General features: G+C 47.0%; 1 protein-coding gene across 1 annotated transcript; it reads left to right on the forward strand.

Moving 5' to 3' along the window:
* The first annotated feature begins 23,398 nt into the window (after positions 1-23,398).
* LOC135878484 (acyl-CoA (8-3)-desaturase-like) lies at positions 23,399-45,673 on the forward strand. Its single transcript, XM_065404164.1, has 12 exons — positions 23,399-23,602; positions 28,776-28,886; positions 29,451-29,648; positions 30,746-30,847; positions 31,048-31,176; positions 36,430-36,490; positions 37,176-37,252; positions 38,671-38,768; positions 39,119-39,215; positions 44,052-44,131; positions 44,781-44,906; positions 45,622-45,673. The coding sequence occupies exons 1-12, from the start codon at positions 23,402-23,404 to the stop codon at positions 45,671-45,673; spliced, it is 1,332 nt and encodes a 443-aa protein (XP_065260236.1). The 5' UTR covers positions 23,399-23,401.
* Positions 45,674-71,703: the final 26,030 nt, after the last annotated feature.

The following is a 71,703-nucleotide window of genomic DNA, read 5'->3' on the forward strand; positions in this document are numbered from 1 at the left end:
TAAGGAAAGCAGAGCTCCCTGATTGAGCAGGTTGTCTCTAATCTATGGAGAGTTTTTATGAAAAGCTACAGGCCTCATTTTCCTTTAACACAAGTCTGATGTTGGTGTCACTCCATTGACTTTAATGGAATTATTCCTGGATACTATGCAGTATGAGGGCCTGATCCCATTGACTTCAGTGGGTTTAGATTATTAGGCCATAATCAAGAGGTGAAGTAGGTCCTATATATCTCCAAGATGGCAGGTCGAGGAGCATGGCTGAGCATCTGCAGAGAAAGCCTCTTTGGTGGAGCCACCTCAGCGCAGGAAACCAGGCATAAACTATAAACAAGATGTTCTGGCTTTGCCAGCTAAAACTTACATATCAATTCTATGCAAATAGAGATTCAAATACAAGGGAAATATATGTGCATTTGTATAGGCTCCTTGTCATGAGTAAATTTATTCAGATACATCTTAATAGCTTACCTGTTGCCAAAAAAAATTGCTCAGGTTGGATTTTGGAGTGTGTTGCAGTTGAGAAGCCTGGGGGGCGTTGGGCCTATAGAATATCCCAGGTTATCATAATGAATGACAATAAAAATGTTTGATGGGATATTAAACTTTGTACTTCATGGTTAAGACAATCTCTAACTATTAGAGAGAGGGAGGAGATCTATGTGGAGGGCAGTGTGAAGGAGGGTGTGACGTTGCACCCCATGAGGTTTTATGGAAATATGCTTATGAATGTATATATGACATAACTGGAATATGTTTTATGCTACATATGCCATGTAACATATCTCTGTAAAGGTTATGATCTACTGAATACATTCCTCCTATTTGTATGCATGTATCATTTTTGTACTTGAAGTTATGAATATTGGCTGTATACTTGCTTGATTTCTAAGTAGCCTTAGTTAAGCATTTGGTCAGCTTCTTGAGAAAGGAATGTGCAAGTTAAGTGCCCAATCAAGAAGCACTTAACGGACAATGGATCTTGGAAGGCTCCAATCCACATAAGAAGTCTACTTGAGGACGTTCAAGGTAGCAAGTGAACCATGGCTGCTACCTGTAAGTTCTGAGTCATGCATGGACATGTGACTTGCCCATGTGACTCCAAGCCTCCATCTTGTAGCTGGAATTCTACACAGGGGGAGGGATGGGTATCCACCCACAAGAGAAAGTCTATTTAAACCCCTGAGAGACTCCTCCATTTGGACTTCAGCTGGCTCAAGAGATAGCCTCTCCACCTCCAAGGATACCTGAGAGAAACTGGAACAAAGGACAGTAACTACAGGGGGTGTGAGTGATTGCTGGACCCAGACTATAAGGAGACTAGTCTGTAAAAGGAAGTTTACTGGAACACCTCTGAGGGTGAGGTTTTATCTGTATTCAGTTTTCTTACTGTATTAGGCATAGACTTACGTGTTTTATTTTATTTTCCTTGGTAATTCACTTTGTTCTGTCTGCTATTACTTGGAACCAGTTAAATCCTACTTTTAGGGGATGTGGTTCAGACCTGGGTCTGGGTTGGCAGCAGGCTAGCGGGTCTGGCTCAAACCAGGCAGGGCACTGAAGTCCCAAGCTACCAGGGCAGGAAAGCAGGGGCAGAAGTAGTCTTGGCACATCAGTTGGCAGCCCCCAAGGGGTTTCTGTGATCCAATCCGTCACAGTGGCGTAGTCGGCAGGATCTGTGCACAGCTGATTGCCTTGAGATACTGGTAGTGATTTTAAGGGTATGTCTACACTACGAGGGTATTTCGATTTCACTTAAATCGAATATGTGGAATCGATATTGCAAAGTCGAACTTGTCTGTCCACACTAAGGACAGTAATTCGACTTTGTGAGTCCACACTAACGGGGAAAGCGTCGACATTGGAAGCGGTGCACTGTGGGCAGCTATCCCACAGTTCCCGCAGTCCCCGCTGCCCATTGGAATTCTGGGTCGAGCCGCCAATGCCATCTGGGTAAAAAAAAAGGGTCGAGGGTGCTTTTGGGTAATTGTCGTCATCCGTCTGTCACTACCGCCCTCCCTCCCTCCCTGAAAGCGCCGGCGGGAAATCAGTTCGAGCACTTTTCGGGTCAGTGACAGCGCGGACGCCACAGCACTGCGAGCATGGATCCCGCTGCGACCATCGCTGCAGTTGTGGCCCTTGTCAACGCCTCGCAGGTTATCATCCACCTTTCCCAGAGGCAGATGCAGCTAAACCAGGCGAGGAGGCTACAGCACCGCGGTGAGGGCCTGAACTCTGAGAGGGGCACAGACCTCTCACAAAGCACGGGACCCAGCTCCAAGGACATCATGGTGACAATGGGTCATGTGGATGTTGTGGAACGGCGATTCTGGGCACGGGAAACAAGCACGGACTGGTGGGACCGCATAGTGCTGCAGGTCTGGGACGAATCCCAGTGGCTGCGAAACTTTCGCATGCGGAAGGGGACTTTCATGGAACTTTGTGAGTTGCTGTCCCCTGCCCTGAAGCGCAATGACACCCGGATGCGAGCAGCCCTGACTGTCCAGAAGTGAGTGGCCATAGCCCTCTGGAAGCTTGCAACGCCGGACAGCTACCGGTCTGTCGCGAACCAGTTTGGCGTGGGCAAATCTACCGTGGGGGTTGTTGTGATGCAAGTAGCCAACGCAATCGTCAAGGTACTGCTCTCAAAGGTAGTGACCCTGGGAAATGTGGAGGTCATCATAGATGGCTTCGCCGCGATGGGATTCCCAAACTGCGGTGGGGCTATAGATGGAACTCACATCCCTATCCTGGGACCGGACCACCAGGCCAGCCAGTACATCAACTGAAAGGGCTACTTTTCAATGGTGCTGCAAGCACTGGTGGACCACAGGGGACGTTTTACCAACATCAACGTTGGATGGCCGGGCAAGGTTCATGACGCTTGCGTGTTCAGGAACTCTGGTCTGTTTAGACGGCTGCAGGAAGGTATTTACTTCCCGGACCACAAAATAACTCTTGGGGATGTGGAGATGCCTACGGTGATCCTTGGGGACCCAGCCTACCCACTAATGCCCTGGCTCATGAAGCCCTACACTGGCGCCCTGGACACTGAAAAAGAACTCTTCAACTACCGGCTGAGCAAGTGCAGAATGGTGGTGGAGTGTGCTTTTGGACATCTCAAGGGGAGATGGAGAAGCTTACTCACTCGCTGTGATCTCAGCGAAACCAATATCCCCATTGTTATAGCTGCTTGCTGTGTGCTCCACAATCTGTGTGAGAGCAAGGGGGAGACCTTTATGGCGGGGTGGGAGGTTGAGGCAAATAGCCTGGCATCTGATTACGCCCAGCCAGACAGCCGGGCGATTAGAAGAGCCCAGCGGGACGCGCTGTGCATCCGGGAGGCTTTGAAAGCCAGGTTCCACAGTGAGCAGGGTAACCAGTGACTTTTAAGTTTCTGTACAGAGAAGCTGAACCTGCCCCCGTTTCTTTACCCAGTTAAGGATGACTATCCTCTCCAGTTACAGACCCCCTCCACCCCCTTCCAAAAAAATAAAATCAGTTTTATTTTGTTATTGAACACCGTTGTCTTTAGTACTGTTTTCGCGGGAATCTTTGAAACCGGGGACGCAGACTGTGGTGGGGAGCGGGTGTAGTGTACTGATGCAAATGATCCTTCTAAACTCCAGGAATGACAGGATTCGCAGGGGCGGACTGGTTGTTTCAACGGAGCCTGCCAGCCCTCCTGAGCGGGACTGCGTGTATGTGGGGGCTATGTGACTTTCTGGCAGGGGGAGGAGGGTTACAGATCCCCTGCTGCGTGGCTCTGTGATCCAGGACAAGGACCGCTGCATAAGATCTGTAACTGCCCTCCCCCGCCACAAAGTCACAGAGCAACCAACTCCCCCCCCCCCCCGTCCCCCACAGAACATGAAAACCACCTCCCAGACTGACCAGGGTAACTAGTCACTGCACTGTGTATGTGCCCTGCTGCTGGACCTGCTCTGTACCCTGCTAAAGGTGACTGTCCTGTCCAATTACCAAGCCCCTTCCCCCCCTTCAGACAGACTCTCCCTCAAAAGAGCCAGACTGAAACAGTAATGAACAGAAACGTATTTTTTATTAACAACCAGACAGGAAACTGGGGGGTGAAAGTTGGACGGGGGCTTGGATGAGGCGGGCAGGAAAGGACTTTTCAAATTTTGGGGAATGACAACCTTCTGGTGCTTGAGCAGTCTGCAGGGGTGGAGTGAGAGTTTTCACGGACTCTGCCGCCCCTCCTTCTTTGGACTTTGGGCGAGGGGGGTATGGGACTTGGTGGCGGGGGAGGGCGGTTACTGATAGACTGCAGCGGGGCTCTGTCCTCCTGCCTCCGTTCCTGCAGAACATCAACAAGGCGCCGGAGCATGTCCGTTTGCTCCCTCAGAAGTCCAAGCAGCGTTTGAGTCGCCTGCTGGTCTTCCTGCCGCCACCTCTCCTCACGTTCCATGTGTGTCCGGTGCATTTGGGACAAATTCTCCCTCCACTGGTTCTGCTGTGCTGCCTGGGCTCGGGAGCAGCCCATTAGTTCTGAGAACATGTTCTCTCGCGTCTTCTTCCTCCGCCTAATGTGCGCTAGCCTCTGGGAGCGTGATGCCAGGCTGGGTTGGGAGACAGTTGCAGATGTGGCTGTGGGAATGAGGAAAAGGCAGTGAATTCCTCCGAAAGATAAATCTAGTTGTGAATCAAGAACATAGTCTTTCTCTGTGAACAAGACCATGAACCACACCTATCACATGCGCACTGAGGACAAGGTCGAATTTTCGAACCTCGCCTTCAGTGCCTGGGCTTTTGCACTGCCGATCTGGGAAGCGGGGCAGGACACGGTACTCTCTGTAGCAGGCAAACATGGTAAGCCGTAGACTTGTGGGTGCTTAAAACTTTAGGAGTACCACTGGCCTTCTTTTCACATTGAAAGCACTGCCAGTCTGTACTGCCAGCAATCGGCCAAGCAGGAACTCTGGCCCTGTCCCACCCCCTCGCGGATGTGCCAGGGAAAGATCCCTGTATGCTGCCCCTCTCCCGCCCCCACCGCTTGGCTGTAAACCAGCGGTCACAGTTCTGTAAAGGAACTTGTTGCAAGCAGTCCCAATACTAACAGTCCCCTACCTAATTCAAAGCAGGTCATCATGAGCGACATTACTCTCATGAGGATCCCGGACACCGAGATCCAACGGATGCTTCGAGAAAGCCTGCAGAGACCGGGGCCCTATGCCGCCATGCTATGCAAGGCACTGATACCAGAGTACCTGCTTGTCTCCTGGCGCGGGAACGTCTCGTACTTCGGAGGACCAAGTAAAGCCGCTCTCCCCAGGAACCTGATGAACAGGCTATCCCATTACCTGCAGGAGAGCTTTGTGGAGATGTCCGTGGAGGATTACTGCTCTATCCCAGGACATATAGACAGGATTTTCATCTAGCTGCAGTAGCAGGGACTAAAGAGTGGAGCAGCTTGGGCAGCACAATCATGCACAACCGGACACTGTTTGATTTTTTTTAAATAGTTGTTACTGATTACTTAAGCGCCCAGGGGGAAGAAATCATGATTCACAGATTGTTCTTAGTCTTAATATTCAAGTTTTGTAAAAAATAAAGGTTTATATGTTTAAAGCACTTACCGCTTGATCCTTCCCCTGAATCTGTGTCCGGGTTAAATGCTGGGGACGGTTAGTAGGGGATCTCTGTAAGGGTGATGAAGAGCTCCTGGCTGTCGGGGAAATCAGCTTGGTAAGCGCTGTCGACTGCCTCGTCCTCCTCATCTCCTTCCTCATCTTCCCCGTCCGCTAACATGTCCGAGGAACCGGCCGTGGACAATATCCCATCCTCAGAGTCCACGGTCAGTGGTGGGGTAGTGGTGGCGGCTGCACCAAGGATGGAATGCAGTGCCTCGTAGAAACGGGATGTGTGGGGCTGGGATCCGGAGCGTCCGTTTGCCTCTTTGGTCTTCTGATAGCCTTGTCTCAGCTCCTTGATTTTCACGCGGCACTGCGTTGCATCCCGGCTGTATCCTCTCTCTGCCATGGCTTTCGAGATCTTCTCATAGATCTTTGCGTTCCGTCTTTTGGAGCGCAGCTCGGAAAGCACGGACTCATCGCCCCACACAGCGATCAGATCCAAGACTTCCCGATCAGTCCATGCTGGGGCCCTCATTCTATTCTGGGATTGCACGGCCATCTCTGCTGGAGAGCTCTGCATCGTTGCCAGTGCTGCTGAGCTCGCCACGCTGTCCAAACAGGAAATGAGATTCAAACTGCCCAGACAGGAAAAGGAATTCAAATTTTCCCGGGGCTTTTCCTGTGTGGCTGGTCAGAGCATCCGAGCTCGGACTGCTGTCCAGAGCGTCAACAGAGTGGTGCACTGTGGGATAGCTCCCGGAGCTATTACCGTCGATTTCCATCCACACCAAGCCTAATTCGATATGGCCATGTCGAATTTAGCGCTACTCCCCTCGTTGGGGAGGAGTACAGAAGTCGAATTTAAGAGCCCTCTATGTCGAACTAAATAGCCTCGTGGTGTGGACGGGTGCAGGGTTAATTCACCCACTACATTCACAGTGCATGCTGGGTGTTCACCTCCCCATTCCCCTGTTACCCGTCCCAAATCTCCTGTACAAGCAGAGGAGCCCAAGAGGTGCTATAATTGTAAGTTCACTGGGCACCTGAGGAATAAGTGTCCCTTGCTGAGTGGAAACAGGCATCAAGTAACACATGAAGCTCCTGCTTCTCAGAGCCCAGCTGCTGCCTCTTTCCACACAGGATTTGTAAAGCTTGCTTCTGCACAACCAAGCAGTGAGCATATGCATGGTCTTAAACTTAATGGTAAATTACTCATTGGACTGAGAGATACGGGGGCTGAAATTTCTGTGGTCACGAGGGACCTGATCCAGGAGAAGGATTTGCTGTTAATCTTAAAGTGTAGGTGTCTTGGCATTTAGCCACCAATGCCATGAGGTGGTGTGCCTCAGTTTCCCCTTCTACACAGGTATGTCCCACTTCTTTAAAGGGTGGGACATACCTGTGTAGAAGGGGAAACTGAGGCACACCACCTCATGGCATTGGTGGCTAAATGCCAAGACACCTACACTTTAACAGATATTGCTGACTGCATTCTGCTAGCAATACTACACCCCAGCCTGTTTTCAGGCACCCCAAAACTTGCTAGTACACTTATGAATGACATTATATCGTTTAAAGGTACTGAAGGGTAGTGTGACCAAAGACAAACAGGGATTTTACATGTACTGCCTCCGCCATGGACAGTGTCCAGGTCTCTGGCAGTAAGTTCAGAAGGAGGGTGTGACGTTGCACCCCATGAGATTTTATGGAAATATGCTTATGAATGTATATATGACATAACTGGAATATGTTTTATGCTACATATGCCATGTAACATATCTCTGTAAAGGTTATGATCTACTGAATACATTCCTCCTATTTGTATGCATGTATCATTTTTGTTCTTGAAGTTAGGAATATTGGCTGTATATTTGCTTGATTTCTAAATAGCCTTAGTTAAGAATTTGGTCAGCTTCTTGAGAAAGGAATGTGCAAGTTAAGTGCCCAATCAAGAAGCACTTAATGGACAATGGATCTTGGAAGGCTCCAATCCACGTAAGAAGTCTACTTGAGGACGTTCAAGGTAGCATGTGAACCATGGCTGCTACCTGTAAGTTCTGAGTCATGCATGGACATGTGACTTGCCCATGTGACTCCAAGCCTCCATCTTGTAGCTGGAATTCTACACAGGGGGAGGGAGGGGTATCCACCCACAAGAGAAAGTCTATTTAAACCCCTGGGAGACCCCTCCATTTGGTCTTCAGCTGGCTCAAGAGATAGCCTCTCCACCTCCAAGGATACCTGAGAGAAACTGGAACAAAGGACATAACTACAGGGGGTGTGAGTGATTGCTGGACCCAGACTAGAAGGAGACTAGTCTGTAAAAGGAAGCTTAGTGCAACACCACTGAGGGTGAGGTTTTATCTGTATTCAGTTTTCTTACTGTATTAAACTCAGACTTACGTGTTTTATTTTATTTTATTTTATTTGGTAATTCACTTTGCTCTGTCTCTTACTACTTGGAACCACTTAAATCCTATTTTCTGTATTTAATAAAATCACTTTTTACTTATTAATTAACCCAGAGTATATATTAATATCTGGGGGGGGGGGGGGCGCAAACAGCTGTGCATACCTCTCTATCAGTGTTATAGAGGGCGAACAATTCATGAGTTTACCCTTTATAAGCTTTATTTATTTGGGGTTTGGACCCCATTGGGAGTTGGGCATCTGAGTGTTAAAGACAGGAACACTTCTTAAGCTGCTTTCAGTTTAAGCCTACAGCTGTTAGGGGACGTGGTTCAGACCTGGGTCTGGGTTTGCTGCAGGCTAGCAGGTCTGGCTCAAACCAGGCAGGGCACTGAAGTCCCAAACTGCCAAGACAGGAAAGCAGGGGCAGAAGTAGTCTTGGCACATCAGTTGGCAGCCCCAAGGGGGTTTCTGTGATCCAACCCGTCACAGGCAGATTATCCCACATTTGCCTACTGTTGCATTCTCACACCATTCTCTGCAGCATCTGGTTCTAGCCATTGTTGGAGACAGGATATTAGACTGGATGCACCTTGGTTCTGATCTGGTATGGCAATCCTTGTGTTCCTGTAGCTTACAGAGCTGAATCCATGATCTCTCTTCCTACCTTTTTGGTTTGCAGTATTTCGGTTTTTGTATTTCCTTTTCTCTGATGATATTTTAGAGGACCTGTACGGACACTGTCAGATATTTCGTTTGAGTGGTCTTATGAGGCTATTTAGAGCTGGATCACCCCCTCTACTTCTCTTACTGTTGAGAACCCAGATCCAGTGCCTCTCCCACAAGGTGTATGGGAGTGTGGGAGCTGTGCTCTGCACCACTTTCCCACAATGCCACAGAAGTCTCTCTGTTCTAAGCTATGCAGATCAAGTTCTCTCACTCTCTCTGTCTGTAGGGACAGGCTAAGCATGAGGGGATGGCCACTCCCACAACTTTGTCCCCCTCTAGTGGGTGATCTGCTTAAATGGTTGAAGTGTTATTTCTTCCAGCTAGTGAACTTGATCTGGGGGGATCACCTTTCTAGTGGTGAAAGTCCATAGTTCAAACCTGCTGACAGCCCAAGCAGGACTGGTTACATATTTAAACTCTGAGCCTCAGGCCTCTTCTGCATGAGCAGATCCTCTCTTGAAATAAACATGCTGATGAGAAAGCAGGTAGGTTTGGAAAGCCATTGACCTTTTCCTGCAGGTATAGTTGCTGTAGCACCTGTCCACATACCTATTCATTTGTCATGCTGGATGGTTTACAGTGGTAGCTGTTTAATTTAATCAGAAATAACTGAAAGGTGCCTAGTTGCCTGGTGGTAATTGCCAGAGGAACAGCATTATCACCATTACACAACTCAGCCCTCTGGCACTGTCAGGAATTATTTGCATCCCTCTCCACCATCAAGGCTGGGACATGAGTTGGTTTGGTTCAACCAGCATAAAGCAGCCAGTGAAGAGGTAGAAATGAACTATTTATTCTGACTACAGTTTCAGCAGCCAACTAGGTTAAAGGCTGCTCTCATTGTTGCTGAAGCTTGGGAGCTGGGCACAGAGTAGCTTTAATTACACAAAAGATCCTGTGTAATGGAGGGCAGCAGAAAGACATAGAGATGGGGGAGGAGGGAAGACATAAGCAGGAAGGAGGGAGAGAGAAAAAAGAGGGAGAGAGGCAGGGTAGAGGAGGAGAAAGAGACAGCTGAAGTGGCTATGAGATGGATAGACAGAGTGTGTGTGTGTGTGTGTGTGACAGAGAGAGAGAGAGATCCCGATGGAAAAGTCCTGTCAAATTTAATAAAAAACTATCACCTTCCTATAGGTTATTTTTGATCCCTTCTATGGAATTTTATATTCCTGCTTTAGCATTTGCTAGGATTGTTTTAAAAAATATCAGAAAGGATTTCACTCTCTCTATTAAGATATGTAGGGTAATTTCTGCAGAATCCTATTAAACGTCAGTAAAACCCTATTGATGTTATTCTTATGAAATTTGATAAAACTTTTTCAGATGTGTGAAAATGAGAGTGAAGAAGATTAAGAGATGATTCTATGGTGTTCAAGCTTACACCTTCTATAATTCCTCACTCAGCATGTCAGATTCTTAGACTCACTCATACTCATCAGTAAGCAGGTGTCACTTATGCAACCTTACACATCACCTGTGAATATGACTCAGTGAGTCTAGAGAAGTCTAAATTGGTGTATCACACATGCCAAGATGTCAGAAGGGTGTGGCAAAAACACAACTGACAGGAGGAAGTACGCAGGTGTAAATTAAACTAGGAGATGGCAAGGAAGTGCATCAAACATTGTCCTAATGTCCCGGAGTGCAATATTCCTGATGCTCCACCTGCTACCCTAGAGAGTGTAAAGTATGCTGTGACCAAGCAGCATGGATAGGGGTCATTAGGTGTGTGGCATGAGCTATAACTGGACCAACTGGTGTTTCCTCAGTGCTGTGAAATGAACAGCACAGCTCCAGAAAAAACTGGACTAGGGGAGCAACCGTGCACATAGCCTATGAGTGTATCCATGGTTACTGGCTTTGTTAAATCACATTCCTCACAGTCCGTTACACCAAGGTGAAATCCCTCACAATATGTGAGTAGCTGGTATGAGCGTGTGAGGGCGTGAGACGTCCCCTCCTTCCAGCTGCTCAAACAGGCGGCAGCATGTTCTGGGTGATGCCCCGTTAGCTGAGGATGGGGCAGAAGGTTGGGGCCAGAAGATTCCGTGGCAGTTGGACTTGGCAGTTGGAGGGGGGAAACAGGCAGAGGGATGTGGGGGGAATAAGGAGCTGGGGAAGGCGTGTGGGGGGGCCAGGGATGTGAGTGGGGAGAAAGAATGAGAGAACCCACCAGTCCCAGGGAGAAAAACAGATTGAGGGCTAGATTTTTAAAGGTGTTTAGGAGCCTACAGATGCAGAGAGGCACCTAGTGGGATTTTCAAAAGTGCTGAGGCACCTATTGGCATCTTCAGGCACCTGAACACCTTTAAAAAATCTAGCCCTGAGAAACCCGCCTGAGAAAGAAGTGATGCTGGGTTATTGCTTCTCTCCCTGCAATTGGAGGGGAGGGGCTTTGAAGGGCTGATGACCTTGGGGCTAAGAGGGTCATCATTAAGTACCATGATATTCCCTTCATCTTGGAGCAACTCCTGAGGGGAGCAGAATCTTCTGTTGCTGAATAGGAGTGATGAATAGGACCATGCGCTCCATAAGCGTCTTAGATTGTCTGGAAAGCTTACAGGCTCAAGTTGTTCATCCTTTCTCGGGCTAGGTGTGGTGGTGATTTTGATGTAAGTGTGTTTTGTAAACAAGTCCAGGCTTTGGAGAATCCAGGGTCCAAAGGAAGAAACTCAAGAATTGACCTTCCATGCCCTTTGGCAGTCTGAGGATTTGATCTGAAACATGGGAGGTGTCTTCCAGACTCCACCCTCGCAATCTTTCAGCTCATCAGCTACATTAGTATTTTTTTGTACCTTTAAGGCAAGGGCGTTGCTCAAATATTACCTGACTCAGGGCCACATTTGCAACTTGTCAGAGTCCAGCAGTGCACATTTAATTTGCATAAAATAGAGGAGATTCTAGTTGCTATTATTAAAGGAGTTCAGTCTCTTCTGAGACTGCAAACAATAGGCCCAATTAATGACATCTGTGGTGGTTGTTTTTGTGATGCGGACATGAATGTCCAGAGGGAGTTGGACTGAGATTCACAATTCATTTCACACATGCAACAACACAGCTGTCAGGTGGTAAGGATTTTTGGTCACTACCAAGCTATCTGGCTGGAGGCCTCTCTCCATTGGGAAAAGTTTGGCTGGAACAGGAGTACAAAATCTCTCTAGGAGTCACAATGCCAAGAAATATTTAAGTGACAAACTGAAAAGATAGTTAAAACATTGCTAAAAATTAGGGCTGTCAAGCGATTAAAAAAATTAATTGAGATAAATTGTGAGATTAAAAAAATTAATCATGATTAATCGCATTGTTAAACAATAATAGAATACCATTTATACAAATATTTTTGGATGTTTCCACATTTTCAAATATATTGATTTCAATTACAACACAGAATACAAAGTGTACAGTGCTCACTTTAATTTTTGTTATAAATATTTGCACTGTAAAAATAAAAGAAATGGTATTTTTCAATTCACTTAATACAAGTACTGTAGTGTAATCTCTTTATCATGAAAGTTGAACTTACAAATGTAGAATTATGTACAAAAATATAACTGCATTCAAAAATAAAACAATGTAAAACTTTAGAGCCTACAAGTCCACTCAGTCCTTCAGCCAATTGTTCAGACAAACAAGTTTGTTTACATTTGCAGGAGATAATGCTGCCCACTTCTTGTTTACAATGTCACCTAAAAGTGAGAACAGGTGTTCGAATGGCACTGTTGTAGCCGGCGTTGCAAGATATTTACATGCCATATACTTTAAAGATTCATATATTTCAGAGTAGCAGCTGTGTTAGTCTGTATCCGCAAAAAGAACAGGAGTACTTGTGGCACCTTAGAGACTAACAAATTTATCTGAGCATAAACTGTAGCCCACGAAAGCTTATGTTCAAATAAATTTGTTAGTCTCTAAGGTGCCACAAGTACTCCTGTTCTTTTTAAAGATTCATATGTCCCTTCATGCTTCAACCACCATTCCAGAGGACATGCATCCATGCTGATGATGGGTTCTGCTAGATAATGATCCAAAGCAGTGCAGACCAACGCATGTTCATTTTCATTAACTGAGTCAGATGCCACCAGTAGAAGGCTGATTTTCTTTTTTGGTGGTTCAGGTTCTGTAGTTTCCACATCAGAGTGTTGCTCTTTTAAGACTTCTGAACGCATGCTCCACACCCTGTCCCGATCAGATTTTGGAAGGCATTTCAGATTCTTAAATCTTGGGTCGAGTGCTGTAGTTCTCTTTAGAAATCTCACATTGGTACCTTCTTTGCGTTTTGTCAAATCTGCAGTGAAAGTGTCCTTAAAACGAACAACATGCTGGGTCACCATCCCAGACTGCTATAACATGAAATATATGGCAGAATGCGGGTAAAACACAGAGCAGGAGACATACAATTCTCCCACAAGGAGTTCAGTCACAAATATAATTAACACATTATTTTTTTTAATGAGCGTCATCAGCATGGAAGCATGATCTCTGGAATGGTGGCCAAAGCATGAAGGGGCATATGCATGTTTAGCAGATCTGGCATGTAAATACCTTGCAATGCTGGCTACAAAAGTGCCATGTGAATGTCTGTTCTCACTTTCAGGTGACATTGTAAATAAGAAGCGGGCAGCATTATCTCTCGTAAATGTAAACAAACTTGTTTCTCTTAGTGATTGGCTAAACAAGAAGTAGGACTGAGTGGACTTGTAGGCTCTAAAGTTGTACATTGTTTTGTTTTTGAGTGCAGTTATATAACAAAAAAAAATTACATTTGTAAGTTGTGCTTTCACAATAAAGAGATTGTATTATGGTACTTGTATGAGGTGAACTGAAAAATACTGTTTCTTTTGTTTATCATTTTTACAGTGCAAATATTTGTAATAAAATAATATAAAGTGAGCACTGTACACTTTGTATTCTGTGTTATAATTGGAATTGATATATTTTAAAATGTATAAAACCATCCAAAATATTTAATACATTTCAATTGGTTTTCTATTGTTTAACAGTGCGATTTAAACTGCGATTAATTGCAATTAATTTTTTTCAGTTAATTGCGTGAGTTAATTGCGATTAATCGACAGCTCCAAATGGGGCATGTAGAAGAAATGTGGAAACACAGGAACCTCAGCCCTTAGTTTATAAACTTACATTAGGATTTCCTATGCCAGATCAGTAACTCTGGGTACATGATTTGGACTGTTTGGACTTATCAGCATGTCACAGTGACATGACTTGAGCCTTGTATTCCCAGCATTACTTACATCAGGACAGATGACTGTTTCTGTGTGCGTCTATTTGTCTTTTTCTTTCTCCAAAAAACTCAGACCAGACAGAGAAGGAGAAAAAAGAGTAGAATTAAAAGAAAGATAACTACAGAAAAAGTGAGGAGAGAGCAAGAGAACTAAAGGAAAAGACTGACAGAGACCAGAAAGGAAAAGGCATCCAGTGAGAGAGAGACCAAGATGCTGTTTCTGATTTGTGAAGGGATGCTTCTTCCATCACAGGTGAAACCACACATTCACAAGTTTGGCAGAGATGACTTGTCTATGGGAGGTAGATTGCAGGGATTCATGCTCCTGAGATGAAATGTACTTGCTGTGTCATGTGTTACGGGGAGTTTGAAATATATGAATGAGAAATTAAAGACATTGAAGGTATAGATTAGTCCATATTTGGAGGGAAAGGATTGAAGCATGTGGAGATTTTTGAAGTCAGTCGGTAAATAGACTGAGCTTTTAAAAAGGATTGGTTCTAAAAACATTAGAGAGCAAGAGATTCAGGGACTGAGACCTAGACAGAGCAATTGGACATGGGAGGGAGAATGGAGATGAAGAGCTATATTTCCACTTAACTGTGTGTTCCGCTTATCTCAGTCAAGGGATTTCATTTCAGTGAAAAGCAGCAGAACTATCTTATTTAAACATACCAATTCTTAACCAGGCCTTACATGTCACAGGAGAAAATGCCTCAGTTGCCCTCCATCTCCTCATTCCAAACACATCATTACAGCCTCTTTTTCCAGAGCCCAGGAACTGAGTCTTGTCTGAATACTTAGCACACTCTGAATAGTATCTCTGGCATGACAAGGCAACTTCTATCAGATCAGACCAACAGTCCATCCAGTCCAGTACCCTGTCTCTGACAGTTGCTAGTTTCAGATTCTTCATAAGAAACTTTAATCCCTTTGTACTAGGCAATTATGCAATAACATTTCAAGGAGGAAGATTCTTCCTAGCCACAGGGATTTAATGGCTAGACACGAGTGTTTTCTATCTAATGTTCACCCCAGGTAAAGGCTCAGACTGGGTAGTGGTAGTGCTTGTAAATGATACTGACTGATCACATACATAGCCCTCACCCTGAATACCAGCTCTGACTGGATACCTAGTGCTTACCCAGGTACCAGGTCTGGCTCATTATTGGTCTCTGGACTGAAGTATTTTAATATTTTTTGTTGCTTGATTTGAGGACAAAACTAAATCCAGTTTGTGTGATGCCACCTAGTGACATGTTCCAGCCCTTTGAAGAAATTTAAAGCTGTTGAGTTGGCACTGCTCTCCGCAGCCAGGGGACATTGGGCTGGAACTGACCAGCTATACAAGCCCAACAAACAGAAGATAGAAAGTCCCATTGTGTTTCCACTGCTGGACTGAGTTTTACATTCCAGAGTGGGCACTGGATGAGCCATGTGGATTACAGGGTCAAAGTGCAGGCTGGCCTGAATGCCAACAGAGCACAGTTTAGTCCCCTATTTCCCACACATGTACTTTATATTTCTTTGTGCAGTATCATTCCTTTCTTTGACCCTTAGGTGAGGTGCTGGGAATGGGATTAATTTTGTTTTGTTTTCTTTTCATGGGTCCTTAACTGAATATCTAGAAGACGGGAACTAAAGGATGCATCAGAAAAATATTTCACTGTAGAACTGTTACTGAAAATGACAGAAAATGTTTGTCTCACAAACCCAAAACATAGATATTTTATCAAGCTGGGACACCATGTAACCCAGTTTAGTCTTGTGGTGTAGGTGAGACCAACCTTTGTTATAACCTTGATACTGAAACATTCTAAACCCCTATAAAGACCGGAGGCCTTTGATTGGAAATAGTCAATACAGCAACAGCTCAGGAATCTTAAAAGGTGGATGGGGTAAGAACATCTATAAAATCCCCTCGTGTACAGGTCTTTAATGTGAACTCCTGCTCCCTGATTTGTCTCAAATGGATGCCACGTACTGAAGACTGCTGGGAAATTTTTGCATGGTATAAGAAAAGTGCTACAAAATGGTAAAACTCAGATATTAATTTTTCAGAGGCCAGGGAAGTAATACTTATTATTTGAGGAACCAGGGACACTGGTGCAGTCATTAAAGGAGGACATTGTCCCCCAAACACTTTACTATCCTGGGGACTTCTCCCTCAGTTCAGTTGCAAGACTAATTCATTCTCACTCCTGGTCTCGCCAACTTTTTCTATGTCGTTGTATCACTAGTCTGGGGATTGTCCACTCTCTGTGAGGCCTGGAGAATGTACTCCTGCTGTTAAAAAAATTATGACATTAAAACTACTTGGATTATTTTCCTTAATTATGGACTATGTCATGATGATTTCTGTGAAGAAAGGCCCCGGTTACTGGCAATTGCATCAGATAAAGGTCAATACTGATGTAAATATTAACTAATTTATTAATGAGAACTTCATCTTCCTTATGTTCTGTGAGCATCAACAGCTGGAACAGGTTCACCTCCCACCCGTCAAACTTTGCTTTGAAATCTGAAAAATTTAGCAAATCGACTCCTGACTGCTCAACTTGGCGAAGTGTTAATGCTTCACTTCAAGTTAACTCTTAGAACCCAGAGGACATGAACCACAGTGAAGTATGATACCCATCCTCAGAACTCTGTCTCCCCCCATGTAGTTTGGCTGCCTCCTGGTGGATGATCCACTCCTCTTCTTCGCCTCAAAAGACCCGACTCCCTCCAAACTCATTAACTTTCTCACAATACCCCACTCTCTAACTGTTTCCTTCTCTCTCCCTTTCAGCTGTCCACCTGATGTCAGCTCAGATGGTTGCCTTACAAAGCCTTGCTGACATGTTCGTGAATGAGGTCAGGAACTGCCATGAGACAGGTAGGTTGTGTCAAGCTTTCCTGCAGGGGCTCATAGGCATGAGTACCAGCTTCAGGGCTGACTGTCAAGAACCAGGGCACAAGCCCCAAATTGGTTGTGAGTTCTATACTTAGATGTTCACCAACCAATTTTCAAGTGTAAACTCTCAGGCACTATTACAGCCTTACTGTGAGTCATAGACAGTCCCTTGGGTAGGCCGATCTGTCTTGCCACCCAGCTAAGCCTACCTTTGTGACAGATGGTCCCTTACACCAAGGATCACAGCAATATTTAGGTTACTCCCAGTCCCACAGGTCAAGTGCACTTTAGATCTCACACCAAAGACGATGCTTGTAGTCAATCGTATATCTTTAGATAGTTTATTATACTATAGAGGAAAAGGAAACAAGAAAGTTATTTACAAGGTAAAAGCAGGTAAATACATATACACACAAATGAGTTTCAATTTTAAGTTTCAAAAAGTAATAGAAGCTTCTATAATAAGCAAACTCTATGTGTCCTTTAGGACTAACCCAGGCTAAGCATTGAGGATCTTTTGCTTATGCCTAGTAATCCTTCCCCCCAAAGTCCAAGCAGCATACAGTTCCTTCTTGTTCAATAATTAACAATGATCTAGACATCTAGGCCTCAATTTACCCATCTCTGTATAAGACTATCTCCCCTCCCTGAAATTACTATCACAGGAGAATAAGACTTCATACCTTTAAAAAACACTGTCACCTTCTGGAAAGAAGATAGGAAAAAGCATAACAAGCCAGTGTAGGTGGTTATATATTCCTGCACAAAAGATTCACACTGGCAGATATCAGGTCCAATGCACACACTAATGATTGTGTCAGTCATGTGATTTCCAACTCCTTTACACTGGCAGAGTGATGAAAAAGGGCTGGTCCATAGGAAATGATATGGCACTTTTGGTTTGGTCCTGCTTTCAGTAAAGTCAACAGCAAAACTCCCACTGACTTCAATGGGAGCAGCATTGTACCTTTAATATATTGTATGAAATCTATGGTATGTGAGGATTACACAGATGCCACTTGCTGCACACCATGACCATTTAGAACTTAATTGAGATAGTGGGAGTAAAACTGCAATTCTTCTGCTCCAACATCGTAAGTCCCTAATGCTCGAGTTGAAGGAGGCTCTCCATTAGATAGCTATTAGCAGTACAGGGTGTGTGACACTCTTGAGCCATTCTGATTCCATCCTAGAACAGAAACTAGTAGTATATAGTGTACTACGGTGAAGGGAGAGACCCATTTGGGGGTACATTACTAACTTTACTTTAGCCATGGAGGAAACAGAATTATTTTTGTATTGATTTGCATATTGGGGGTCGAAAATACAACGTAAACAGGAATTTCAATAAGAAGTGTAAGGAAGTCATACTGAAATGATTTAATTGTGGAAAATTGTGGATGTGGAAAAATTGGAACGAGTCCAACAGAGGGCATCAAAAATGATTAGGGGGCTGGAGCACATGATTTATGAGGAGAGGCTGAGGGAACTGGGATTATTTAGTCTGCAGAAGAGGAGAATTAGGGGGATTTGATAGCAGCCTTCAACTACCTGAAAGGGGGTTCCAAAGAGGATGGATCTAGACTGTTCTCAGTGGTAGTAGATGACAGAACAAGGAGTAATGGTCTCAAGTTGCAGTGGGGGAGGTTTAGGTTGGATATTAGGAAAAACTTTTTCACTAGGACGGTGGTGAAGCACTGGAATGGGTTACGTAGAGAGGTGGTGGAATCTCCTTCCTTAGAGATTTTTAAGGTCAGGCTTGACAAAGCCCTGGCAGGGATGATTTAGGTGGGGATTGATCCTGCTTTGAGCAGGGGGTTGGACTAGGTTGGACCCCTGCTTTGAGCAGGGGGTTGGCCTCCTGAGGTCCCTTCCAACCCTGATATCCTATGATTCTATGAATTATCTAGTGATTTTGCTAAAAGGCTTTCAGGAAACAATTAATACCATCCTGATAACATATATAGTATGGGCTAGCATGATTTTTGATGCATGAGGGTATGATCAGACCTCGACAGCTTCTCACCAGACACAGAGCCAGGGATCACAATGTGGAACTAGGAACTGAGGGGTATAAAGCCTATTGGAAGCCCAAGAAGGCTGGACTTGGTAACCAGTATAACTGAAGAAAAATGGAATATGAGAGACATTTTCACATCTACAGCCCAAAATATAAAGACGGACTAGAAATTCCTCAGTCTCTCAGAAGTAGTAAACAACTTCCCGCTAAAGGGGAGGAAGGGAAACTGTACAATTTTGGGACAAAGGAAAGAGACGGCAGCAACTGCTTTACAGTATGTGAACTCCTGCCACTGAATCAGAAAATAAAACAGTAATGCCAAATGGACACTGTGTATAATATCTGTCATCCCCTTCTCACTGGGAAAACTTGCCTATGAACACATACTAGATGTACTAACGCTGGCTACATTTTATATATTTTGTTAGGTCAAGGAAGTTATAAAAATAGAAATTTGAGAGAAGTGGGGGAAGGACAACTGGACAGAGAGGGTTCAAAATGCTGCTGGAAAAGTAGAGGCTATTGAGTGACCTGCTCTCCTATCGTATTTCCCTGTTAACTGCCTTTCACCGGAGATGAACTCTCTGCTAATGCAGATGGTCACAGCTGGATGTAGGATGCTAGTGAGTGTGTAATGGCACTGGCAACTGTTTTTTCACATGCAGCCTCCATCACAAAGGTCTCATTCTTGCCTCTGTAAGGCCCTTTGAGACCCTGCATATGGCAAGTGCAGGAAGATCTACTGCTATTGACATACTGTAGTTTGTGATGAAGTCTGTAATCTGTAGCTGGCCACCAAACCTTTCCTTGCTCAGAGCTGGATGAATTGTGTAGTCTCCATGAAATGCCTCTCTTTTTGAACTGCTCTTGTAATCCAAAATAGCCATAGATGACAAGCATTCTATACTTTGTGAAAGGGGTTTTTAACAACATAGATGTTAAATCTATGTTGTTAAAATGCTCCCTCCAGTCCTCAGAGGAGAGGGAAGTGGGAGTGTTTGTATTTCACTGGGGCTCAGCCTTCACAGACCAACATGTGGGACCACAGAAAAGTGGAGAGATTCAAATCCAGTGGGGTCATTTCCTGAGCATCCATAAATTCCCATGATTCAGCTTTTCAAAGATTTAGTCTACTAAGGAGAAGAGTTAGAGGGAGCTTTGTTGAAACATGGGCTTAAGACCATGAAAACTGGTGATTCCCCCATAATGTTTAGCCCATAATGTGATAGGGCCACTCCATGAAATGTAATGTCACCTAAATTTATAATAAATGCTCTTTCACACAGTGGGTGATCAGCCTATGGAATTTCACTGTTGCAGGAGGTCACCAGTTTAAATACTGTGGCTGGATTTAGAAAGGAGCTAGTAAATTTTATTAACAACTATTTGTTAACAGAGGTGATCAAATCAAAAGCTATGAGGCAACATTTGATTGGCACAGAGGTCAGGAAAGAAGCTTTTCCTTCATGAATGGCACTGCATGTACATTATGATGGAGTTCCCTTGGTCTGAATCATTGGATATGGTCACTGCCAGAGGCAGGATACAGAAGCCCAAAGGATTGTAGAATTTCAGGCTAGATGGACCTCAGTCAGGGCCAGATTAACTCTCCTGTGGGCCCAGGGCTATTAGATTTTGTGGGGCCCCTGTATACAAGTCTTTTTCCTGGGAAGGAGTTTGGTGCAGAAGGGGACTGGGGCAGGGGATTGCGGTGCAGGAGGGAGTGCGGGGTCTGGGAGGGAGTTTGGTGCAGGAGGGGGCTGGGGCGGGGGACTGGGGTGAAGGAGGGGATGCGGGGTCTGGGAGGGAGTTTGGTGCAGGAGGGGGTTCTGACCTGGGATAGGAGGTTGGGATGCGGGAGAGGGTGCAGGGTGAAGGCTCCGGTCATGAGGCGCTTACTACAGGTGGCTCCCGGCCGGTGGCACAGCAGGGCTCAGGCAGGCAGCCTGTCTGCCATAGCCCCATGCTGCTCCCGGAAGCGGCTGGCTGCTGGCACGTCTCTGCTCACCCCTGGGGAGAGGGGGACAGCACTGGTGGGGAACCGGCCAATGGGAGCTGCGAGGACAATGCTGGGGGCGGGGAGCAGTGTGCAGAGCCACCTCCCCCACCCCACCCGCCAGGGGCTGCAGAGATGTGCCAGCAGCCAGCTGCTTCTGGGAGCGGCATGGGGCCAGGGCAGGCAGCCTGAGCACCCTGGAGATCACTGCTTGTGATTTATTTTTGTGGGGCCCCCCCTTGAGCCGGGGCCCCGGGCTGCAGCCCCTAAAGCCCCTGCCTTAATCGGGCCTTGACTTCAGTTGGTAGGAGTGTAAGATACAGTACTAAAAGGACCAAAAGATCCACTCCAGTGACCCCAGCTTGACCCCTATGTTTAATTAAACACTAAGGCCCAGATCCTCAAATGTATTTAGGAGCCTAATTCCCATTGATTTCAGTGGGAGTTAGGCATCTAAATACCTCTGAGGAGAGGATCTGGGCCCACGTTCTGAGCAGAGCTCAGGGCTGAAAGTGTGAATGAAGAGGAAGGGGAACTTGGAAATCGGTAATGAGGGTTCATACAGAGGACTAGTCTCTGCTGGTGCTGAACAAGTTAACATCCCTCAAAACTGCCAACCCCCCTCCGCCCCCAAAGCAGAAGAGGGAATTGTGTTAGCTATTTAAGTACATCATTAATTTAGATAAGAGGCAGTGGCAACAGCTCAGGTGGTCTTAGTTGCTTTGTGGTCCCATCAATAGAAAAAGAGAAGCCAGCAACAGAAACTGAGAGAGAGAGAGAGAGAGAGAGAGAGAGAGAGAGAGAGAGAGAGAGGATGTGTGTGTGTTACCTGCCTAGCCACCTCAAATTTGAGTGGTGTTGCAACCTGGTGCATGGGGTCGCAACACCACTCAAATTTGGCCCAGCCACCCCTCTGTCATTCTAGCAGGGAAGAACTCCACTGTTATGACAGCTCTGGTCAAGTGCCAAAGGGGGCCTGGGCCCTCCTCCCTTGTTGCTCCCCTGTTGACAGCCTGGCTCACCAGCTTTCCTTCCTCCTCTCATACTTATCCTGGGTGAATTCAGTTTCCAGGCTGCTGCCTCGTCTGATGGCACGGCCCTTCACTTCTTCTCCCTTTCCCACATGGTTGACCAGTGACCTAGGGTCATCTGCCTTGGTGCCTCTCTCCACCTCACTATGTCACACACTGCTCATCTCTGATCTCTGGTAGCTGATTTCCCATCTCTGTTCACCATTTTATCTCCTTTAATGTTGTTCACCATCCCCTGCTGTCCTCCTCCCCATACCCTGTGCTCACAACCTGGGTATCATGTTCACTCACTTGCTCTCCTTTCCCCACACCGCCTGTTACCAAATCCAACTGGATCTTCCCTCACATCTCTGTAAACCCTGCAGAAGTCGCCATGTGCCTTTGTCCTGAAATGCAGCATGGGAAGCAACCGGCTGAATGGAGCCATAAGAAGGATTTAGTCAGGGAGCAGGGGAGTTGGGGAACCATCCATTTCTTCTGCCATTTGGTGGCCTTTAGAGGCAAGCAGAAGTGACATTCCAGTTCCCATTCTCAGCTAGGGTGACCAGACAGCAAGTATGAAAAATCGGGACCTGTGGTGGGGGGTAATAGGAGCCTATATAAGAAAAAGACCCCCAAAATCGGGACATCTGGTCACCCTATTCTCAGCCCCCCCCCCGACCCCGGGGGGGAGAGGGTGACAGGGTGGCACCTGGGTGAGAGATGTCTCCTTTCTCCTGTTCCGCGCTCAAACAGGCGCAGAATACTTTGGATTGATGCCCATCCAAAGTATTCGGCTGGTCAGGATGTTGGGTTTCAGAAGCTTCTGTGGCAGTGGGAGCTGGGCAGTGGGGGAGGGAAGGACTTGTACCCTGACTCTTGTGAGCTCGAAACCCAAACCTTACGATGGAACGAATGCTGGGCTGATGTTCTGAAATCCCCTGGTTTTTAAGAGGGGGGCAGGAAGGAGGAGCGGGAAGGATAACAGAGGAATCCAGAGCTATTGAGGCTGGATAGTTTAAGAAGTGGATCCCGTGTGCTCGGGCGAAGAGCACAGAGGAGCAGCTCCCTGTTGGGGCTGGAAGCTCCCCCTTTCTCCGCCCCGCTGGCAGCCCCGGGGGAAGAGTAACATTAAAACCCAGGGGGCTCCCTTCACAGCAGAGATGCAGAAAGCATGGGAGTCGGTGTCTGCGATGATTGACAAGAAAATAAGCCAATACAATGGCAAATACCAGCCTCGGGTGGGCCGGAGTCACTCAAGAACCAATGACATTAAGGACCTCTGCAGGGGTAGACTCCAATGTGCCGGGATGAAACCAATGAGTTCTCGGCGAGGCGGCTGTGGGGGCGGGGTTAGGGAACAGGTTACCCAATGCGCTCTCTAATGGGCGGGGCTGGAGGACTCCGAGGGGCGTGTCCCGGGGCAGGGCGCCGCTCGCGCTCAGGCGGACAGAGGCGGTGCTGAACTGGCAGAGCTGGCCTGAGCGCGGCGGCAGCAAGCGGGGATGGAGGAGCCGGAGCCGGGTGCGGGCTCCTCCCCGCGGCGCTTCACCTGGGAGGAGATCGGGCTCCGCACGGGCCGGGGGCACCCGCAGCAGGAGCGGTGGCTGGTGATCGACAGGAAGGTCTATGACATCAGCCAGTTCTACCGGCGGCACCCGGGGGGCGCCCGAGTCATCAGTCACTACGCGGGGCAGGACGCCACGGTGAGGGCCGGGGCTGGAGGGTTCCCTTTATTCCCCGTGCAGCGCTGAGCCCCGCACTGAGGCTGGGGCAGGTGGCGAGCGGGTCATCGCGGGTGCTGATTTGGGGTCGCACTGTGCCTGTGCCCGCCTGGTGGTGCCAGCACACCGCGGGGAGTTTTTGTGTGTGGCAAGCATTAAAGAGTTGGGGAGATCAGCAGGGGCAGTGGGGATGGGAGGTGGCAGAGCCTGGGGGATGAGCTAATGGGAGAGGCGGTACTAGGCACAAGCTAAATGTTGTGTAAAGGGGAGAGCAAGAAGGGATTCAACTGCAGGGATTTTATTCTCTGTAGTGGGGGTGGAGAGCTGTAAATTGGAAAAATCAAAGGGCTGTATCTAGAGGTAATGCCAGGAAATGAGAGGAATGGAGGGAGCAAATCAGGAGGCGGGAGCAGCATGGAGTGTGTATGGGGCACAGATGGTGGAACACCTGAGTTAGCCCAGTTCCAAAGGGCCACCTGCTCTTTGAAGCCCTGTGCATATGCTGATGATACTTCCACAGTTCTGTGAGCAGGACTACTCCCCACACAGAGATCCTGGTAAAGACCAGCAAGATGACTCTGTGGTCCAAGTTCTCTTATGTACCTGAGTGAGAGTCTGGGGAAGGGGCTTTCTGGAGCAGCTGTATGGTGATGGGAATCCTGAAAGTCTGTAGTAACTTAGACAGGGAGGGGAAGAAGAAAGGACAGGTTCTGTAGAACATGTGCCCCACTGGTGGCAAGGGGATGTGCTAATGGGAAGAGGGAAATAAGTAGTGGGATCTGCTTATTTCAGTTGAAGTGGTAGCTTGTCTTATTTGTTTAATTCTGATTGTGAATCAGAGATTTTGAAGCTGCAGTCTGAGGTAAAAAGCAGATCACAGTATGTTTAGCACTGGACTTACCATATATCTGCTAGCTGGAGGTTGATACAAAAGGTGAAGGGAAGGCCCCACCAGCAAAGTCCTGGTAGCATGTTGCTGAACATCTAGATTCAGCAGGGAAGAGATAATTTGGAGAGATGGGGGTTTCTTGTTTACCCCTTACAAGGGTATTGTCGTCAGTATTATCCTCAGCTCCGTCACTTAGGCCCCAATCTAGTAAAGCACTTAAGCATATGCTTATCTTTAAGCATGAAGTCAGCGGGATTGCTCACACACTTAAAATTAAGCACATGCTTAACTGCTTTGGTGGACTGGGTCTCTAAAGTGCATCTGCTTTCCAGGATTTTAGTTCTGAATTATTTTTTATATAGCAGTGTAGATGTACTTGGTATTTAGGTAACTGATGCTAAACAGAGACCAAAATCCCTACCCTGCTGAGCTTTCACTTTTAAAGCACAAGCTGACTTATGCCCATTATGCTTCATGAGATCACTTGTCTGTTCACTCCACATATGGTTTCTGGGGTTTACTTGCCAGCACATGAATGCCTACTTCGTTAAAGCATGGTACATATTTTTGCATGTATGCCCTGGCTGTGTGCACCCCAACTGTCAGTTGTCCCAAGCATAGGTGGGCGCAGCCCATTTCATTAGGGTGTGCACCCAGGGAGCCCCACCCTGCCCTAGCCCCACCCCCATCCTGCCCCCATCCACTCCCTCCTACTTCCTGCCCTCTGACTGCCCCCCTCAGAACCCCCAACCCCCCCTGCTCCTTGTCCCCTGATTGCCCCCACCCCTTATCCAACCCCCCTGGCCCTGGACCCCTTACCATGAGATGAGGGTCCTAGCCTCCCCGCGGAGCCAAACACTGCCCCGCAGAAGCACGCAGCCCCAGCTCCACAGGTGGGATGGGAGACAGAGAGGCTCAGGCCAGCTCCACACAGAGTGGGGTCAGGGCTTCAGCCCTGCAACTTTTGCCACTAGGGTGGCTGGGGCTCCCAAGACGGGGACTTCAACCCCACATCTTCTGCCAGGGTCCAGGGCTTCCACTCCCTGCCCCAGTGTGGCTCCTCTGCCCCCCCCCCCCCCACTCCAGTGCAGCTCCTGCCAGGGTCCGGGCTTCTCTCCCCTCCCCCCCAGTGCAGCTCCTGCTCGGGTCCGGGCTTCTCCCACCCCAGTGCAGCTCCTGCCGGGGTCCGGGCTTCTCCCCCCCCCCCCCCCCAGTGCAGCTCCTGCTCGGGTCTGGGCTTCTCCCCTCCCCCACTCCTTCCCCCCACGTGGCTCCAGCCCTGTCTGGGGCTTCTCGTCCCCCACCCCCGCATGGCTCCTGCTGGTATCTGCAGCTTCTCCCACTGCACCCAACCCTAGCCTAGCTGGGCTCCCTTGGGTCACCTGCTGCCTGCTGTGGCTGCAGTGGAGCCTGGCTGGCAGGGAGCAGCCATACACGTGGACGCCATGGCCACCAGCCCAAGAGGGGCGGCCCTAGGTAAGCAGGGGCTGGCTGTGCTGCTGCTGATAGCCCCGCACTCCCGCCCACACCCAGGGCCGGCTCCTCTGTAGGTTCTTTTATTGTTTTAAAATACGTTCTCTCTGTAATGCTTTTCCCTTAAGAATTAAAGTGCTTGCTTAGAAAGAGCTGTATGGTAACTCATAACTGTTGGCAATTACCCTGTTATTAGTCTCTGAAGAGAAAGCAAAGCACAGACCCTGGCCTGTTGAAGCAGTCCGCCTTGCTGGGGAATAACACAGTGTAGGCAGGGAACTGTTCAGCCTGGAAATACCCTGTTCAGAAGGGAGAGAGAAACGGGTTTCCACTCAAGAGAGGCAAGGCTGGGGAGCCAGAAGCCTAGCGTGGGATGCCCTTGCTGAACCATGTGGCGGGAATATGGGAGCAGTTGTCCTGAATTGTGACACACACAACAAGTGTTACGCTTTCTCATCTTCAGAGAGTAACTACAATTGGGTGAAACAGAACTGCTGACCTCTGAAGTAGCTGAGCTGGAGTGAATCCCAGCTTTTTTTGGATATTTCTATAGTGGAAATCCAAAATCAGACTCCTAGAAAAAACAAAAGCAAAGGAAAAGCACTTCCCCTTTAAATGTGTGGCTTGCTTCCTCAGTACCATGATTCCTAGAAGGTACATTAAAGCCCCATCACAATCCCCTACCCCCACCCTCCCTTGAGACTTTACTGCCAGGTTGTACAACCACCACTATAATGATTGGTCTAAACTTGTGGTACCACCGTCTCCTGGTCTATCCATGTACAACCCCCTTATTCTCCCTCTTCCAATAGGAGGACAGAGATGAAAATACCCCTCTCCCTCTCCCCTGTTTAGGTAAGCCTGAGCTGAGAGGATGCCCTCTCCCCTTCCTGATTAAATACAACAAGGCTGAGCTGGAATTGGCTGCATCAGCCACATTTGAAAACTGTTCCTGGCTAGGTGCCATTTAAAGGGCCAGCACTTTCCAAAAGAACACAAAGCCATGTGGGCACGTGTGGTGCTGAGCAATGTACTAGAAACAAAGAAAACCAGGAGTGGGGGCAGGGATTCCCTTGAAAAGAGAAAGCAAAGTTAGTCCTGGGAAGACTGTAACTGCAATGCTAGGACAGGCACGGGGAGAGGAAATGTAACATAAGACAAAGTGGGAGACTTTCAATGGGAGTGAGGCACCAAACTAACACGTGCGCCCCCTCCAGTGGGTTTGGAATCTAAAGCAAGGTGGATTGGGAATATAGTGATACAGGTATATAAACCCTGACTTGCTTGGTTGGGGCCACGCTTTCCCAGAGAGGGCACAGGGAACATAAAACTGCTAAAAAAATCCGAGGAGTCCGATGGCACCGGACTCCTCGTTGTTTTTGTTGATACAGACTAACATGGCTACCCCTCTGATATAAGTGATTGTTAAGTGATTGACGATTTTCCCAAGTGACAAGAAGTCACTGATTTCCCTGGCAGGGCTCTCCCAAGCAGCGGTGCACAGGGGGGAGTCAGGAGCTTATTACACAGACTGTTCAGTAATGTTGGGGGAGGCACCTGAGGGAACCAAAGGCAGCTAGAGGGGGAGCAGTAGTAAGCAGCGAAACTGGGGGATGGGCCTGTGGGAGAGTGTCAGTGGGGACGAGCCTGGAACAGCCTGGGGGGTTTGTTTGCAGTGAGTGGCAGAAGTTGGGGGAACCTCCTAAACCAGGGGTAGGCAACCTATGGCACGCGTGCCGAAGGCAGCACACGAGCTGATTTTCAGTGGCACTCATGCTGCCCGGGTCCTAGCCACTGGTCTGGGGGGCTCTGCATTTTAATTTAATTTTAAATGAAGCTTCTTAAACATTTTAAAATCCTTATTTACTTTACAAACAACAATAGTTTAGTTATATATTATAGACTTATAGAAAGAGACCTTCTAAAAATGTTACAATGTATTACTGGCACGCGAAACCTTAAATTAGAGGGAATAAATGAAGACTTGGCACAGCACTTCTGAAAGGTTGCCGATCCCTGTCCTAAACCCTCCTTCTTCACCTGATTAACCTTTTCAATTCAGCCAGCCCAGTCCTGTCCCTACCCTCCAGTTGCCCCAGTCCCCAGCCTGTCTCCCCACTAGCTCCTGTACACCCATTCTGCAGGTCACTGAGGCAGCACTCTGCCTCCAGCCCTTTGCGGTGGATGAACCATGCTGGTTAGTCCAGTAGGGAGAGTGCAGAGCATCCAAATTAGCAATGCCCATTGGAGATGTCACAGCAGTTCCTGTGATCAGGGGGAGCGACTGCAGCGTAAGCTTTGCTGCCTGCCCTTAGCCCAGCTGGAAGTGTGGGAAGTGGAGGGAATGGGAGTAAATCATTGCTTGGAATGGTTAGAGGCACAGGAGAGGGGGAAATGGGGTATCAGAGAACCAGGTGGAGTACAGAAGAGGGCACATTGGTTCATATTTTGAAAGTGGAGGGGTTGGAGCCAGAAGAGGGAATGGCTGGTGTTGCACAAAAGGAGAGAAATGAGAGGAAACAGGAGGCAGAAGAGAATGGGGTCAAGGAGGCATGTTATGGGTTGGACAGGAAAAGAAAGACTTTTGATTCAGGAGTAAGGAGGAAGAGGGCCCAGATACCATGGTGACGTGCATGAGAAATATCTAGCTAGCAGAGAGCTCCTACTGCAAGGTATCTGTTTTGGCTTTGAAGAGATCGCCAAGGCGTTGGGCAGGGAAAGAAGAAGGGTCCGGCAGCTCCACCTGCCCCAATGTGTGATTTATTTCACCCCATTCTCTTGTCTGTGTTTCAGGATCCTTTCACAGCGTTCCACCTTGACAAGGCTCTGGTGAGAAAGTACATGAGCTCGCTGTTGATTGGGGAACTGGCATCGGATCAACCCAGCTTTGAGCCCAGCAAAAACGTGAGTGTCGTAAAAGTCGGATGTTGGGATGGGATTAGGGCAGCAGTGGGGATGTGCTGATATCCCTCATTTTCTGGCAACCAGAACTCCCAGGAAATGGCAAATCACATTGCATCTTGGACTCATGCCTGTTTGAGGCTTCCCCTTGGTGTCCACCAATACCAGCCTAGAAAAACAGGGCCTATTGGTCACAGGTTCCCTCCTGTGTTACCGCAACACTCATCAGGCGGGGAGCAGAACATGTTAGCTACAGGCTCCCCTCAGTGATACAGACCTACTGACCAGGGGATCTCTTTGGTGTTCTAGTGACCCTCACCTGAGGGTGGGAGTGAGAAGGGCAGATCCAGTCAGCCATAGGCTCTCCCCGGTGTCACAGAGACCCTTTACCCACCCGAGGGTTATAGCATGTCAGCTGCATACTTTCCCTGATGTCACAGCTACTGCCTCTGAGGGGACCCCAGCTTTCCACTGCTGCTGCAGTGACCCCTCTGGAGCTCCCAGGGCTCCTGAGGCTGCTGTCCTGCACACCCATGGGAGAGTGCTGAATGTTGGGTCTCCCTGCAGAAATTGCTGGTAGAGGACTTCCGCGAGCTGCGCACCACCGTCGAGAGGATGGGACTCCTCAACCCCAACCACTTCTTCTTCTTCCTGCTTCTCCTGCACATTCTGCTGCTGGATGTTGCCGCTTGGCTCACCATCTGGTACTTTGGATCATCCTTGCTGCCTTTCCTCTTCTCTGCATTACTGCTAGGCACTGTCCAGGTAAACTGCTCAGGGATCATCCTGTACGTCCACAAACTCAGGACCAATGATGTATCCCCGGGTGCCTCTGTCAGTACTTGTAATGCTCTTTTACTTGGTGAGCCAAGGAAAGATAAACTTGAAAATGCTTCAGGAATGCTGGGAGTGGGGGGGCTGAAAGCAACTGCATTTTTGGTCTCTCCCAGAAGGAGGCACTGTGAAGAGCAGTGTAGGAGTGGACATGGAGAGCTCACAGCTTCTCCATTCCTTGCCTGTCTTAACAGGAGGAGCTGGAGAGGAGGAGCAGTGGTTGTGGGAAGCTCCCAGCTATCTTAGACTCCGCCTCTCTTAGAAGGAGGTGCTGTTGGAAATACAGCAGAAGCTCTGGATGTGGCAGGTTCACGAGAATTACAGTCCCCTCCTTCCCAGGGTCTGGTTGAGGGGAGGGGATGCAGCCCCTCAATGCTTGCTTTTTGAGTAAGCGGAGTTAGAACTGGTATCCTATGTATCTCCTCCCCATAGTCTGCTAGAGCGCTTCATTCATCCTGACTTCATGCTATAGCTGTACTTCTCTGCTCTGTTTTGTATGAACTTTGAGAGACACTAGGCAGTAGCCACGCCCTCCTTGTGTTCCCATGGGAACACGTAGTGCACTGGAGCTGAGGACATAGCAGCTATGAAAGCCCCAGCTGTTCCTCCTTTGCCCAGGTGGTCCCTCTGGAATTACAAACGCTCAGAGGAGACAGGCTTCTCCTGAAAGGCTACTTTGTTACGGCGCTCCGACCAGTTTGAAGAGAATAAATGCTCTGATTCTTAGTTCCATAGCCTTTTCTTCCTGGCCCCTCCTTCCCCACGTAAACAACTCTCCAGCGCTCTGTAACCTCACCCGGTCCAGGCTGGAGTCTAGTGGCAGTACAGTGAGGGAACGATGTTTGGGATTGTGTGTGGAGAATGGAAATATCTCCTTGTGACCAGTACAGGGTGCTCTCACCTGCTTGAGGTGAACAGTCAGGAGAGCAGGAGCGTTGTTCCTACGACTGTATGTGTGGAGAATGAACACTGTTGCAGAAGCTCACTGAACTCTGGCTGTTTTCTCAGTGATTCCTTTTGTCTTCCAGGCCCAGGCTGGGTGGCTCCAGCACGATTTCGGGCACCTCTCGGTGTTCAGCAAATCCAAATGGAACCACTTGGTTCACAAGTTTGTGATTGGCCATCTGAAGGTAAGTGTTCGGTGCTGAGAGCAATCGCCGGAGTTTCAACAGGACTCGTGAGCAAGGGAGCCCCACAGGTTCAAGAAGCCTCTCGTTCCCTAACTGTGACAGGGAGGGGAATGTGGTGCAGCTCTTGGGAAGGGGTGAGGAGTTGACTTATTTTTGGCAGCATTGAAGTTTGAATCCTCTGGTCTCATTTGTTCCTGCAGGGTGCGCCAGCCAGCTGGTGGAATCATCTGCACTTCCAGCACCATGCCAAACCCAACTGCTTCCGTAAGGACCCTGATGTTAACATGCACCCCTTATTTTTTGCTTTGGGAAAGACGCTGTCTGTGGAGGTGAGTCTGAGGGATGTCTGGGGGCAGGTTGGATCACTGGAAGAATGCGGCATTAAAAGGATCCAAAATCAGGAAGCAGCATAAAGTTGGGGAGAACACGAACTATCATGCAGAGCTGCAGAACAGCTAGGCTGCCTCTGTATTTCAGGCATTCAGGGAAGGAGTTGGGAGGAATGGACCTCTTGCTTAAAATCCAATTTCCTGTGAGAGAGGAAGTGAGAGATCATGGAGTGACAGTAGCCTCCCTGTAGCTGTGGTTGCAACCAGCTTCCTTTTTTTTTTTTTTTGGTCCTGGTATAACTTTGACTTGGAAAATTGGTTTAGCCTGAAAATGTCCAGCTTTTACTCTGGAGGCAAAAAAGAAAGTTCATTAAACTGCTTTTGAATCAGTATAAAAATTACCCAGATTTGAAATGTTGTCTTATATTAACATTACTTTGTCTTCCCCAGCTCCAAACAACTTGTTACAACTTCTTTAAACTTTCCATACAGTTAAACTTCATTAAAAGTTGCTTTTTTGGCTGTTTTCGACTGTGTTAAAGATTGCTTCATGATTATGAGTCAGTATTCATTTTCTTAGCTGAAGAAGAGCTATGACGAGATACGGATTTGGATACAAGTTGCTTGTTTTGTTAATTTTTAGATTAGCTTGGCTAATTTTAGTGCTCCAGGAAGTGAAACACCAGCTAGCATATAAAAGTGATTCAAGATTCCTATGCATTCAGCCAAAACACTAGCTAATTCAGTGCTGGACCCATGGGCCCACTGAAATCAGTGGGAATCTGTCAGTCAATTTCAGTGAGATTTGGAATTGGTCCCAGCGGGAGTGCAAATGCATCTCTGGTGTAACACTTCCAGAAATGGTTTTGACATTTGGGTTTTTTAAAACATGAACCCAAATGAATATAGTGACTGGCTCAGACTTTCTGATTTTTTCCCCCTGGAACTGAGGAATTGTTGGCCTACTCAGTGCAGGGAAGCAGTAAATTTGATATATCTGGACTTTAGTAATGCTTTTAACGCAGTCCCACCATGATATTCTCATAAGAAAATTAGGGAAATATGGTCTTGATGAAGTTACTATAAGATGGGCGCAGAACTGGTTAAAAGACCGTTCTCAAAAAGTAGTTAGCAGTGGCTCATTGTTAAACTGGTAGGGCATATCCAGTGGGGTGCTGCAAAGGTCTGTACTGGTACTATTCAGTATTTTCATTAACGGCTGGGATAATGGCGTGGAGAGTATGCTTATAAAATTTGCAGACGACACCAAGCTGGGAGAGGTTGCAAGGTCCTTGGAGGTCAGGATTAGAATTCAAAATTATCTTGATGAATTGGAGAATTGGTCTGAAATCAGTAAGATGAAATTCAATAAATACAAGTGCAAAGTACTATACTTAGGAAGGAAGAATTAAATGCACAAATACAAAATGAGAAATAAGTGGCTAGGCAGCAGTACTGGAGAAAAGGATCTGGAGGTTATAATGGATCTCAAATTGACTATGAGTCAACAGTGTGATGATGTTGGGAAAAAGGCAAATATAATTTTGGGATGTATTACCAGGAGTGTCATATGTAAGACTTGTGAGGTAAGTCTTCCACTCGGCTCAGCACTGGTGAGGCCTCAGTTGGAGTGTTGTGTCCTGATCTAGGCACCACACTTTGAGAAAGATGTAGACAAATTGGAGAGAGTCCAGAGGAGAGCAACAAAAATTACATGATGTTTAGAAAAATCTGACCTATGAAGAAAGGTTAAAAAAAACCATGGACATGTGGAGTTTAAAGAAGAGAAGGCTGAGGGGGAACATAAGTCTTCAAATGTGTTAAGGGCTGTTATGAAGAGGACAGCAGTTAATTGTTCTCCGTGTCCTCCAAGGGTAGGACAAGAAGTAATCAGCTTAGTTTGCAGCAAGGGAGATTTAAGTTAGATATTAGGAAAAACTTTATAGTTAAGCACTGGAACAGATTACCCAAGAAGGTTGTGGAATCCCCATCATTGGGGTTTTTAAGAACAGGTTAGACAAACATCTGTCGGGGATGGTATAGGTACACTTGGTCCTGCATTAGCGTGAGGGGTTGGACTAGATGACCTGTCTAAGTTACTTCCAGCCTTATGTTTCTATGATTCTGCTTATGGCAGGGGTGGGCAAACTACAGCCCGAGGGCCACATCTGGCCCTCCAGATGTTTTAATCTGGCCCTTGAGGTCTCGCTGGGGAGCAGGGTAAGGGGTTTGCCCCACTCCGCGCGGCTCCTGGAAGCAGTGGCATGTCCCCCCTCCGGCTCCTACGTGTAGGGGCAGCCAGGGAGCTCTGCTTGCTGCCCCCACCCCAAGCGTGGCCCTCACAGCTCCCATTGACCGGGAACCACAGCCAATGGGAGCTGCAGAGGCAGCGCCTGCAGATGGAGCAGCGCGCGGACAGGGCCGGCTCTAGGTTTTTTGCCGCCCCAAGCAAAAATTTTTGGTTGCCCCCCACCCCAGCCCTGGGCTCTCACCCCCCCCCCCCCACCAGTGCCCTCCCCCACCCGCACCCCCTGCCGCCCCAGCCCTGGGCTCTCCCCCCACCAGTGCTGACTCCACCCGCTCCCCCCTCGCCTCCAGCCAGTCCGGCACTGGCAGGGTCGGGGTAAGCAGCGGGGCTCCCGGGCCGCGCCTCAGCCCAGGGTCCCTCTAGCCAGGGCTCCCGCCTCCAGGACCAGCGGGGACACGGGGGGGGGCAGAGCTGGGGGACCACCCCGGCAGGGGGTTGAGGAGCCAGGGCAGGGTAGCCCCAGAGGGAGCAGAGCCCCGGAGAGCGGGACGTGGGCCCCGCACGGCAGCGCCCCACATGGCAGCGCCCCGCCCTCTATGGCCCCGCTGCTGCTTCTGGCCACCCTGCCACAGTCCTTGGGCGGCACGGGCCGCTTGACCCAGCCCCGACTACGGCGCTGGGGGGTGACCGCCCTGCGGCACCTGCAGGCAGCTCCGTGTGCCCCGAGGGGTGGCCTCCAGCCCAAGTGTCCCCCGTTTGGAGCCTGCCTGGGCCAGCCACAAGGTGAGGGTGCTGCTCCCCCGCGGCGTGAACCGCAGCGGCCCCAGGGCACCCCCCCGCACCACGCGCTGCTGCTGCCAGGGCCGGCTCTAGGCTTTTGCCGCCCAAAGCAAAAAAAAAAAAAAGATGTCCGGAATGCCGCCCCTGAAAATGTGCCGCCCCAAGCACGTGCTTGGTTTGCTGGTGCCTAGAGCCGGCCCTGCGCGCGGAGCTGCCTGGCCACGCCTCCGCATAGGAGCTGGAGTGGGGACACGCTGCTGCTTCTGGGAGCTGCTTGAGGTAAGCGCTGCCCGGAGCCTGCACCCTGACCCCCTACCGCGCCTCAACCCTCTGCCCCAGCCCTAATCCCCCTCCCGCCCTCCGAACCCCTTGGTCCCAGCCCGGAGCACCTTCCTGCATCCCCAGCCCCTCAGCCCCACCCCAGAGCCCACACCCCCGGCTGGAGCCCTCATCCCCTCCCGGACTCCAACCCACAATTTTGTGAGTATTCATGGCCTACCATTCAATTCCCGTACCCAGATGTGGCCCTTGGGCCAAAAAGTTTGCTCACTATTTGAGGATGGCAGTGATATGGTCTCACTTATCTGTACGTAGGGCATTGAAAATCAAGTGTCTCCCAAGATAGGAAAATCTATTCACCCTTGTTTCCATGGAGATGATCTACAGTCTAGGTGGTTATCTGTCTCTGCTTTGGAGACTAATCTGATATGGGTGGGTGTTCTAAACACTGCCACATATATTAATAGCATCATGTTTTATTTTGGTTTCTGTATTTTTGCATAGCCTACAAATTATGCTTTGTACCGTATGCATTTTTCCAGTTCTAGGAACTGTATTAAGCAGCTGTACTAGAAGGTAGCCTGCCTAGATATTGCCAGCTTCTGCTACCAATAGCAAGTTACAGTGGAGAGTAAGGCCCCAGTCCAGCATGTGCTTAACTTTACGCAAATGAGTAGTCCCATTGGCTTCAACGGGACTACTCACATGAGTATTGTTGGAGGTGAAGATGAATCTATCCCAGATCCAGGACCCTGCTGCTGACTGGTTTATTTCAGAGCATTACTGAAGGCAAAATTCAGCTACAGTTCAGTCTGTTGGCTTATCTGTATTATCCAGGTGATAAGCACTCTCTCGTGACCATGTGGAGGGAGCTTTTGTGCATGTCAGAGTGAAGGGAGCTTTCTGGATTCACATGGAGCCATTTTGCTGATTGTCATTCTTTCAGTGGAGGCAGGGTAGAGCAGAGTAGGACTGTCCGTCCCTTCTCTACAAAGGTGACAGCTCTAATCAGGGCCTGCTACAGATCTGTCTTACTAACTGAGAGAGACAAGGTGGGTGAGGTAATATCTTTTATTGGACCGACTTCTGTTGTTGAAAGAGAGAAGCTTTTGAGCTACACCAGAGCTCTTCTTCAGGTCCCTCTGTAGCTCGAAAGCGTGTCTCTTTCACCAACAGAAGCTGGTCCACTAAAAGATATTATCTCGCCCATCTTGTCTCTCTAATATCCTGGGACCAACATGGCTGCAACAACACTGCACACATTAATAACTTAGCATACACATCAGAACATTCCTGTTTTCTGAGCCCCAGTGGCTCTTGAGTTGAAAGATATGGATTGGGTGATGGTCAGGATCCTGGAGAGGTTTGGGTGTGTGTTGTCTCCCATCCTTGCTATCTTCTCCTCTTGGTTAACAGTCTGCTGTGAGTTAACCCTGAGAGCACAGGGAAACCTGAGCATATGGCCTGCTGTTGGGTGTATTATTCAGTAGTGAGTGCCACTATTTGTCTGTGTGACTCTTATCAGCTCTGTGGTCTCTTGAGAGGACTTGTGATAAGACAAAACCTTGGTAGTGGTCATAGTAATAAATGGAATCACATTTGTGATGTGGTTCCAGCGCCCCCTACTGGGGCAGAGCTTGTTGTACAGGTCAGAATTCACATTTCAAGGGCCTAGTCTAGACAGTTATGCATCAGAGGCAGAGCGGGGAGGTGTCCCTTTAGAAGATATAAAATAGGGTGAAGTAGTGCTGTGGGTGACCCAGGTATGAAGAGAACTGGCGGGTACCTGATACCACCTCTCACTGGGGAGGTATTTATGCAGACATTTCTCCTGATGGAGTTGGTAGGAGATTTGTGAGCCTCTCTCTCAGGGAGGGTGATGGAAGTGCTTGTATAAGTGTCTCTGTAGCCCAGGTAACCTGCCATGATCCCTTTTCCTTTCACAGCTCGGGATGAAGAAGAAGAAGTTCATGCCTTACAACCACCAGCACAAGTACTTCTTCATCAGTGAGTATCTCCACTCCCGTGCAGTACCAGCAATCATTAGTAGGAGCATTGCCAGCAGATTGAGGGAAATGATTATTCCCTTCTATTCGGCACTGGTGAGGCCACATCTGGAGTATTGCGTCCAGTTTTGGGCCCCCCACTACAGAAAGGATGTGGACAAATTGGAGAGAGTCCAGCAGAGGGCAGCAAAAATGATTAGGGGGCTGGGGCACATGACTTCTGAGGAGAGGCTGAGGGAACTGGGCTTATTTAGTCTGCAGAAGAGAAGAGGGAGGGGAGATTTGATAGCAGCCTTCAACTACTTGAAGGGGGGTTCCAAAGAGGATGGAGCTCGGCTGTTCTCAGTGGTGGGCAGATGACAGAACAAGGAGCAATGGTCTCAAGTTGCAGTGGGGGAGGTTTAGGTTGGATATTAGGAAAAACTATTTCACTAGGAGGGTGGTGAAGCACTGGAGTAGATTACCTAGGGAGGTTTTTAAAGCCCGGCTTGACAAAGCCCTGGCTGGGATGATTTAATTGGGGTTGGTCCTGCTTTGAGCAGGGGGTTGGACTAGATGACCTCCTGAGGTCTCTTCCAACCCTAATCTTCTATGATTCTATGAATCACCAGAACCCTCCGAATTAATTCCTTTTGGAATATGATTACCTGCTTCATGTCTTTGTATTCTCCTTTTCTCTCCTCTAGTTGGACCCCCAGCCCTGGTGCCTCTCTACTTCCAGTGGTACATATTCTACTTCGCAGTGCAGCGCAGACAGTGGGTGGTGAGTATGTCCAGCTTTGCCAGACCCTGCGGTGCCTCCCCCTAGTTTTCTGAATAAGGTTTGGTGTGGGGAGTTGGGACTGAAATGTCAGAGGGAGGAGTCCTGAGTGTGGAATGGCTGGTCACCATGTCTCACTGTGACACAGTGGATGGGTGTATGACTGGTGCCGAATCCTTTGACAGAAGAGCAGAGTGGGTGTCTTCCTCCTAATGCATGTGCTTCTCAGTCTGTGAGGGACCAGCTTCTGCTCTGGTAACAAAGGGAGCTGCCTGGACTCTGCTGCTGTGCAGGGATGGTCGTCAGTCAGCAAGGGTTTCTGGGGCTTTCCCCTCATGTTGTGGGGTTGGTGCAGCTCTATGGAGCCTGACCATCAAATGGCACACGTGGCTGGTTTTGGGCAGGAAGGGAGACAGTACTTACCCTTCTGTGGCTGCCTGAGGGGGAAAACCATTGAAAGCTGAGGGGAGCGGGAAGGAAAGCTGTAGAAATGAGAGGGGCTGAGAATGGAATTCAATGCCTCATCTTTCTGGGACAACTACATTTAAAAAAAAAAAGTCGATTTTTCTCTTTGTGGGGAAGGCCCCTTTCTCCTAGTTCCCCCACCCAGTTTCAGTGGTGGGGTCTCCAGGCTCCTGCTCTACAGCCCAGCATGAGAGAGCACCCAGAGCAGCGCCAGGCTTCTGTAGCAAAGATCTGGCTGCATTTGCCACTTCTCCCTGCCCCCAGAAGCTCTCTTGTTATCCCCCCTTTACACTGTTCGGGCTTCCCAATGGCCTAGAACCCAGTCCTCCAGCAGCACAGAGTGGACCAGGCAAAGGAGAATATGGGGGGGATTCAGGGGCATGGTGGGGGGTATGCTGGGACAAGGAGGGATAATGGGGGTTGGGAGGCAAATGCAGAAAAGGAAGAGCTCTCACCTGAGATTTAGGCGCAAGGGGGTCTTGACTGGGGAGAGAAGCAACTGAGAGAGGATTATTGCAGGAAAGAGAGTAAGTACCAGAGAAAAGCCCACAGGAAAGTGAAGAGGAACAAGGAATGGTGGGAGGGAAATGAGGCAGAACTAAGCTGTCTAAAGCTGCTCCTGCTTTTCCCCTTCCACTTCCTGAATCTCTCCTTTCTGCCCTCATTGCCCATTCTGGCTTCAGAGGTAAACGAGATATGTGCGCCTTCTTTTGGCCCATGGCCCAGGTCAGGCTGATTATGTGCCAGGGAGTGAAGGGGAGCTAAAGCATATGGGCAGGAAGGGGGGAGGAGGGTGTCTTCAGGGCTGTATTTCAGATGGCGCATGCTAGGGGAGGGGAGGGAGATAAAGACTGGGAATTATAGTGGTGGTTTCTGGGGGTACCAGTGCAGGGCAGTGGGCAGGAGCTGTAATCTACACCCTCGATGCAGGTTTCTCTCTGTCTCCTCTCTGGCAGGACCTGGCCTGGATGCTGACCTTCTACATCCGATTCTTCCTCACCTACTCGCCATTACTGGGGGCAAAAGGGCTCCTGGGGCTCTTTCTTCTGGTCAGGTATCACTCATCCTGCTACCCCCTATGGCTGCTTCAGCTCATAGCTGTTTCTTATAAATCCCTCTGCTCTGCCCTTCCCTAGCCTCTAGCCACCCTGCCCATCTCTCCTTTTCCTATCTACCCCCTAATCTTCTGCCATTGTGACTTTCTATGAGCTGACAGGGGAGATTATTTTCCCTGTGGTGTCATCACCTGTATGGGCCTTTTGCTGTCCGGTTGGTTGGATTCCATGGTAGAGGTTTCATCAAGCAGTAACTGCTTTGGCCCAGGACGAGTGCTTGTTCCTGGGCTGTCACAGGCTTAGGTGGGCATGAGGTGAGTGACTGCTTTGTGTGTGTTTGTCTGCACAGGCTCATAGAGAGTAACTGGTTTGTCTGGGTGACGCAAATGAACCACATCCCCATGCACATCGATTACGATAAGAACGTGGACTGGTTCTCTACTCAGGTATGACCCTTTCCTTCCCCGGGAGCTGTGGGCCGGTGGGTGTAAATTCCAGACCAGATGGCACTTTGTCATAGATGCTAGGGGTCAGCAGTGAGCCCATAGAGTGTTACAAAATTCAGTAGGGAAAGGCCTTGTGAGCACTCTGAAATTTGTGGTAATGGGGTGGGAGTCTGCACTCATTGGGGGTGACATGGTTACTGCAGGGTGATCTGGGGTTTCGCCTGAAGCTCTCCCAGTGCAAGATGCTCCTATGTCCTTCTCTCTTCTTGTGTCTTGACCCTGTGCCTATTTCTGTAAGGGTGAGGAGGTCTCCACAGAGGAGAGTCAGGGCAGATTTGTCCTAATCCTGCTGGTGAGACCAGCTCTGTATTGGTTAGGACTATGATCCCATATCCCAGAATAACAACAAGGAGTCTGGTGGCACCTTAAAGACTAACAGATTTATTAGGGCATAAGCTTTTGTGGGTAAAAACCTCACTTCTTCAGATGCATAGAGTGAACGTTACAGATGCAGGCATTATATACTGACACATGGAGAGAAGGGAGTTACTTCGCAAGTGGAGAACCAGTGTTGACAGGGCCAATTCAATCAGGGTGGATGTGATCCACTCCCAATAATAGATGAGGAGGTGTCAATTCCAGGAGAGGAAAAGCTGCTTCTGTAATGAGCCAGCCACTCCCAGTCCCTATTCAAGCCCAGATTAATGGTGTTAAATTTGCAAATGAATTTTAGTTCTGCTGTTTCTCTTTGAAGTCTATTTCTGAAATTTTTTTGTTCAATGATAGTGACTTTTAAATCTGTAATAGAATGACCAGGGAGATTGAAGTGTTCACTTACTGGCTTTTGTATGTTACCATTCCTGATGTCCGATTTGTGTCCATTTATTCTTTTGCGGAGGGACTGTCCGGTTTGGCCAATGTACGTGGCAGAGGGGCATTGCTGGCCCATGATGGCATATATAACCTTAGTAGCTGTGCAGGTGAATGAGCCCTTGATGGTGTGGCTGATGTGGTTGGGTCCTCTGATGGTGTCGCCAGAGTAGATATGGGGACAGAGTAGGCAACGAGGTTTGCTACAGGGATTGGTTCCTGGGTTGGTGTTTCTGTGGTGTGGTGTGTAGTTGCTGGTGAGTATTTGCTTCAGGTTGGGGGGTTGTCTGTAAGCGAGGACTGGCCTGCCTCCCAAGGTCTGTGAGAGTGAGGGATCATTTTCCAGGATAGGTTGTAGATCGTGGATAATGCGCTGGAGAGGTTTTAGCTGGGGGCTGTATGTGATGGCCAGTGGTGTTCTGTTATTGTCCTTGTTGGGCCTGTCCTGTAGTAGGTGATTTCTGGGTACCCGTCTTGCTCTGTCAATCTGTTTCCTCACTTCCCCAGGTGAGTATTGTAGTTTTAAGAATGCTTGATAAAGATCTTGTAGGTGTTTGTCTCTATCTGAGGGGTTGGAGCAAATTTGGTTGTATCTTAGGGCTTGGCTGTAGACAATGGATCGTGTGATGTGTCTTGGATGGAAGCTGGAGGCATGTAGGTACGTATAGCGGTCAGTAGGTTTCCGGTATAGGGTGGTGTTTATGTGACCATCACTTATTTGCACTGTAGTGTCCAGGAAGTGGATCTCTTGTGTGGACTGGTCCAGGCTGAGGTTGATGGTGGAAATTGTTGAAGTCCAGGTGGAATTCTTCAAGGGCCTCCTTTCCATGGGTCCATATGATGAAGATGTCATCAATGTAGCGCAAGTAGAGGAGGGGCACTAGGGGACGAGAGCTGAGGAAGCGTTGTTCTAAGTCAGCCATAAAAATGTTGGCATACTGTGGGGCCATGCAGGTACCCATAGCAGTGCCACTGACTTGAAGGTATAAGTTGTCCCCAAATCTGAAGTGGTTGTGGGTGAGGACAAAGTCACAAAGCTCAGCTACCAGGCGTGCTGTGGCCTCATCAGGGATACTGTTCCTGACAGCTTGTAGTCCATCCTCATGTGGAATATTGGTGTAAAGTGCTTCTACATCCATGGTGGCCAGGATGGTGTTTTCAGGAAGAACACCAATGCATTGTAGTTTCCTCAGGAAGTCGGTGATGTCTCGAAGATAGCTGGGAGTGCTGGTAGCGTAGGGTCTGAGGAGAGAGTCCAAATAGCCAGATAATCCTGCTGTAAGAGTGCCAATGCCTGAGATGATGGGGCGTCCAGGGTTTCCGGGTTTATGGATCTTGGGTAGCAGATAGAATACCCCTGGTCGGGGTTCTGGGGGGGTGTCCATGTAGATTTGTTCCCGTACTGTTGCTGGGAATTTCTTGAGCAGATGGTGTAGTTTCTTTTGGTATTCCTCAGTGGGATCAGAGGATAGTGGCCTGTAGAATGTGGTCTTGGAGAGTTGCCTGGCAGCCTCCTGTTCATAATCCGACCTGTTCATTATGACTACAGCACCTCCTTTGTCAGCCCCTTTGATGGTAATGTCAGAGTTGTTTCTGAGGCTGTGGATGGCATTGCGTTCTGTACGGCTGAGGTTATGGGACAAGTGATGTTGTTTGTCCACAATTTCAGCCTGTGCACGTCTGCGGAAGCACTCTATGTAGAGGTCCAGTCTGTCATTTCGACCGTCAGGAGGAGTCCACGCAGAGTTCTTCTTCTTGTAGTGTTGGTAGGAGGGTTCCTGTGGGTCAGTGCACTGTTCAGTGGTGCGTTGAAAATATTCCTTGAGTAGGAGACGACGAAAGTAGGCTTCCAGATCACCGCAGAACTGTATCGTGTTCGTGGGGATGGTGGGACAGAAAGAGAGTCCCCGAGACAGGACAGACTCTTCTGCTGGGCTAAGTGTGTGGTTGGAAAGATTGACAATGTTGTTAGATGAGTTGAGGGTACCACTGTTGTAGCCTCCTGTGGCAGGTAGGAGTTTAGATAGCTTACTGTCCTTTTTCCTCTGTAGAGAAGTGAAGTGTGCATTGTAAATGGCTTGTCTCATTTTTGTAAAGTCCAGCCACGTGGAAGTTTGTGTGGAAGGTTGGTATTGTATGAGAGTCTCCAGTTTTGAGAGCTCATTCTTGATCTTCTCCTGTCTGCTGTACAGGATGCTGATCAGGTGGTTCCTCAGTTTCTTTGAGAGTGTGTGGCACAGTCTCTCACCATAGTCAGTGTAGTATGTTGATTGCAATGGATTTTTTACCTTCAGTCCATTTGGTATGATGTCCATCTGTTTGCATTTGGAGAGGAAGATGATGTCTGTCAGTATCTGTGCAAGTTTTTTGTTGAAGTTGATGGATTTCCACTCCATATGGCTAAATTTAGTGCCTTGCATGGTGTCAAGTATCAGGGGGTAGCCGTGTTGAGACTAACCTGGACTTCCACCTGGACTTCAACAATTTCCACCCCACCATCAACCTCAGCCTGGACCAGTCCACACAAGAGATCCACTTCCTGGACACTACAGTGCAAATAAGTGATGGTCACATAAACACCACCCTATACCGGAAACCTACTGACCGCTATACGTACCTACATGCCTCCAGCTTCCATCCAAGACACATCACACGATCCATTGTCTACAGCCAAGCGCTAAGATACAACCAAATTTGCTCCAACCCCTCAGACAGAGACAAACACCTACAAGATCTTTATCAAGCATTCTTAAAACTACAATACCCACCTGGGGAAGTGAGGAAACAGATTGACAGAGCAAGACGGGTACCCAGAAATCACCTACTACAGGACAGGCCCAACAAGGACAATAACAGAACACCACTGGCCATCACATACAGCCCCCAGCTAAAACCTCTCCAGCGCATTATCCACGATCTACAACCTATCCTGGAAAATGATCCCTCACTCTCACAGACCTTGGGAGGCAGGCCAGTCCTCGCTTACAGACAACCCCCCAACCTGAAGCAAATACTCACCAGCAACTACACACCACACCACAGAAACACCAACCCAGGAACCAATCCCTGTAGCAAACCTCGTTGCCTACTCTGTCCCCATATCTACTCTGGCGACACCATCAGAGGACCCAACCACATCAGCCACACCATCAAGGGCTCATTCACCTGCACATCTACTAATGTTATATATGCCATCGTGGGCCAGCAATGCCCCTCTGCCACGTACATTGGCCAAACCGGACAGTCCCTCCGCAAAAGAATAAATGGACACAAATCGGACATCAGGAATGGTAACATACAAAAGCCAGTAAGTGAACACTTCAATCTCCCTGGTCATTCTATTACAGATTTAAAAGTCACTATCATTGAACACAAAAACTTCAGAAACAGACTTCAAAGAGAAACAGCAGAACTAAAATTCATTTGCAAATTTAACACCATTAATCTGGGTTTGAATAGGGACTGGGAGTGGCTGGCTCATTACAGAAGCAGCTTTTCCTCTCCTGGAATTGACACCTCCTCATCTATTATTGGGAGTGGACTACATCCACCCTGATTGAATTGGCCCCGTCAACACTGGTTCTCCACTTGCGAAGTAACTCCCTGCTCTCCATGTGTCAGTATATAATGCCTGCATCTGTAACGTTCACTCTATGCATCTGAAGAAGTGAGGTTTTTACCCACAAAAGCTTATGCCCTAATAAATCTGTTAGTCTTTAAGGTGTCACCAGACTCCTTGTTGTTTTTGTAGATACAGACTAACACGGATATCCCAGAATGCCATTCTCACCCAGGGCTGGTCTCACTGTCCTCAGGAGTGAGAGCTGTCATCCCCATCCTCAGATGAATCTGTTCAGGCTAGAGGAGAGTGAGGATGAGAAGGTGGCACCAGGTTATACCGCTGTCCAGGCAAATGAGAGATGAGCATTCATGGAACAACACTCACTGCTCCCCTTCCTCCCCCAGCTCCAGGCAACGTGTAATGTTCACCAGTCTCTGTTCAATGACTGGTTTAGCGGGCACCTGAACTTACAGATCGAACACCAGTGAGTATGGGCACAGGGATGAGGGAAGGAATCTTAAGGAACACCAGTCACTGTGGGCACCAGGGGAGGGCAAGGGACCCTGTGCGGCATCAGTGAAAACAGGCACAAAGGAAAGGGCAGGAAATCTATGGGGTACAAGACATGGAGGAGGAGTGGGAACTGTATTGGGCACCAGATGGAAAGGCAGGAACTCTCTGGGGCACCAATGACCTACACCCATTGAGAGAGACGGAATGGGAACCGGATGGGGTATCAGTGAGTACAGACACTGAATATAGTGAGAAGTGAACACTATAGGGCACTAATTGATTCTAGACTGAAGGTGAGAATAAGGCACCTGTAAGGTTGGCTCCTTGAGGGGAGGCAGGAAGCCTGTGAAGCACTAAGTGAGAGACCAGCTCTCCTGCAGGCTTAAACTAGTGTAAATGGTGGATTCTCTGTAATTTGTAGTCTTTAAATTATGATTTGAGGACTTCAGTAACTCAGCCAGAGGTTGTGGGTCTGTTACAGGGGTGGGGTGGGGTGGAGTGAGGTTCTGTGGCCTGCAATGTGCAGGAGGTCAGACTAGATGATCATGATGGTCCCTTCTGGCCTTAAAGTCTATGAGTCTATGAGATCTCACTGAATCAGCCCCCTTCTCTCTCCACAGCCTTTTCCCCACAATGCCTCGACACAACTACTGGAAGGTGGCCCCCCTCGTGAAGTCCCTGTGTGCCAAGCATGGCATTGAGTACCAGTCCAAGCCCCTGTTCACTGCCTTTGCAGACATTGTGCAGTAGGTATCAGTCAATGTAAAAATGTTGTGCAGTAGCCTTTGACAAGATGGGGACACTGGGCCTTGTGGGAAGACAGGTCCGCTAGGGATGTGGGGTGGGAGGGCTGCAGCTGAAACAGAAGAGATGTAGTAGAAATAGGATTGGATGGTTCACGGGACTGAGAATGGGATATGGACCTTTTTATATCTAGCCACTGGTTTCAGTCAGTTGCAGATAGCTAGTGTGGACATTCTAATGGAGAACACTCTGCCAGCAGCCTCTTCTCCCACCTCAGGTGCCTCCCTTACTGTCACTCTAGGATTATGTCAGGGTGGGAATCTCCTAGACAGGTCTGTTCCAAGCCTCATTCATTCCATCTTTGTCTTTTTGTAGCCCTTATTTGTGGACTTGAAACCTTACCTGACCATGTCTTCTCCTTTGCTTGCCTCCGTCCTTTTTGTCTCCTGTTGGGTTATTTAACCCTCGGATCATACAGCAGTCCTTTGTGACTCCATAGGGACTTGTCCTATGCCTTTCCCAGGATCTGTAGCCTGAATCGTTGTCTTTGAGGATCTCCCTGATGTGTTCGAGACAAGGGATTTGAATATTACACTAGATTTCATCGCCCCCCCACCCCCACCTCAAATTTGCTTTATTGATCTTTACTCTCACTGTGCTGCCACATTTCATCATTTGTTTCTAAACTAATCAGACTCTCTCTCTCTATCCCTGCAGCTCTCTGAAGGATTCGGGGGAGCTCTGGCTCGATGCCTATCTACATAAATAAGCAGCAGCAGCTCCAAACAGAGGTATTCCCCACCCTCGCTGCCTCCCAGGGTGGTCACCATGAAGACACAGGACAAAGAGCTGGCTGAGCCAGGGGTGTGGAGCTGGGCAAGCTTAATTCCAGTAATGAGTGTGGGGTTTTTTAAAGATGTTTGTTCTTAGTCCTTCTCATGCTTCTCTTACTCCTCCTTTTTTGGGACTGAATAATAGAGAGGATCAGAATGGAGGAGACCACCCGCCAGGAAGGAGGAGGAGCCTGTAGGTCTGGGAATTACCACCCTTCTGTCTGGTGACATTTCACTTGCTGTGTCTGTAGGAGAGAAACCTTTTATCTAACATAGATATTTCTGAGATGCCTGGCAGCTTGCTTCCCCCGCTCTGCTCCTTCCCCATGTGAAAGAATCAAGGAAGCTGGGACAGTCTGAGAGCACTGAAGTTAGAAGTTGGGGTGGTGGGAAGAGGGAGAAATAAGGAGAAATGTAAGTGTGGAAAAGAGAAGAAACTGTGTAGGTGCTATGTTGTTAAACATCATTGTACATTTAAGAATGGTAAACCAAGTGCCCAAACCTTGGGGGAGTGGGGTAGAGAAGAAAGGCCAAACCACCAGGCAAGGGCTTAGACTACTTTGTAGGATGAGTGTGAGAAGAGAAAGACCAAACCACAGTGCAGGCACTGGTGGGATGCCAGAGCTGTTCCCTAGATGTGGGGTGCTTGGCATGCTGTGTCTAATGGGAGTGTTGCTACATATATGCATTGAGTGCTTTTTTTTTTTTTTTTTTTTTTGTAGAGGTAGGACAGTGAGCCCCTGGATCTCTGGGTTAATTATCATATTGCAACTTCCACTGGAGATGGCATGAGTAGCTTCCACAGTGCCATACCCTAAAAGTGAAAGAGTTGATGGACCAGTTACTGATACTCTAAAAAGATAGACATTAATGCAAGGGGAACCTCTAGTCCCCCCAGATTAGCTGCTACAGTGCCCCCAGCAATTTAGATTAGGAAGAAGAATGTATAACCAATCCATGGCTCCTTGGGAGTGTACTCTCATTATACTGCACCCTTTGGCTACTGAGGACTTTGTAAATAGGGAGAGAACTCAGGATTTTTTGCATATGAAGCACAGGATGCTCCCATGTGAGCTACAGGCAAATCTTCTTCCACTGTTGAGGCAATAGGGTTCAGGACTCCACTTGAACATGTCTAACATTCCAGCCAGCAGAAGGCAGTGGGGGACACACATTGCACACACACAAACACAGGCCAGTATGTTGTGCCTCTGGTTCTCTATGGGTAAGTATGTCTACACTGCAATAAAAAACCCACAGCACTGAGTCAGCTGACTTGGGCGGAGGGCGGGGGGCTTGGGCTGTGGGGCTAAAAATAGCAGTATAGATGTTCGGGATCAGGTGAGAGCCCAGGTTCCAAGACCCTCCCTGCAAGCCCCATGCCATGGGTCTTTGATTGCTGTGTAGACGTACCCTATTAGGTAATGTGCCTTCAAGACATGCTCTGAAAGGGTATGCGCTTCACTGTAACACTGCCAGAGTATGGCGTTTGCCGACGCTACCTACAAGGCCAAACAGCCCAACTGCCAAAGTAAATGTAGCACGTAGCATGACCTTTCTAAAGGCTGCAGTTTGATCACTCGCACCCACCCTACCCCCGTCACTTCTTTGTGTTTGAGCCTCCCCTCTCCCGGTTTTGGGTCCAACCTCTTTCCTTCTCTCTCTGGGGTTCTTAAATGGACAAGTGTGACGCGAGGACTCTCCCCATCTTCCCTGCCCTCCCCTCACTCCTCCTGCAGCCAGCCAGCATCATGACAACTTTTCCCAACTAAGGTAATGGGTGATTCAGGCCATGACTACACCACAGACTTCTGCTGGCACAGCTGTGTCAGAGGCAAGAAGAGGGGTGATCTCTGACCAGCACAACTGTGCCAGCAAAGTCCCTAGTGCAGACACAGCTATACCAGCAAAACTGTGCTTTTCCTTAGATAGCTGGTTTTGCCTGAGGGAGGAGGGTGGGGCTGGAATAAGCTATGCCATTACAAAGCATAGTTTTGTTGGTATAGCTGTATCCACACATGGCAAGGTTTGCCAGTAGAGTATTCCGCTGTGTGTCATTATGCCAGCAAAGTGCTCCTAGTGTAGACATGGCCATAGTATCTAAAGGGGATTGGGAAAGAAATGTAACTTCCCCTCTCAGGCCACCATCCAAAAGGTTGGAGGGCCTGTGAAGCAGGCGGTGTCACCTCACCCTCGACAGCGGCTGGGATGGGAATTCATTTTTGTTTAATGGAAATAATTAAATTGCCATTAAATCATAGGTCCGGAGTGTTGAATAAAGAGTGTAAATTAAATGAAATCCTCCGAGCTCCTGTGGTTGTTTTCCCCTGTTCTGTCCCTTTTCTTTTCATCGTTTTCTTTCATGTGGGGGATTAGTAAGGAAACCCCCTGCCTTCCCCAATCCCTTCCATCATAAGAGTAAATGTCATCTGTGCAGGAAACATGGCTTTCTGGGGGCTGGTCTGCAACTGTTGAGTAAGCTCCTGCAGGCGCTAAGGACCATCACAAACCTTGCTACCTTCTGCTCCAAGTTCAAGGCGCACTTCTTCAACCTGGCCCTCACTAGCATAAACACAGAGCAGCAGGTACATTGTACACAACCAACAACCCCTACCAGAACAAAACTCTACACACCAATGTCTCCCTGGGGTGAGGATGAGAGGGAAACCAGATCATACCTGACAGAATTTAGTCACATCCCTGAATGCATGCCTCGTAGGTGCTGAGATAATCTGGAGGTGAGGGCAGGATAAGAACCTATAAAGGAATCTTTAGGGGAACAACTATTTGTCCATGCTGCAGCAGCAGTGAGTATGGCTGTTCTACCCTGATCATCTACTCCCTGGCCAGGTTCTCAGGATCTGGAAGAATCCTCACATGTATGTGAAGGGAGTTCTCTCATCTGTTGGGCGGTTTACCCAGCAGAGGCTCTCTTCCCACCTTAAATCATTTCAGGACAGAATTATATTTCACCTTGTGATGGGTTGCTCCCATTCAAAATGCCACCTGATGTACTGAGATACCACTGAGCCTGCCTGTTCTGCCAGCCTGGGCCCCCTTTACCCTGTCTTGCTGAGCCAGGCTCTTAAGCCTCCTCTAGCACACACACAGGCAGGGTCACACCCAGCTGCAGAAAGACACAGACACTGAGATCAGCTCTGGGAAGACTCAGTTTAAGGGACTCGCCCCAGCACTCAGGTGCCCACCTCCCTTGGAGTACAGACCAAAGGTATATTGTCTTGCACTGTATAGAAGAATCTGCACAGCGCAAGCTCATAAAAATTCGCCCTCTTCCTCAATGTGAAGAAAGATATGCACAGCTTCTTGCCCCCTCTCCCCCAGATATGAATTGCACAAACTGAGTAATGTTACAAACCAAACAAATTTATTAACTATAAAAGGCAGATTTTAAGTGGTTAAAGGGATAGCCAACATAATAAAGCAGATTACTAAGCAAATAAAACAAAACCACAAACTAAGCTTGATTCACTAAAGAAGCAGGTTACAGAATGTAATTTCTCACCCTAAATGTTGAATTAGGCAGGATGGAGAGTTTCTTTAGCTCAGAGTTCCGGTTATTTCTTCTTAGACTGGACCCCTGTCTCAGTCTGGACTCTTCCCGCCTTTCCCTTCACGTTGGTTCCTTTGTCCCTTCGGGTACTTTCAGCAGCCTTTCTTCTTGGGTAGGCAATGGAGGAGAGTCCTGTTTGCTTTCCTCCCCACTCTTAAATAAGATTTACATATGACGGGAATCCTTTGTTTGATTCCCATCCCCCTACAGAGGAAAAATGCCAGGAGTGTCCAAGGTGGTATTTTGTATCAGGTGACAGGGCCACCTGACCTGGTAGTGTCAGAGCTATGTCCCAGGATGCCTCTCAGGAGGGAGAGAGATTAGTATCTTCACAGTCTTGTTGTTTCTTCCTAATGGCTCATCAAAGCTGATGGCCTGTTGTCTGGTGGATGTCTTCCCGATACACGCCCAGTTGTAATTGTTACATAGTCCATATTCCTAACTTTAGATACAGAAATGATACATGCATACAAATTGGATAATCACATTCAGTAAATCATAACCTTTCCAATAAGTTACATGAGCCATCTTGCATAAAGTATATCTCAGTTATGCCATATTCATATCATAAGCATATTTCCATAAAGAATATGCAGTGTAATGTCACACATCTGTGAACATCTCAGAACTCTGCATTTTCTCTCTCCGTCATACTGAAAAAGAAGTAGCCACATTACAGTGATCCTGTCGTCCAGCTTACCTGGAAATACAGCATGTACTGAAATAGCAAACAGAGGTGAAATAACTGAGGGGAAGCCTTAACATGTAAAACCAAAAGGGAGACTGAGTCATGGCCCAAAATGCTGCATGTGCTGACTCTGCTCCAAGTCACACAGCTATAGGATGATCTTAGAGCAGAAATAAACTCTAATAACCTTTCTATAGCAGCTTTCATCATTCAGGGCTGTTCAGATCCACAAAAGTAGGTAATGTTGAGACTTTCAGTATCACTGTTCAGACTAGAGCCTCAGTTTCAAGATCTCATCTAAAACTTAAAATTTTAACAATATTTTTCCTCTCTGTGAAAATCCACTGGCTCGTTCATGTTCTTTAAAGATGCCCTGGGGCGTGTTATCCTGGAGTGCCACACATTCCAGAAAAGTCCTGGAGATTTCTGGTATAACAGACATCCCAGAATTTTTGCAGTGTTATTGTAGCTGTGTTGGTCCCAGGATGTAAGGTGAGGTAATATCTTTTACTGGGTCAACTTCTGCTGGTGAAAGAGACAAACTTTCAAGACACACTGAGCGCTTTTTCAGATCAGCCCAGCATCAAGAAGATCTCTGTGTTGATCGAAAGCTTCTCTCCTTCACCAACAGAAGTTGGTCAAATAAAAGATATTACCTCACCTTGTCTGTCCCAAAATAATGCATTCTGGAACTTTTCTAGTGAATCCAGAAGAGCCACTGAACTTTCAGAGGCTGAAATTTCCACTCACACAAGGTTTCTTTTATACATACTGGAGATGGTTCAAAAGGTAAGTTAAAATTTATTCAGTTGATTGCCCCGATAGTGTAGTTTAAATAAGCATTAAGTACTCATTTTCCTTTCAACTGTGTAGGTCACCTTTAACATAATTAATATAGCCTTAAATGAATGACATGAAATGACCACACAGTGGTAACAGAAAGGAGAGGAATTTGGAAGGCTGACAAGCCTTATAGGATATTTAAGAAACACTGATGAATGTTTAAAGGGTCAGAACTTTGTTCAAAAAAAGCAGCAATCCACAGTTCAAAGCATGTTTTTGCTAATGTGAGAGAAGACTTCCTAAAACATGCTGACCATTATTAAGTGGGAGAGATCAGACCATGTATGAATGTATTAAAACAACCCTTTATTGGAAGAGTGAATAGCTTAGGGGCCTTTCACATTTACATCACCATGTCCAATTCAGTTCAGATCAACAGTGAATGAAAGTTGTTACAAAGGAAGTATTTTGAACCCAATGTGTATTTGACATGCATACAAATCCATTCATTCTAAAGGTATCTGAGACCTGGTCTACATTGCAAACGTATGTCAGTGTAACTACATCACTCGGGGGTGGAAAATCCACACCCCTGTATGATGCAGTTATACCAACTTAACTCCTGGTGTAGACAGCACTATGTTGACAAGAGGGCTTCTCCCGTTGACATAGTCACTGCCTCCTGGGGAGGAGGGGTACCTATGCTATGGGAGAAGCTCTCCTGTCGGCATAGGTAGTGTCTTCACTAAGCGCTACAGCTGCTGCAGCCATTCAAGTGTAGGTAATCCCCAAGATTGCTCGAATAGTGACAAAAGATTAAGTAATGTTCCCCTGTCACATCAACTGAGTGCACTCATTGGATTGGTCAATCAGGCAGCCAGTAAGAACATCACTCAGAATCTAATCTATGTACAGGCTCGCCGAGGCCATGGTAATGACAATGGTGTAGTCCGGAGTATGGCCTATATTTTGAGTTTGCATGGAACAAAGTGAGTGACTTGTATCTGATTGGGCTACATTCTCCTTTAACTTTCGCCCATGTGCATTTTTATAAAATTCAAAATATTTTTTTAGTTTCTCAGTCTGTGACCTTCACGTAGCCAAAGCGGAACAATTGGCAAACCTGAAATCTCTTGTGGTAACCCAAAATCTGGATATTCCATCTCAGCCTGGAGCAAGCACATTGAAGTCAGGCACCTAGGTGCTTATATAATTATCTTCAAAAGACTTAATAAGAAGCATTGTGTATGCTGGATTTGTATCAAACCTCAGATAGCACCCTAGAGGAGTGTTAAGCTCAAGCATGGCCATAGATGTTAGCTATGAAGGGCTGGTTAAAGCCATATCCCCCCCCCCCCCCCCCCCGAGGAAATGATGATGTTTGATAACTATCAACCCATTTGAGATTGTGAAGATTTTGGTATTTGTCTGATGGATGCATTTGTTTGTAACCTCTGCATCAAATGCCCTTCAGTAGATTTTTTTTGCCCAAAGTATGATCCCTGGTGTATATTATTTATGTGAGCAAGTTTGCCTTCAGTTAATGCTGATGCAAAAGGCTATTCGTTTGTTGCCCAGAGCAACACAACGGAGCTTTCAGTGGCAGTAATGTGTAAATTGGACATTTTGAACACACCCTGAGTCTTTGCATTAATGATGTTTAACATAACCGCCTCAATCTGCCTCATGGCTGTCAATTGGAAGCTGGTTGGCCATTTAAAGCCTTCTTCCTCCATCATCTATCCACTCAGTTTGTGACTGGACCTTGCTAAGCTCTAGCTCTTTTAGGATATTGTAGTCAAGAAATCTGGTCAAAAAAGAGAAAAAAATTGTGGGAAGTTTTAAAATTGTGAAGGCATTTCCATTCTGTACTTTTTACAAATAAACTGATTTCTCTCTTTTTGAAAATTTCCATGCAGTTATTTTATCAAAAGATTTTTTGTTTCAAAACTGGTCCTACTTTAACATGAACATTCATTTTTAAAAAGAATGACCCATCACACGATTCATCAAAATTGGGATCTCAGAAAACAAGCACCGACTCCTGTAAGTCAGTGTTGACAAACAAACAGCTGTCCCTACAGGGTTTTGGTAAATGCCACGGTCTTCCTTCAAGCGGGTCGTCATTCACTGACTTGCTTCCACTGTCAGACCCACACTATTGCTCTGAATTGTTTCATGTTCATCCACGCACCTCACCAGGGTGTTTGGGGTACTGTTGATCTATATCTGAAAAAGCTCCTCCCTTCATGTATCCTCCACCGGAATCGCTAGGCTGCATTGCAGCTGTGATGCACAAAGATGCTTTAGCAGATGGCCAAATGGGTTTTTCCTTTATTATTATTTCATTTTATACTGTGAGCCCTGGGAAGGAGGGACATTGCAGATGGAAAGAAGGGGCAATGGGATGAGGACAGAAGGCCTAGAGGAAGGAGGGCAGACTGGAGAGGATCATGGAACATAGAGTGTACAAGGAGGGTAGGAGATACTGCAAAGGTGGATGTGAAGCAAATGTCTTTTTATTAACTTTCTCCTTTCAGAAGGTTAATGCAGATGCCTCCTCCCCCTCTCCCAGTCTTTAAATTAACACTGAATTTCATTCTAAGTGCTATAGCAGCAGCTGCTATGGAGTGGCAGGAGAAAGGTCAGTGCCTAGAGGCATTCAAAAACACCTACAGTTTTACTGGTGTTCCTGTCTGCTTGTTGTATGTTGTGGACAGAAGCCCAAGAAGTGGAGATGAATCTGAAGCAATTCAGGGAAATAGCATCTTCAATTAAAAATTGTCTTTTTGCTGGTTTCTTTCCTTGCCCCACTCTCCCTAAATCATGTCCCCTGCCTAGCGAATGCCAGTAAGTAAGGGTGAGTCCCTCCATCAGGGTATGCCAGGTACAGTTCTGCTGCCTTCGGATCACACAACAAGGATAACAACCCTTTATTACTCCTGCCCCAATAACAAGGAGACTGGGGATCCAACACCAGCCACAAGTGATCATTTGGGCAAGCAATCCCATCATGCTGAGTACCTAGGCCGAGTGGGTGTGTCCATGCAAATGAGATCAGCTCCTGAAGTCTTTTCCACAGCTCACCACTAGATGTCAGGGGAGAGCTCATTCAGACTCTGCTTACACCAAATTAAGGCCAGGTTACTGCCCTTCTTTTACTAAAAGCTTCTTTTCTACACTCAGAGACTGTGTTTGCAAGAGGGGAAGTATTGTCTCTTAGAGGCACCCAGGCAGTGGTATGTAAGTGTCCCAGGTTATTGGGTGGGGGCTTGATCCGGTTTTGTGTTGTATTGTTGAAAAGGAACCCCTAGGTATTGAACCCGGCCCTTGTTGCTGCCAACTACAACTGGCAGAAGGGTTACATCAGCAAAGAGTCAGGAACAGGAAAGGTCTAGAAGCCTTTATAATAACTGAGAAGCATTGTTCTGCAAATCACTTACAGTTCATTAAGGGAACAGTTTTCTATAAATAATTCTAGATACTTGCTGTGCTACTTATTCTTTTGCCCTGCTGCTATCACTGCCTTCCTTACTGTGTTATGGATTCTGCAAAGTTAGATATATATGTACTATGTGATAGAGTTACCATTTGTGCCATCAGTGATTTTTTGGGGTATCTTCCTTCTAATACGTTTGTGCCTGGGCGCTTTGGAGGTGTTTGTCTAATCCTGCAAGAACAATCACTACCAGAGAGATATGGATGTAAACGCCTCAGAACTGGAGACAGGGTTTTCTTGGTTGCTTCTTGAACTTGATTCTTCTATTTGTCTGTTGACATCAAGTCTACTGACTTTCATGGAGTGTAGTGTTTAAGAAGCAGTTAATGAATAACATTGCATCTCCGTAAGGTCCTTTAGACATGGGACTATCATTTGAACCAAAATGACCATCTGTCTCTATAAGCTAGGTTTTAATACCTCGCTCATTACCATGGTATCAGGATTTATTCTTCCATTATACAAGTGCCACAATTTGTAAATATTGTTTGTTAATGAGCAGGCTCAAGCAGTCAAGGAATTGTTGCCAAGCTGTTTGAAGTTTGCCTCTGTGGTCTCTAGGGGCCACTGTTCACTTGCATTTCCTCTGCTGCCCCCTCTGCTCTAAGTGCCAGTGACCTCCCTTCTCTCACCAGTCACAGAATGCTTAAGACACAAATGGAACAAATGTGCGAGGTGTTTGTGGCCATGTTTTCATGTGTACAGAATGGGGCCTCTTATCATGAACTATATTCATATCACTTAATTATTGGATAAATAATTACTTGGGGCAAAGGGGTGGTGGGGACATGAATATAAAACCAGATATTTGGGCAGCTAGGGCAAGGGTGATTATGCATCATGTAAATTTAACAGCAGAATTTAATTAGAATGACTATGGCTCCTAATTTTGGTTCTCTCTTCTCTTTCCTCTCCTTTTTCCAGCCTTCAGCTTTTTCTCTAACTTCATTTATCTTCTCTCTTTGCAGTTCTCTCTCTTCTGCAATTCTTTTTCATTGATATACATTTTTATCTCTAATTTATCTTTTCTTCTTCTGCTTCTAGCCTCCCCATGTGCTTCCCCCACTACCACTACCCATGTTATAGCCACTTGACTGGTGTCTCATTTCTTTTTCTCCTGTTATTAGGTGGAACCCACCCATCTACACTCTCTCTATGGAATACCTTTTCTGCCCTTCCATCCCCAGTTTCCATTATGTCCTACTACTTGGCTCTTACTGTATGTGATCCTCCAATATCCTTCTTGCTGTCCATGTCCCCTCATGTCCTGTTTGTCTTCTTCCTACTTCCCACACAAAGTCATCCTGGCAGCGCCTTTCAATTACTGTGTCCCATTCTCAGCTCCTGCTGCCTCCGTCTCTAACAATGGAGGTTGCACCTACCCAGGCCCTCCTCCAAACCTAGTAGCAAGACTCAACAGGGCTGCTCTGCATACCAGACAGGCACTACTTTTCTCCTTCCACCAGTGGAAGGTCAGCAGAAGTGGGGAGAGCAGATCTAGTCCCATTCTGTGGCTAACAGAATGAGGGCAGTGGAAACCCTTTAAAGGGTCTAGTCCAGGAAGGGAACTGGTTCTCTGGGGATCCAGCAGGAGAAGAAGACAGTCTGTGAGCACAGATCCTTGCGGGGAAGTAGGTTGTTCCTGGCAGATACTGCAGCGTGATACAGGTCTAAACAGCAGAGCTGAACAAACAAGGGCCTAAAGGGGCTCTCAGGAGCACTGAGACAATCGCCCACCCCCAAACTCCCTCACAGGCGCTTAGAAGGGCAATAACTATAACTGGACACAAATTGTTGCCACCAAAGTGCCCAGATGTGGGGATTGATACGACTGCATTAGGTCCACAGTGGAGAATCTGTTGTTCTCATAGGGCAGATGTAGGATGTACCTGATGGGGACTGTCAGGAAGGGCTTGCAGCCTAATTGTTGCCCACAGTCAGAAATTGTATGGGAACCACTATGTCAATACCAGCACAATGTGCCGGGGGTCCCAAGGAAACAACAGAGCAGAGAACTCTATCTTGGCCAGTAGGATCTGCAGGCTGATACCTAATTGTCTCTAACAGTGGAACAGACCAAAAGGGGTATTCCAGCTAATAATAGAAGCTGTAACACTATATTAGACTGACCTCTATGGGCCAAGATAGGAAGTGTTATGCATATTTGTTGGTGTTACTGACGAAGCAGCTGGACCCAAGTTATGGGTGTGCTTTTTTTTGGCAGCACTAGAAATGCAGGAATAGGGTGGGCTGCTGGAGTCTACTGGGGTGGTAGAAGGAGGAGTAAGGGGTTTGCTGCAGTTTCTCATAGAGGAGGGTGAACCAAACTGAGGAGAGCTGGAATGTGCCAAAGACAAGGCAAGGGAAACAAGAGCCAGTTAGGGATGGGGTCTGTTAGAGACTAGTTATGGCAAAACAGGGGTGGTTGCAGTTTGAGGGGTTGGGGCAGTAGGCTCAGAGGGGCTAAAGGAAATGTAGAAGGGAGAAGAGCAGCAGGATTGGGGATGCTGGAGAGTACTAAGGGCAGGGTGCACAGAGTGAAGGGATGTCATCTCAAAGGTAACAGAAAGAAAGTAGAGGCTCCTTGTTAGAAGGAAGACAAGGAAGCTCCTCCCCCACTCCCATTTTTACATGTGCATTTCCTGTTTGTCTGAGGTTGAATTTTCATCCTGAGACAGGCACAGGGTCGCCCAGAGGATTCAGGGGGCCTGGGGTCTTCGGCGGCGGGGGGCCCCTGCTGCCGAATTGCCGCCGAAGACCCAGCACTTCGGCAGCGGGTCCCGGGGCGGGAGGACCCCCCGCCACTGGTCTTTAGGGCACTTCGGCGGCGGGTCCCAGAGCGGAAGGACCCCCCGCCGCCGAATTGCCGCCGAAGACCCGGAGTGGAAGAAGCTCCGGCGGACCGGGCCCCACGAGAGTTTTCCGGGCCCCCGGAGCGAGTGAAGGACCCTGCTCCAGGGGCCCCGAAAAACTCTCGTAGGGGCCCCTGCGGGGCCTGGGGCAAATTGCCCCACTTGCCCCCCCTCTGGGCAGCCCTGGACAGGCATACAAGAAGGAGTCAGTAAGATTTCAAACAAGAGGTCAAAAATCAGGGGCTGGAAATAAAAAACGCGTAAATAAATCTCATGATTTTATGTATAGGTGTGTGTATGTGCTTGTGAGAGAGAAGTGTTTCTCGATTCTTTGAACTGGCAATATTGTCATGGTGGGAAACTGCAAAGGAGTCTTACCAAATCCACTCTTCGAGAACAGTACATTCTTCAGAAATATCTGATGTGTGTGCGGGTATAACCCGGTATACTTGGTCCTGCCTCAGGACAGGGGTCTTGACTACATAATGTCTCAAGGTCCCTTGCATCCCTACATTGCTATGGTTCTGTAACTAACAACAAAGCAATGCATGCTTACTGAAATATACGACCACATTCATAGACCTTGGTGGCCTAAATACCAAACCATAAATTTAGTAAATGATGCCAAGAATAAGCAAAGAGAAAAATTCATTAACTCATAGGAACATGCAGCTCTGGCAAGTTGCAGCCTGCTATCCCCGCTGAGATCTTGCAAGCCCATCAGAGAAATTAACGAGTGGTATTGCTACAATAAAGAAAGCAGGGAGCACAATGCAAACTTTTACAAAGCTGCCCACACAGAACACAGATGAAAGCAGATTTCTGGCATTCCCACAGTGAAAGAAGTAATCTGCTTGCAAAATCTTGTGAGTGTAAGATAAGTTTCTGCTGTGCCAGGGTAATTTTGAAAAAAATAGTAATAGTGTCTTATAAATGTAGAAATTTACAAAAAACAACAAGAACTATAAAGTCCTCTTTTACTAGAGAGAAACTGAATTAGATAAGAGAACAAGATGGAAAAACATGTTCTGTCAGTAGCCTATATAATAAATACAATTACTATTGTACAGAAAGAAAAGAAACTAGTTGTGATTACAAATGAAGCCTAAAAGCAACACATGGCAATTTGATAAGAAATGACAATGTAATTCCCAGCAAAGAGGAAACAGTCACTTACACTGATTGGGACTTCAAAGGTGAAAAGGAACTGTTCTAGATGGTAGATAGCCTGGTCAATCCGTGCTGCCTTCGCTTAATATATTGAATTGAGTGTTTCTCATTATCTAACTGATTCAAGACATAGTGGTAATACAGAGAGTGCTCTGCTCTTACTAGTCAGTGATCTCCTCTGGCAATGGAGACAGTCCAAAATATCCAGTAATTAGTACTGGATGATTCCTCTCAGCTGAGGAGTCTCATGTGGGACACTGCACGTTTATTTTGTCACTGTTAATTTTACCCAGGGAAGTGTTGTATTCTCCATCTCTTGATGTCTTCAAATCAAGACTGGATGCCTTTCTGTAAAATATGCTTTAGACAAGCACAAATTATTGGGCTCAGTACAGGGGTAGCTGGATGAACTTTAATGGCCTGTTATACACAGAGGTTCAGACTAGATAATCTAATGGTCCCTTCTGGCATTAAGCTCTATGAATAATGTGAAGTTGCTGAGGGAAACAACGACATAGTTCTGGCTGCAATTCCATCAGTATGCTAATAACACAGCTCTTTTTCTCTTTTTGATCAAATTTGGACAGGACAGTCACTTAGTTTGCCCAATGTCTTGCCAAGATTGGTGTCCTGATGGCTACTTAAGTAAGGCAGAGGTGCTGGAACAATTTGTATAGTGGCGGTGCTGAGAGCCATTGAACCAAACTCTAAACCCTGGTATGACAAAAACCACTTCAAGCCAGGGGGTGCAGCAGCACCCCTAGTTCCAGCACTTATGGCTAGGGGAGTATGACCTGTAAAAGAGGGGTGAATCACTATAGCAAAATTGGTAGCGAACACAAAATTATGTAGGTTAGTCAAAATTGGATAAGACTGTAGGGAATTACAGAAGGATCTAACCAAAGTTAGATCTTCCTGCCAGCAAGTTAAAGAAGTATGGATTGGATGAATGGACTATAAGTTGGATAGAGAGCTTGCTAGATTGTCAGGCTCAAAGGGTAGTGATCAACAGCTCGGTGTCTAGCTGGCAGCCGGTATCAAGCGGCGTGCCCCAGCTGTCCGTCCTGAGGCCGGTTTTGTTCAAGATCTTCATTAGTGATCTGGATGATGGGATGAATTGCACCCTCAGCAAGTTCGCAGATGGCACTAAGCTGGGGGGAGAGGTAGATACGCTGGAGGATAGGGATAGGGTCCAGAGTGACCTAGACAAATTGGAGGATTGGGCCAAAAGAAATCTGATGAGGTTCAACAAGGACGAGTGCAGAGTCCTGCACTTAGGATGGAAGAATCCCATGCACTGCTACAGGCTGAGGACCGACTGGCTAAGCAGCCATTCTGCAGAAAAGGACCTGGGGATTACAGTGGATGAGAAGCTGGATATGAGTGAACAGTGTGCCCTTGTTGCCAAGAAGGCTAACAGCATATTGGGCGGCATCAGTAGGAGCATTGCCAGTAGATCAAGGAAAATGATTATTCCCCTCTATTCAGCACTGGTGAGACCACATCTGGAGTACTGCATCCAGTTTTGGGCCCCCCACTACAGAAAGAATGTGGACAAATTGGAGAGACTCCAGCGGAGGGCAGCAAAAATGACTAGGGCGCAGGGGCACATGACTTCTGAGGAGAGGCTGAGGGAACTTGGCTTATTTAGTCTGCAGAAAAGAAGAGTGAGGGGGGATTGATAGCAGCCTTCAACTACCTGAAGGGGGATTCCAAAGAGGTTGGAACTCGGCTGTTCTCAGTGGTGGCAGATGACCAAACAAGAAGCAATGGTCTCAAGTTGCAGTGGGGGAGGTCTAGGTTGGATATTAGGAAAAACCATTTCACTAGGAGGGTGGTGAAGCACTGGAATGGGTTACCTAGGGAGGTGGTGGAATCTCCATCCTTAGAGGTTTTTAAGGCCCAGCAAAGCCCTGGCTGGGATGATTTAGTTGGTGTTGGTCCTGCTTTGTGCAGAGGATTGGACTAGTTGACCTCCTGAGGTCTCTTCCAACCCTAATCTTCTATGATTCTATGAAAGTAAATGGGGATCTTTCCCATCCCCCAACCATCATAAATTAGGAGTTGACTTATGCTCTGATGTTTGAGGGTTTATGTTCCTAATGTATTTGGTTATTATACTGCCTAATGTAACTGTGACCTTTTAGTTAACTATATAAATGTCTACTCTTCTTTTAAAGTCTACTAAGCTCTTAGCCTCAATGGTGTGTAGTGGCTATGAGTTCCACACATTTATTATGTTGTGTGTGGAGACGGAAAGCTTTCCTTTTATCAACTTTAAATTCCTCACTTTTCAATTTAATTAAATGTTACCTTGGTCTCGTCTCATAAGAGAAAAGATATACCCAAATTACTCTCTGCATACCATTGTGATGCTTTGTACCTCAGGGGAACACCCTGTACCCCCATGTTCATCCTTATAATATGATTGTGTGGTATCCAATGCAAAGCTTGTCATGTCAAGTGTCTTCAGAAGGGTCATGATGCACTGAGCATTGTTGTTCTAGTAATGTTATAGGTTGTAATTTCATGTATATAGTTATGAGGCTGAAAATGTGTCCTCATGGCTTAAAACAAGCACAGGCAAAACTCTCCAGGAGCAGAGGGGCAGTTCACACCTCATCAGGGCATATATGGGACAAACCCAGCCAGGCCTCAGAGCAACAAAAGACACTGGCCTAGGCAGCAACTAGAAAAGCAAGACAAATGAACACTAGAAAAAAAAGCAAAACCAGGGCCACCATTAGCCCCTCACCCCCAGTCATGCCAATTCTCCTGGATCATTCATTACCCCCAGTCCACTTCGGCTATCTCGTCTACATGAGCCATGATGATGACCTAACAAAAAAAGACGGATGACAACCAGTTATGAAGATCAATGATGACTGAATATGGAGAACACAAATGACAACGATGACCAAATATAAAGATGCCCTAACATGAAGTCCAGGGGTAAAATTTTCAAAAGTATCTGGGGCTACATCTTCACTTCGCACCACTTTTGGCAGCGTGTTGTGTAGGTGTAGTGTACCTACATGCTGCAGTGAAAAGCACGCCATGCCTACACTGTGGCATGTAGCTACACGTCAATGAATGGCTCTGGCAGAAGTGAGGCAGCGGGAAAGGCATCACCACACCCTTCAGTCATGTCTTTATTCAGTTAAGCCAAGCCTCACCATCTACACAATTCATTAGGAGGGTGGTGAAGCACTGGAATGGGTTACTTAGGGAGGTGGTGGAATCTCCATCCTTAGAGGTTTTTAAGGCCCAGCTTGACAAAGCCTTGGCTGGGATGATTTAGTTGGTGTTGGTCCTGCTTTGAGCAGGGGGTTGGACTAGATGACCTCCTGAGGTCTCTTCCAACCCTAAACTTCTATGATTCTATGATTCTACACTGCTATTTATACCCGTGCTAGGACGGTTACATGGGTATACGCAATACATGCCACTGAAAGAAGCAACGCAGATTCACCTTAAGTAACTTACGAGCCTGAATTCCAGATTTTGAAAGATATTTAGGTGCCTAAAGATGGAGATAGGCACCCCGTGAGATTTCCAAAAGTACCTAGTGTGATGTTCCCCTCTGGTGTTATCCGGACCGGTGATCTGCTAGGTCACTCCAATCCTTGACTCTGGGAACCAGTCTTACCCTGCTCTGCTGTGAAAACCTCCACTCCTGGGCTGTTCATGCACAGCCTCTGGCATGTTAGCTGCTCCTTGGATTGTGCAACCGAATTACACTAGCCCATATCTCCGATCCCAGACACAACCCTAGGAACCTCCGTCTTGCAGTGTCCAGTTATGCCCGCTGGACACTGCAAGCTTATATGAGTTTGTCAATTTAACAAAGAAATTGATATGTTATCCCAAGGGGAGTCTCTGACATGCTTCAAACCAAACTCACTGATTCAGGTAGAATAAACAAACAGATTTATTAACTATAAAGATAGATTTTAAGTGATTATAAGTCAAAGATAACAAGTCAGATATGGTCAAATGAAATAAAAGCAAAATGCATTCTAAGCTGATCTTAACACTTTTAATGCCCTTACAAACTTAGATGCTTCTCACCACAGGCTGACTGGTTGCTCTTCAGCCAGGCTCTCCCCTTTGATCAGCACTTCAGTCACTTGATGTGGTGTCTGTAGATATAGGTGTGTAGCAGGGTGGTCCCCCGCTCCTGCCCTGAAGGGCTTAAAACAGCCAGGGAGCAGGACTGGGGCAAAGGAAAAGCTACAAGGCTGATTGGGGAAGCAGCCGCAGCTGGGCCACGCCCCGATCAGGCCTCAGCTGGCCTGTATAAAAAGGCTGGGAGCCAGGAGCTCAAGAGTCTCTCTCTGCCTTCAGAGGGAGAAGGGCCTGGCTGCAGCGAGCTAGACACAGGGTACCTGAGTGGAGCAGGGCTGGGGAAAGGCTGAGGAGCTGGGGAGCTCCAGCCTGGATAGCCCCAGGCTGTGGCCTAGTAGGAGGCCAAGGGGTACTGGGGGTTGCAGAGGGCAGCCCATGGGTAGGCCAAGGCAGCAGGTCCAAACCCAACCTTACCTGTGATGAGTGGCCTATACTGCAGTCTGCCCCAGGGAGCGGGGGCTAGTTGGTGAATGACAGTGGCCTTATTCTGAGGTGAGGTAGGGATAGTGGGTGGGGGTTCCCCAGGGAGGGGAGACCCTAGTACTGAGGGGTGTACTGCCAGGGGGCAGCACCCCAGATACAAGGGTACCGGGGTCCGGGAGGGACACGGGGGCCAGAGGATAGGCAGATCACCGGCCTGCAGGGGGCGCTCCAGGATGCTGGAAGAGCTAATTCCCAGAAGAGACCAGCAGGAGTCGCCACAAGGGTGAGTCCGCTCCTCTACAAGGTGGAAGAGAGAGGAAGAGCATGGCAAACATCTCTCCCTTTTATCATGTTCTTTCTTCCTTCTTGGCTTTGCCCCCTCCCTTCAGAGTCAGGTGAGCATTACCTCATCGTAGTCCCAAACTGACTTGAGTGACTTCCTCAAGAGTCCAACAGATCCTTTTGTTGCTGCCTAGGCCAGCGTCCTTTGCTCCTGTGAGGCTGGGCTGGGTTTGTCCCATACATGCCCTGATGAGGTGTGAACTGCCCCTCTGGTCTTGGAGAGTTTTTGCCTGGGCTTATTTTAAGCCATGAAGACACATTTTCACAACTATATACATGAAATGATAACCTATAACATTACTATAACAACAATTATTATAACAACAATGCTCAGTGCATCATGAGCCTTCCGAAGACATCTGACATGACAAACTTTGCATTGGATACCACACAATCATTTTACAAGGATGAACATGGGGGTGCTGGGTGTTCCCCCGAAATACAGAGCGTCACACCTATGTGGCACCAAGACACTTCACCCAAGCGGCCCAAATGACCAATCAGAATATGGCTTTAGACAAAGCACCCACAGCCAGACTCCAGGATGGACTCAACTTGTTTTTTTGCTATGTGATGGTACCTTTACCAAGAAAGCCTGCAGTACCATGTATGACAATTCACACATCACCCTGGAAGCTTACATTCAACTGGTTATCTACTGTAACCCCAAAGTCCTTTTCAGAGTCAGCTTTCCAGGATACAGTCCTCTGTATTACAAGTGTGACCTACATTTTTTGGTCCTAGATATATTTAGCTGTGTTAAAATGTACATTGTTCAAGTGAACCCACTTTTTTCTAAGTGACCCAGGTCAGTCTGTATAACTGACCCCATTCCCATTATTATTACCATTCCACCAATGTTTCTGTCACCTGCAAATTTTACCAACAATGATTTTATATTTTCTTACAGATCATTGATAAAATGGAGATATTTTTTGACATCATACTGATGGGTGCCCAGGAAGGCACAAGACCACATCCTTGGGTAGAGATGGTCCCATAGGAAGGTTGACTATCACTTCTGATTTCCTCACCCGACTGCAAACATCCCCCTCAATGCTCTGGGACTGCGACACATTCAGTGTGTCTCTATACTCGGGGTCTTAATGTTCCTCAAGCATCTGGCATCTACATTTCCCTTTTCACTGCTGCTCATACCAAGTGATTGGTCCCATTACACTATGTAAGTATAATTCATTTTCCCATCTGGGAACCATAATATCACAGAAATGTAGTGGTGCTGCAAGGACAGTCAAGAACTTTTGTAAAATGTTTTATGATGATCACATGACAGCTGCTATATACTGCAAGGTATTGTGCAATGTTCCATCTCCATCTTAAAATAGTAGTGGGTCAGAAGGTGCTCACACACTATTGTGGATAGAGAACAAACAGCTGAATAGGAGGCAGGTGGTGGTTGCACATCAGGGTTGGGGTTGCCACCTTTCCCAGAGTTCCCTGCATCATCATCATTTTCTCAGGGTGAACCTGGTCATGCAAGCAGTGCTTAATGGATACTGCTGGGGCATTAAACCATTTTAGCAGCCCCTTACAGGTCACCATATCATGAATTTGCACCATGACAAGCTGGCAGCCCAGCTGCAATGTCATCATATCATGTCAAGATGTGCTAACAACTTAAACATCATGATGTGATGCTGCAGTTTGCACAAACAGAAACTCAGCCAAATACAAGGGCTGACCACAGGGGCTGATCAGCAAAGTGAGGAAGGGGGGTATAGAAATATTCACAAAAACCTGAAGTGTCAGTTCTGGGACATGCACCGAAGATTGGGAATTATTGCTGAACATGGTTTGCTCAATGCATGAGCTTATGCTGTAAACGGAGTTACTCAAATGGAACCGCAAGCAGTGTGGGTGTGTGAGAATGGACTAGAAATGTTCAGGAGATTCCCTAATCCACTCTGACAGATTAATAGGCTTCTTCTTTGGCCTGCCCACACAAGCTACAAAAGAAAAAAAAAGTTCAGAGAAATACATTACAAGTAAGCAAGCAATGTATTATGGATGACTATGGAAAGCAGCAGTTTTCAAAATGTGGGGTGCACCCCCTGGGAGGGGGGGCACAACCAAGTTATCAGGGGGTCGGTGAGCAGTACAGAGCAGAAGTGCTTCCAAGTCAGCCGCATCTTGCAGGCTGCTGCAGGCCCTACCTGATGGTGCCATTAGGAGGCTGCTGCCATACCCAACTGGAAATTTGGCCTGAGCTCAGGGAGGGGGCTTCACTCCAGTCCGGGTCAAGTAGGCATCCCTGAGGCGCCTGCACATGTGCATTGCCAAGGCGCCGGATTTGGCAGGACCGGGAGGGGTCACCCATAGCCTCATGCTGTGGGAAAGAAGCAGCGCAGAGCAGGCGGAGCCGCCTAGGCAGCTGCAAAGGGGATCACTGGGCTTGGCAGCAAATAACAAGCTGGGCTCCTGGTAACCTGCTCCTGACAGGGGTGTGTGGGGGGGAAGGTGATGAGAGTGAATGGGAGGCACCCCTGTCTCCCCACCTTCCTCAGGCTCCAACCACCTCTGCACCCTTCCAGGCACCTGCCTCCCCCTGCCTCCTGCTCTCCTCAGCATTGCCAGTTTAGCTGGCTGGCCTATCCCTCCCCTATCTCCCGTGGTGGCGGGGGCACATGAATCTCCAGGGGGGACACAGCAAATAAAGCGTGGGAACCTCTGATGTAAAGGATATAATGTAGCTGTGTTCCTGCTTCTTTTCCCTCCCTTGTCTGCAAACGGAAGAATCTACTCCTGGCTTACAGGGCCCAGGTTCTTGTCTGAGACTCAGGGTCTATCACCTCTGGAGCAGTAATGTCAGTCCCATTACCCCAAGGCAAAGGCACAAAATGAGCTCAAACTAGCTACGGGAATAAAGGGAAACAAGAAGACTTTTTATCAATACATTAGAAGCAAGAGGAAGACCAAAGACAGGGTAGGCCCACTGCTTAGTGAAGAGGGAGAAACAGTAACAGGAAACTTGGAAATGGCAGAGATGCTTAATGACTTCTTTGTTTCGGTCTTCACCGAGAAGTCTGAAGGAATGCCTAACATAGTGAATGCTAATGGGAAGGGGGTAGGTTTAGCAGATAAAATAAAAAAAGATCAAGTTAAAAATCACTTAGAAAAGTTAGATGCCTGCAAGTCACCAGGGCCTGATGAAATGCATCCTAGAATACTCAAGGAGCTAATAGAGGAGGTATCTGAGCTTCTAGCTATTATCTTTGGAAAATCATGGGAGACGGGAGAGATTCCAGAAGACTGGAAAAGGGCAAATATAGTGCTCATCTATAAAAAGGGAAATAAAAACAACCCAGGAAACTACAGACCAGTTAGTTTAACTTCTGTGCCAGGGAAGATAATGGAGCAAGTAATTAAGGAAATCATCTGCAAACACTTGGAAGGTGATAAGGTGATAGGGAACAGCCAGCATGGATTTGTAAAGAACAAATCATGTCAAACCAATCTGATAGCTTTCTTCGATAGGATAACGAGTCTTGTGGATAAGGGAGAAGCTGTGGATGTGGTATACCTAGACTTTAGTAAGGCATTTGATACGGTCTCGCATGATATTCTTATCGATAAACTAGGCAAATACAATTTAGATGGGGCTACTATAAGGTGGGTGCATAACTGGCTGGATAACCGTACTCAGAGAGTTGTTATTAATGGTTCCCAATCCTGCTGGAAAGGCATAACGAGTGGGGTTCCGCAGGGGTCTGTTTTGGGACCGGCTCTGTTCAGTATCTTCATTAACGACTTAGATATTGGCATAGAAAGTACGCTTATTAAGTTTGCGGATGATACCAAACTGGGAGGGATTGCAACTGCTTTGGAGGACAGGGTCATAATTCAAAATGATCTGGACAAATTGGAGAAATGGTCTGAGTTAAACAGGATGAAGTTTAACAAAGACAAATGCAAAGTGCTCCACTTAGGAAGAAAAAATCAGTTTCACACATACAGAATGGGAAGAGACTGTCTAGGAAGTAGTACGGCAGAAAGGGATCTAGGGGTTATAGTGGACCACAAGCTAAATATGAGTCAACAGTGTGATGCTGTTGCAAAAAAAGCAAACATGATTCTGGGATGTATTAACAGGTGTGTTGTGAGCAAGACACGAGAAGTCATTCTTCCGCTCTACTCTGCTCTGGTTAGGCCTCAGCTGGAGTATTGTGTCCAGTTTTGGGCATCGCATTTCAAGAAAGATGTGGAGAAATTGGAAAGGGTCCAGAGAAGAGCAACAAGAATGATTAAAGGTCTTGAGAACATGACCTATGAAGGAAGACTGAAAGAATTGGGTTTGTTTAGTTTGGAAAAGAGAAGACTGAGAGGGGACATGATAGCAGTTTTCAGGTATCTAAAAGGTGTCATAAGGAGGAGGGAGAAAACTTGTTCACCTTAGCCTCTAAGGATAGAACAAGAAGCAATGGGCTTAACCTGCAGCAAGGGAGGTCTAGGTTGGACATTAGGAAAAAGTTCCTAACTGTCAGCGTGGTTAAACACTGGAATAAATTGCCTAGGGAGGTTGTGGAATCTCCATCTCTGGAGATATTTAAGAGTAGGTTAGTTAAATGTCTATCAGGGATGGTCTAGACAGTATTTGGTCCTGCCATGCGGGCAGGGGACTGGACTCGATGACCTCTCGAGGTCCCTTCCAGTCCTAGAATCTATGAATCTATGAATCTCCCACCAGTGTGGTGCAGTGAAAAAGAAAAGCGAGAGAGAAAGATATTCTTCAAAAACAAACTACAGGTTTATTAGGGAACAAAGTATGGGATAACAGGGGAAAAACATAAACATGCAGATGTGGTTGCTTCCCCGATTGAGCCTGAAGCTCAGTACCCCAAACAACTCCTCCCTTGATAACAGCCTAACGTAAAACATAAACCCCCCAAATACTGTACTGCAGTCTTATGACTTCTGGACAGGTTGATGATGGTGAGTGCCTTGCTTGCAGCTTGAGATCATTGGACCCAGGACCTTCAATTGTCCCAGGCCAGGCTCAGTCCAAGCAAGGAGTTCCTAGATCGACGGTTCTGGAACCTGGACCCACAGATGGAGGATGGATCAAAAACCAGGATACCACAGGTAAGGTGCAGGTAAGATGATGTTGTTGCCCTCTGGATCCGATGAATCTTGGTCCGTTGCCAGCGCAAACAATATGGCACTTGGCTGTCTCCTGAACGGACAGCAAGACAGTCCGTTTTGCGCAGACTATTTATAACCTTGGTGGCACGAAGATTCTGTGGTAGAGCCAGTTAGAAGTGGTCACCCCACAGTCAGTTACTTTTCATGCAAAACTGTCCATGAAGATGGGGTACCAATATGGAATCACTGCTGTCCTTCATGTCAAATGCCAATTTGAATGTTCAGACTTCTTCTTTGATTTGAATCCCCATAACCTTACATCATCTACAAACATAGCAAAACATTCAATAAATCATATGAAACCTTACAGAACCTTACAGTAAGCATAACCAAACATGAATTCAGGAAAATTCCCCAACACGCCCCTAGAGGTTAAGAGTCTATGGGAACCAAGAATAAATGAGGCTGGCACCACAGAGAAATACTTGGTTTCTATGAAGGGTAGGTGTAGCTCAATATATATATGAAATAAATGCCAACGCGTTTCCATTAGTAGTACTTAAATTAACTTGAGGATTAAAATTTACTCTCATGGGAAATTTCCTGACGCTTAAATTGGGTTGAGATGCAATTAATTTTGGATTATGTAGTTGGATTTTAGTGGAAATCACACTTTTCCAGTTTTCCCAATTTTCATCAAAATCAATAATAAATTGGCTCAATATCAATATAATGGCAGTTGAGATATTGACACATTTCAGGTGGTTTTCACATTCATCCTTTAGCGTCATTCCTAAATAACATACCCAAAGCTCAGCAATATCCCAGCACAACACCCTGCCTGTTGTATGTTACTTAATGGGAAAACACCAGACACCTATACTTATGAACCCATATACAGTAGTTGTGTAATCAGAGGATAGGATAGCTGTATATAAATATTTTAGGGCTTTAAGACAGAGTGTGGCTTCTTATATCAGTTGTTTTAGTTACAGCAAAGTGTGGAGTAATGACACCCAGAGAGGAACCTATGAATAAATGCACTTTGAACCTAACGATTCTGGGCTCTTATAGCTTCTCCCCTTCTGGATCCTGACCTCTTCCCTCCACTTGGACGATTGTGTGCTTCTCCTGTCTCCAAGCAAATTCTGGAGGCAGTTCAGACTTGTTCTGAGGCTCCAGGGCTTGGCCATATTTCTTCTGCCCACACGCCTGATTATCTTTCTGCATGTGCAAACAGAGCAGTTCTGTACTCTCATTTTATGTATTTCCATCCTTGCTTTCCAAGCTAACTTTAAGGTAGCAGTGAGCAAAAATCATGTTTCCCTCTTTCACAGTACAATTTTTAATGGGGCTGTGCTCTGTAGAGGTTTTTCTCTTTGTTTCCCTCTCCCCAGCACAGCGGAGCAGACTATATAGAGTATACCAGTGGCCAGAAGATGCTCCGTCTGTGAGGAGGCCATCTCAGAATCCACAGAAGGGAACCTTTGCTATTTCTTACTCTAAACCATGACCCCTCAGGCTAGCAGGGCTTAGAGTCTGGATGACATATAGGGGCTCTGCATCCCTCTACACCAGCCAAGACTCCTCTGAAAACACCTCTGTAAATCCTCTCTAATACCAGGGCTCAACAAGCCAGAGTGTCATATTCATCCAGACATTCTCTGGATTAAGTCCAAAGTTTTCCTTTAACCCCAGGAGGGCCAATTCATTTCTATGAGGAAAAGCTAGAGGGTCCTATCTCATGTGCTTAAATCGCCTTCCATCTGACTCCCCTTGGGGAAGACATGGCTCCCGGCTGTGCCTCGGGGGCAGGAAGGGACGGTGCATGAGCAGCTGCCTGGCCCAGCTCGTGAACTCCACCCTGCTTTGTTCCCTGCTGCTCTGACCATATTTCCAGGTCACAGGGGAAGGAGCCAGGAAACATAATTTTCACCTTCAGCTTTGATTTCTCTGAATGTCTCAGATTTTTCCTGTTTCACTAGGCAGTCGCAGAGAGTGAGGTTGGACAATGAAAGTGCATTTTCTCCTCTAGAATTCCCTTGCCAGTTAACAGAACCTGAGTTATTTGTATTTATCTATATTGTGGCAGGAAGGTTCTGCATGCCATGGTTATATAGTAGCCCTATATTTTGTCTGGACTTTTTCTGTACATATTTGTGTCTTAGTTACTTACCATTCATCGTTAGACTGCTATTGGCTATCCTACTGTAATGGATCTGCAGCCTTTCTCCTATGCAGTAGGTTAGGAAAAAAGTTATCTTGCTCTGCAGAATGTCCTTTCTGCTTGTGGGGGAAGTCTACAAATCCAACCCTCCTCATGTAAATGATGTGCATTTGATGTACAAATGATGTACATGCTGATCCTCCTCCATCATTCACTTCTGCTGGTGATTCAAAATGTTATGGTTTATCACTAGTTGAAGCAAAAGTTAAAGTTGCTGTGCTGCAGTAGGAGGTGTTCATGTAGATATTACCTTTGCTTAAATTTTAACCTATTAGTAGTTTTCCAGTTAGTAGATATAGTTCTGTGAGGCCTCTTTGGAAATCTCAAACTGACAAGGTCTTGAAGTGTATGGCCCACTATGTTTCAGAAATGTCTGTATATGTCTAGGTCTTTTTTTTTTTTCTTCTTCATTGCCAGTCATTTCTAGCCTTTTTTTTTTTTTTTTAACCAGCTCTATTTTTGATATTTTCCAGTTTCTAGCTTGGTTTTTGAGCTAAAGGTTTTTGCCTATGTATACAGACACTTGTAGATTTAATACAGTTACACTAAGTAAAAATAATTTTGATGTAGCTGCATAATCTGAAACTAGGACCTCCATGAAATTATTTTGCCCTTCCTCCATTGCAGCTGTAATCTCTGCCCTAATTTGTACTACCAGATACAGAGTAACTTTTCTATTTGTGACATTCCTGACACATCTCTGTGATCTGCTTCTCAGAACCTGTCTGCTTTTCCCCAGCTCCTACTTTAACTAGTCTCCTTTTCTGCACACTATGCCAACTGAATGGTTGTTCTGGTTAAGGTGGGGCCTCTATCTCTTTTGTTCTGGGTCTCCCTTTCCAACAACGTTCCCTAGTCGTTAATAAATGTAAACCCATCCTTTCTGCTCCATCTTGTCATGCTTATAGCTCGTGTTGTCTGACTAGCCCTGTATGTGAAAATGGACAATGGAAGGTTTTAAAAATAAAGGTATGCTAGAGGATGTGAATTTTAAATTTCCTTTTTAGTAATCTAAAACTAGCTTCTGAGACACACACTTATCCATGTGTTTGGTACCAATATGTACCATGATGAATTTTTTTCATGTCAAAGGGATGCAGCAAAAATAGGAAAATCCAGAGAAGGGCAACAAAATCATAAGACATGAAAAGAGGTATCAACCTTCATGCATCAGGACAAAAGC

This window comes from Emys orbicularis, chromosome 4, assembly GCF_028017835.1.
Source record: "Emys orbicularis isolate rEmyOrb1 chromosome 4, rEmyOrb1.hap1, whole genome shotgun sequence".
Lineage (NCBI taxonomy): Eukaryota > Metazoa > Chordata > Testudines > Emydidae > Emys > Emys orbicularis.

What these genes read in the sequence shown, in the direction of transcription:
- LOC135878484 (XM_065404164.1), top strand. Translation starts at nt 23,402, where the DNA reads ATGGAGGAGCCGGAGCCGGGTGCGGGCTCCTCCCCGCGGCGCTTCACC. An exon ending in ACGCGGGGCAGGACGCCACG is followed by an intron (nt 23,603 to 28,775) that starts GTGAGGGCCGGG and finishes TCTGTGTTTCAG; the next exon opens with GATCCTTTCACAGCGTTCCA. An exon ending in TTGTGATTGGCCATCTGAAG is followed by an intron (nt 30,848 to 31,047) that starts GTAAGTGTTCGG and finishes TTGTTCCTGCAG; the next exon opens with GGTGCGCCAGCCAGCTGGTG.